The sequence below is a fragment of the Microcaecilia unicolor genome, chromosome 1, assembly GCF_901765095.1.
Source record: "Microcaecilia unicolor chromosome 1, aMicUni1.1, whole genome shotgun sequence".
NCBI lineage: Eukaryota > Metazoa > Chordata > Amphibia > Gymnophiona > Siphonopidae > Microcaecilia > Microcaecilia unicolor.
Genome location: NC_044031.1, coordinates 656727107 through 656798841, shown reverse-complemented (window position 1 = coordinate 656798841; position 71735 = coordinate 656727107). Strand labels below are relative to the sequence as shown.

At 45.3% G+C, this 71735-nt stretch overlaps 1 protein-coding gene across 3 annotated transcripts; it reads left to right on the top strand.

Moving 5' to 3' along the window:
* The first annotated feature begins 29829 nt into the window (after window positions 1-29829).
* FAM219B (family with sequence similarity 219 member B) lies at window positions 29830-69465 on the top strand. Of its 3 annotated transcripts, none has more exons than XM_030186607.1 (6): window positions 29830-30320; window positions 54012-54099; window positions 54959-55049; window positions 55519-55596; window positions 64239-64287; window positions 64573-69465. In XM_030186607.1, the coding sequence occupies exons 1-6, from the start codon at window positions 30255-30257 to the stop codon at window positions 64726-64728; spliced, it is 528 nt and encodes a 175-aa protein (XP_030042467.1). In that variant the 5' UTR covers window positions 29830-30254; the 3' UTR covers window positions 64729-69465. The 3 variants fall into 3 exon arrangements, with proteins under 3 accessions (XP_030042467.1, XP_030042459.1, XP_030042452.1); XM_030186599.1 differs by having other exon boundaries at window positions 54012-54108; window positions 64576-69465; XM_030186592.1 differs by having other exon boundaries at window positions 54012-54108.
* Window positions 69466-71735: the final 2270 nt, after the last annotated feature.

The window sequence follows — 71735 nt, the reverse complement described above, 5'->3', positions numbered from 1 at the left end:
AGCCTGAGGGCAAAACGTGGCCACGGCGGGTACTGCTTTTATCTTGGTTTGAATAAATTATTTCTTTGTTTTTATATATGTGTATTGGTCTACTTTTTATAACAGACTCAAGTAGGGCAAGACACCCCCAACCTGGCAGAAATCACCGACGAGCCTAACACTGTATCCTGCCGAGCTGCCACATCCACCCGATAATGACGAGTGAACGTATGGACCAAAGCCCATGTAGCGGCTCTGCAGATATCTTCCAGAGAAACCAAATGGGCTATGGTGGCCTTGGAAGCCATATGACCCTTCTTACTGCCTCCAAAAAGGACGAAGAGATGGTCAGAAAGACGAAATTCATTCATCACCTCCAAATACCTGAGAAGAGCCTGTCTCACGTCGAGGCAGCGAAAAGCCTGGAAATCCTCGGGGTAATCTTCCCGGCGAAAAGTCGGCAAATGCAGAGACTGCCCCAAATGGAAACGAGAAACCACCTTGGGCAGAAAACGAAGGAACTGTCCTAATCAATACCACTGCCTCCGTAAAACGCAGGAAGGGGTCTCTGCAAGAAAGAGCCTGCAACTCAGAAATTCTCCGAGCCAAAGTAATGGCTACTAAGAAAATTACCTTCAAGGTAAGATCCTTAACCGTAATCCCCGATAAGGGTTCGAAAGGAGGACGCTGAAGCGCTTTGAGAACTAGATTAAGGTTCCAGGATGGCAGAACTGGCATGTGCAGAGGACGCAACTGATTTATGCCCCTCAAAAAACGAACCACACCCGGGTGGGAGGCGATCGACACCCCCTGAAGCCAGCCTCTAACGCATGCCAGAGCTGCCACCTGCACCTTAAGAGAACTCAACGAGAGTGATTTCTGTACACCCTCCTGAAAAAATGCGAGGATAACCGATACCGAAGCCGCTGACAATCCCGAACTCGCACACCAAGAATCGAAGGTACGCCACACCCTAGCATAAGCTATCGAGGTGGATCTTTTCCGAGCCTGAAGCATCGTAGCGATAACCACATCCGGATACCCTTTCCTTCTCAACTTCGCCCTTTCAAGGGCCAGCCCGTAAGACCAGAGGGGGAGGGATCCTCCATCATGACTGGTCCCTGCAGCAAGAGACTGTCCTGCGCCTGGAGTCGGAGAGGACGATCGAACAGGAGCCTGACCATTTCTGCATACCAGGGATGACTGGGCCAATCCGGGGCCACCAGGATCACTTGACTGGGATGACTGGCAATGCGAGTCAATAAACCTGCTCACCATAGGCCATGGGGGAAAGGCATAGAGCAGGTCCCTGGGCCAAGGTTGTAGAAGAGCATCGATGCCTTCTGAGCCCAGCTCTCTTCCCCTGCTGAAGAAACGAGGAATCTTCGCATTGAATGCAGTGGCCATTAAGTCCATCACCGGCATCCCCCAACGAGCAGCTATCTGATCGAAGGCCAGAGGGGAGAGTGTCCAGTCCCCCGGCTCCAACTGGTGGCGACTGAGAAAGTCCACTTGCACATTCTGTGACCCCACTATATGAGCCGCTGTCAAGAGAGAGAGATGAGTCTCTTCCCAACGGCAGATCAGGGCCACCTCGCACGCTAGTGGTGCACTCCTGGTGCCCCCCTGACGGTTCCGTTGTCGCATTGTCCGAGAGAACTCGAACGGGGCAACCACAGAGAAGAGACAGAGAAACTCCCGAAGGACCAGACGAATTGCCCACAACTCCAAGCGGTTGATGGACCAAGACATCTCCGTCGAGGTCCAAATGCCCTGGGCCATCTGTTGGAGGCAATGAGCCTCCCAACCAGACAGCGACACATCCGTGGTTAACGATCTTCCATTCTGGGGTTTGCAGAGGAATGCCCGACACCAGATTCTTTTGAATGAACCACCAGTGCATGATTGTAAGCAGACAGGTCGAACATGGCACCCGAACCTCGTAATCCTCTGAGAGAGGAGATCAACGGTTCAGAAGGTGCCACTGCAGGGGGCGCATGTGAGCTCTGGCCCACTTTACGACGTCCAAGGTGGAGGCCATGGAACCCAGAACTTGTACATAGTCCCAAGCCCACGGGTTCGGAGTTTGGAACAGTGCTGGCAACTGACCCTGCAACCGCAGTGCTCAAGCTGAAGGAAGAGAAACTATCCCTGTTTGGGTATCGAAGCACACTCCCAAGTATCCCAGCATCTGGGAAGGTATAAGGCTGCACTTTGGGAAGTTGATCACCCAACCAAGCGATTGAAGCAACCCAACCACTCTGTTGGTTGCCCGTCGACTCTCCTCGAAAGAAGACGCCCGCACAAGCCAGTCTAGATAAGGATGGACTTGAATCCCTTCCTTTCTGATAGGCCGCCACTACGACAAGGACCTTGGAAAAAGTCCGAGGTGCTGTGGCTAGGCCAAAGGGCATCGCTTTGAATTGACAATGACGACCGAGCACTGCAAAGTGAAGAAAACGCCTGTGGGGAGGCCAAATTGGAATGTGTAAATAGGCCTCTTTGAGATCGAGAGACATCAAAAACTCCCTTTGCTGTACCGCTGCGATCACCGAGCGGAGGGTTTCCATGCGGAAATGCCGAACCCGTAAGGACCTGTTGATGCACTTGAGATCTAGGACCGGTCGCCAAGAACCGCCCTTTTTTGGCACCACTAAATAAATGGAGTATCAACCGCACCCTCTGCTGGAGGTACAGGCTGGATGGCTCCCAGTCATAAGTTGAGGAGGGTGTGACGAACTGCCCGCATCTTGGCGGGAGATTTGCAAGGAGATTCCAGAAATGAGTCTACTATCGGACGAGCCAGTTCCAACTTGTAGCCGTCTCTGATAAGCTCCAAGACCCATCCATCGGATGTTACCCTGGTCCACTCCACCAGGAATATGGACAGCCTGCCCCCAATAACCGGCTGGAGATGGACCAGGGCCCCATCATTGAGTGGACCTGGCTGCGGGCTGGTTTCTGTTACCGGAAAGGAAGGCCCACCTGTCACCTCGAAAGGGCTGAGGTCTCTGTGAAGACCTTGTTCTCTGAAAAGAGGCCCTGCGACCTGGACGGTAATGACGTGTGGCTCTAAACTTAGGTCTAGGTCCGCCGGTCGCACAAATTTGGACCTGTCCTCTGGGAGGCACTGGCCCTTAGAATCACCGAGGTCCTTCACAATCTGTTCTAGGTTTGTCCCAAACAAAAGCTTTCCCCTAAAAGGAAGCCTTGTCAGCCGTGACTTAGAGGCCACATCTGCAGCGCAGTGTCGCAACCACAGCCAGAGACGCGCAGTGACTGCTAGGGAAACCTCCTTCGCCGAAGCCCTCAAAAGATCATAAAGAAGATCAGCAGGGAAGGCTAAACCGGACTCTAAGGCCGGCAAAACAGCCACGAGGTCTTCCGTAGGGGAGGCTTTCTGTACCCACGATAAGCATGCCCGCACCGCATTGGAGCCACAAACTGAAGCTTGCAGGGAAAGGGCCGCTACTTCAAAGGACAGCTTCAAGCAAGTCTCCAACTTACAATCCTGAGGGTCCTTGAGCGCCGTGCCACCCTCCACAGGGAGAGTGGTTTTCTTAGTGACCACTGTGATTAATGGAATCCACCGTAGGAACCTTCAGCAAGTCTAAGCAGCAGGCAGCATGTAAAGACGCGACATAGCTCTAGTAACCTTAAGCCCACTGGCATATCTCACTGCACCGAAATAAGGATTTTTATGGCCTCGTGCACATGAAAGGAACGAGGTGGGCATTTGGTGCCAGATACAATAGAGGACACCGGACCTGTTCCCCCTGATGATTCAGGGGGTGAAATGGCCAAAACATCAGAAGCCCTAATAATCAGGGAGGGAAGCTCTTCCCTGCGAAAAAGGCGGGCAGCCATCGGGTCATCCCCCTCCTCAGAAGGCAGGGTGACCTCATCTGCCAAATCCAATGATTCTGATGGAGAGCCCGGAGACAAAACCGGGCCATCTGTGTCAGCTCCTCGGGATCCAAAATCTCCACCCGGGGACATTTTGGCAGGAAAGACTGAGAGGCTGCAGCAACCAAAGTTTGCTGAGGAAGAGACTGGGCTGCCTGAAGAGAAGCTCCTGATTTCTTCAGAAGAAAGGCATTGTGCATTAATAAAACAAAATCTGGGGAAAATGGAACTGAAAGGAACTCCCCTGCTCCCTCTAAATTGCTTTCCTCCAACGGAGCCTGTGCCACGTGCGGAGCTGGTCGCGCCTGACAGGAAAAAATGGCATCCGCTGACGCGCGGTGCACTAACTGCCCCGAGGAAACTGCCAAAACTATCCCCTGTGCTTCCGACTCTTTGGACACCTGAGGGGAACCCCCGTCGCGCTGAACACCCACTGTGGGCTGACGGCGGCACGATTCACACTCCCTCGACGCTGCTCTCCGGCCCCCACACTGGGAGCAGCGCTTAGCCGCCTCAGAAGGCACTGACATGCTCCACAAATGCCTGCCCCTCAAACAGACTCTGCAGCCCGTCTAGCTCCTCCATATAATTAAACAAAAACAAATTCTCTTAAGGAGACGCTTACCTTTTTTTTTTTTTTTTAATTATGAGAGAAAGGCAACTCCTGATCAGGCCCACAGCCCCCGGTGATGGAGGAAAGGTAGGGGGAGACCGGGAGGGACCTGGCACCACCAGGTATACACCAGAAGCTACAAACAGCCACTCAACCCCTGACTGTGCTAAACTAGGCCCAAAGGACACCAGTAGCCAGATCAAACCAGAGCTGCACAGAGATGTCCCTCCACCTTCTAGATAGAATACATACTGAGGTTTACTTGGCTGCACAGGTCCACATATAGCAAACCTCGGAGGTTCTCTCTATCTCCACCTGCTGGTAGAGGGACACAACCCACAAGTCTCTGGATTGATCTGTGGGACGCTATGGAAGGCAGATTACAATCTTTCTATGGCCACAGAAAGTGTATGGCCCCCCAGATGGTGCAGACTAATGAAGCTCTTTAGTAGGTTAAAACGGTCAGAAATGACAGAACTATCCCAAAAGGTGTTTTGTTTTTGTGTGCCTGATGTTTGTGACTTTACTTACTGCTATTAGAGACATTGTGCAATGTCCTTTACAAGCCCACTGCAGAAGGAACTGTGTGCTCAAGGACTTTGGTTCTGAAGGAAGAGTCAGTTCCTTTCCAACCTTCACACCTCACAAATCTAACATGACTAATCATCACAAGAGCTTTTCTTGGTCTCTGAATTTAGCCCAGAAACATGCTGTGTTTCATGGGCACTAGCCTGCCTACGTGCGAAACAATGCATATGGCTGAATGCAATACATTTAAGTGTCCCAAATGCTAACACCCTTTATCTGCGTTTGCTTAATGTAGCAGGACATGTTACATATGACATTCAAATGGCAAAATAAACATTTATCAGAAAATGACTAAAAGCACCATAATGGAAGAAAAAAAAAAACCTAAATGTGTACAATTTGAAAATACACAGAAAAAAAAAGTTTTGAAAAAGGATACACCAAAAACATGATAGAGGTGGGGAGATATATGTTTTTGGCAACAGATAATACACTATGCAAAATGTGCAACAGTGGTACTGGTCCCTGTATTGAGAAAATGTCTTTGGAGGAATGTTCCTCAGGGAGCCCAATTTCATTGTCCCAGAGACAGAGCTCCTGGTTCTATTGTACAACCATCAGAGGCACCCTGGTGAGGTGAGTGTGTAGCATTCTCTTGGCTTATTGCACTACTCATGTGCAAGCACAATACATAAGCAAGGTCACATGCATTGATGTACCTTTATTTTTTATTTATTTGTTACATTTGTATCCCACATTTTCCCACCTATTTGTAGGTTCAATGTGGCTTACATAGTACCGGAGAGGCGTTTGCAGACTCCGGTAAGAACAAATACAAAGTGATGTTATGGTAAGATAAAGGGAAATGGGACTTGAGTGTTTGTTTATGTAATTTGTAAGTTGTTTAGTTACCATGTTTTCCATCAGTTTGACTGCCAGCAGGATCGATGCTACTGGACGGTAGTTAGTGATTTCATTTGGTTTTTTTCTTGGTATCTTTTGGTATCAGTGTGAGTAGAATATTGCCATTTTCCTTAGGGAAGAGACCTTGCTGGAGCATGTAATTTAGGTGGGATGTGAGGTCTCCCATGAAGTGGTTAGGGGCAGATATCTAGTTTACAGTGTGTGTTGGAGAACCTGCTGCTCGCCTGGGTGACTGTTTCGACGGTGAGGGGGGTGAAGTTTAATCAAGCCTGATCAGCCGGGTATTCTCCAGTGGTTTGGTCCAGCTCATTAAGGAAGTTTTCGATGTCAGTGGTGGTCTGACGTAGCGTGTTGCGTAGGTTTACGATTTTTTTTGTTGAAATACTTTGCAAGTTCATCTGCAGATGGGATGTCTGTGTTCATTGTAGTGACGTGGTTGGTGTCTAGGAGCTTGTTCACCAGTTGATATAGTTTCTTTGTCTTTGTAATCTGTCCCTATTTTAGTTTTATAGAATGATCTTTTGGTCTGTCTTATTGCGTATTTGTATTTTCTTTGTATTTGTTTCCATGTGTTAAGTGTATGCTCATCTTTTGTTTTCCTCCATGCTCGTTCGAGTTTACTGGTGAGTGTGTTTAGTTTTTTTAATTCATCGTTGAACCATGGTATCTATTTGCGTTTGTGTGAGGTTCTAGTTCGTAAGGGTGCTATTTCATCTAGTATGCTTTTGCATCTTTTATCCCATTCTATGAGGTAGTTAATGGAGTCAGTTTGTGTTGACCATTCGTTATTGTATATCAGTTGCCAGAATGTTTTCGTGTCTACTTGACCTCTTGTGCTGTAGGTTGTGTGTTCTTGTGTTCATTGTGAACCCTTCTTCCGCCAGTGTAGGGACAGGTTTAGTTTGTAATTGTCGGTCCATGGGTTTCTGTCCATTTGATATGAGTTATTGTTAAGTTTTGGTCTATTGAAAGTTTGTGTGAGATGAGATCGAGTGTGTGCCCTTTTTCGTGGGTTGCTTGCATTTGTGGCCATTTGAGATCCCATAAGCTGAGGAATTCCTTACATTCTCGTGCGCTGACTGAGCCTAGGTCTTCCACGTGGACGTTGATGTCTCCTAATACTAGTATATTGGAGTTGGTTGCACATGTGCTTGAGATGAAGTCCATGAAGTTTGGCTGGCCTTTGTTCCAGTTGCCTGGAGGTCTGTAAAACAGAACACAGTTCAGGTGATCGTGTAGGGTTTTGTTGTGGATTCTAATTGAGGCAATTTCTAGTTGAGGTGTTATGGTCTCGGCAGTGGTTTCGGTGGTGAAGTAGGATTGATAGATTTGTGCTATGCCTCCCACCTCTTTTTTTGTTTCCTGGTCCAGTTTGTGATTTTGTATCCTGGGGGGCAAAGGTCTAGGATTATAGGGTCTTTTTGGTCATGGATCCAGGTTTCATTGATGAAGAGTAGGTCAAGGTTTTCTGACATGATCCAGCCTGTTAGTATTGCTGTTTTATTTACAGCGGGTCTGGTATTGATGTAGCCCACTAGGATTGTTTGGAATGGGTCTTCTTGCAATACATGTTACTGTTTTTTCATAAGAGATAAAAAATGGCTGAAATCAGAATCTCAAGTGCCAACTAATTATAGTACCCCCTCCACTAACTATGCAATGCTAAAATGAGGGGATGCACATCTATGGACTCTCTCTCTACCACATCCTGGCCCATGCCTACATACTGATGGCAATGGTAGTAACAAACTAAAGTACATTAAGGGGCTCATTTTCAAAGCGCTTAGACTTACAAAGTTCCATAGGTTATTATGTAACTTTGTACTCGTAATACACCTCTAAGTCGCCCAAAGGCACACATACTTTACCCCACTGCCCATCCCCGCCTCCCATCAACAGTGTGCATGTACCACAGAAAGCCATAGGAACTGAGGGTGGCCTATCTCAGTTCATACAGCACCTGTGCTTGCATAGTGCATACCCACACCCTCAGTCCTCCCCCCCCCCCCTCAAAAAAAAATCTGCCTGTTGCCATTTGTCACAGGCTATGTAAGGAGCATTGCACAACATGTAAAAAAATAATGTATGTGAAGCCGAGAAGGTGAACTATTATTCACCCAAACCCTGTCTCCACCAACTTGTTTGCAGATACTTCGGGATATACCAGGCCCTTGAGTTGCTCCAGTGCCAGAACAGGCATGTCTAGCGAGAAGACCCTGCTTAATCCGGCACATGAGGGAGTGCCTCAGGGCCTGACGTAAGTACCACAGACATAGCACCCTTATAACAGCTCTCTCCGTGTTCAACGGTTAGGTAACATAGTAGATGACGGCAGAAAAAGACCTGCATGGTCCATCCAGTCTGCCCAACAAGATAACTCATGTTTGCTACTTTTTGTGTATACCCTACTTTGATTTGTACCTGTGCTCTTCAGGGCACAGACCTTATAAGTCTGCCCAGCACCATCTTCTGGCTCAGTTCTACCTCCAGGAACCCCACAGTGCTTCAATGGAGCAAAAGAACTCTGCAGGGGCAACACCCGTGAGGGTGCATGTCTCTGTGTCACACGACAAAGTCCGCCCGAGCCCACCGTGAACCATCCACTCCCAGGTGGCTCCATCCATCGAGGCAGTAGTGTGAATTTGGTTTGATTTTGTGCAGTGTGATTTTGTGCAGTCTTAGAAGTTGCCCCAAGTGCATCCAACTCCTGCTCCAATCCACTGAGCTCTTGTTTCAAACCAGCGAGCCGACCACAGATAGGACAAGCCCCAAGTCTCCAGACGACTGGCCCTGAAACCAAAGCTCCACAATTACCACAGAGAACAAAAGGTATGCAGCTACTCTTGATACAATGTGCGTATAACCCCCAACCTATGAGATGACATGGAAAGGGAGGAGGAAACCATTTGGCCAGCATCCTCCAGCAACAAAAGTGCCCAGTGTGTCATACACTCTGACCTCAAATACCAGGCTATAAGCAGTCTCATATATGAATTACAAATAGCCACATCTACTCAGGATTCTAAAATCTATATCCTTTCTAATAGACCTCAGTGGCACAACTCCAAGCTCCACTACATTGCTGTAAGGTTTACGTTCTCTCGTCGTCAGCCTTTCAATATCAAAACTGCATTTGCATATAATATTGGAATTCTGGTTTTAAAACATTTACAAAAGTTTACACTTATCGTTAAGTGGTAAGAAGTTAAATCAGCAAGGAGGTTTTTTATCTAACGTGCAGTGTTTCACCCTATGGCTTTATTCAGGAACTGCCCTCATGTCTCACACATTTGAAGTCACAGCTCTTAAATGACCATGTGTGTCTTGGCTGAATTAGTGACCTTGTGGAGGTGGGGTAATGGTTGTGGGTTCTGAGAGCATTTAGAGGGAGGGAATGTGTTGAAGGTTGGGAGGGGGGTGTGGGATTTGGGAAATCTTGTACTGCTTACCTAGGAGCCAACTGCCAGTGGTCTCTCTGTCAAACCTGAGGTAGATTCCTGAATGCTGGAGGATGTATGCATCATGGATGGAACCTGGGCAGTGGGCACACACATTCACAATCTCCCCCATTGAGAAAATGGGCAAGACATTTGGAGATTGAGGGCTGGATGAGGCCTGCATTGACTGGAATATGCTGGTGACCAGAAAGGCAAGGGAGGCAGTGACCTTCAGGTGGACTGTCACAGGATTATTCCTGCATATCCTGGGCTGGAGGAGGGGTTGTAGCTTGTCACAGAGGTGCTGTGTGGTGGCCCTGTCAAACTGGAACCTAGTAAGACATGCCTGGTCAGTGAGGTCCACATGGGCGTAGTTTGGGGGGGGTGAGGGGGGCATTGCCCCCCTCCAAACGCAGGGCCGGCACAAGGCAGCTCTCCAATGGTCCCTCCTTCCCGCCCTCAGCTCCCCGATGGACAGCTCTCCTCTCCGTTCCTTCCCCTCGTGCACATTTAACCCTTTTACTTTCAGGCGTAGCAACGGCAGTGAAGACAGCTTCTCCTTTCGCTCACACAGTGTCCTGCCCTCGTGGAAACAGGAAATACGTCATTGCAGAAGGCGGGACACTGTGAGCGAAGGGAGAAGCTGGAGGCGAGCCTGCTGTGTTGACCTCTTCACTGCCGTCGCTGCGCCTGAAAGTAAAATGGTTATATGCGTGGTGGGGGTGGGGGGGGCAGGAAGGTACGGAGAGGAGGGCTGTCGGGGAGCTGAGGGAGGGCAGGGAGAATCGCTGGACATGGAGGGGAGGGCAGGGGGAGAGCAGAGATCGCTGGATGTGAAGAGGAGGGGGAAGGCAGGGGAGAGAAGAGATTGCTGGACAGGAGGGCAGGGGCGAGAGGAGAATTGCTGGACATGGGTGGATGAATGGGGACAGGGGAGAGGAAATTTGCTGGACATGGGTGGATGGAGGAGAGGGCAGGGGAGAATGGAGAGTTCCTGCACATGGATGGAGGGGAGGGCAAGGGAGTGAAGAATTGCTGAACATGGATGAAGGGAGGGGGCATGGAAGAGAGGACATTTGCTGGATATGGGTGGATGGAGGAGAGGGTAGGGGAAAATGGAGAGTTGCTGGACATGGAGGGAAGTCAGGAAGGAGATGCACATGGATGGAGGGGAGGGAAGAGAGAAGAAATGCTGGACATGGATGGAGTGGAGGGCAGGGAAGAGAGGAGAAATGTTGGACAAGGGTGAAGGGAAGGAAAGACAAAGGAGATGCACATAGATGGAGGGGAAGGGAGAGGAGAAATGCTGGACATGGATAGAGGGGAGGGAAGACAGAGGAAGTACATGCACATGAATGGAGGGGAGTGAGGAGAAACGCTGGATATGGATGGAGGGAAAATTGCTGAATTTAAGGGCTGGATCGGAACACTTTGAGGGCAGATGCTGAAACTGGAGGAAGGATAAGGACAGGGCTACAGATAGTACACAGGACGTATATGGACACAGGAGGATGGTGGACATGGTGAGAGAAAAAATATCAAATGGAAAAAAGCTGCTGTTGAAATGTTGAGCAATGAGCAACTCAATCACAGTCACAGTTTTCATTTTGTTTTTCCTATATAAATACACCAAGAACCAGGGACATTGATTAGTGTACACAATAATATCAGAGTTACAATTTGTGATACCACAGTAACAAGTTTTGAAAGTTTCAGATGTGTAAGCACAGTTTTCATAATAGAACAATTGAACACATACCACCTGGAGAATCAAGAATGATTCCTCCTCCCTCCCCCCTCCACTTTCTCCCGCAGTTTCTGCCAAGAGAAAATGCATTCATTGGGGGAAAGGGTATCTGAAATATATCATGTATTTTTAAATGATTCCAATGATATGGCCCAATTTTGAAAACAAAAGTGAAAAAACACACGAAAGCTGTTTGTCCATTGTCTTCTGTGCTGGTAACAATAAATAAGTAAACCAGCATTATGCTTATCTTTATTTTTTAAAGTTTGACATACCACCATTTCTGATTAGAAATTACACATATAAAGCAAGGACATAGAATGCCATTAAAACAGGAAAGAACACAAGTCCAATAACAAAAGTACAATAGGTAAATTAATTTTTAAAACAATAAAACTAGTGGTTGTAGTGCTACACAGGCCAGCCCAGACACCATCCAAAGAAGGAATTAAAAGCAAGATGAAAAAAAAATTAGCATTCAGAAGAACTTTAAAGTTGATCAGAGAAAGTTCAGACCGTATAGGAGGAGGTAAATTGTTTCATAATTTTGGTGCTAAAATGGAGGCTGAATTTCTGGTTGGCTCATAGTTTGATGAGGGCAAGACAACGTATGGTATTGTCAAGGAAGAAAGAAAAAATGGACTACCCAAAACAAAGGTCTTTATGAGCAATGCATAATATTTTGAACCAAGCATGGAATTTTACTGGTAAACAGTGCAACGGTATAAGTAATGCTGAAACATAGTCATTTCTCTTTGCCTTACACAAAAAAAATAGCTGCAGAATTCTGGAGAATATGTCAAGTCTAAGAAAAGAAAATTCTACGATATTGCAGTACTCCAATCATGAAATAATTAATGCGTGGATCAATATATGCAAAGATGAAAAATCTACTAACAGAATGAAGGTGACAAAACCAATAGAAACATGCTTTAACCACCTGTGAAATCTGTTTCTCAAATGACATTATCTTATGTTATTTTTGTTTTATTTTTATCAATTCCCACTCCATGGAACAAGGTTTTCCCTTGCAATGGATCCTGTAAGAGGAATGCCTTAAAATGCTTCTCTTATGGTAGAACAGTGTTTTTACTGTGTGCAATGGCAGCGAAAGAGGCTGATCTACCAAATGTATCCCTCCAGTGAAAAGTCACTGAAAAATTGAGGCCCTTGGTCTGTCTATTTATCTGATTTCTAGGTCATACTTGCTTTGTTTACTACAGTGGTTAAAATTGCTTTATTTCTCATTCCATTACTGCAGTGTTCAGTGACATGAAATTCAAACTATGTTCTTACACTATGAGACAATTATCAAGTTCATTCCTATCTTAATACTATCTGCATAATTCGGTGCTAGACTGGCTGCTCCTCAAATGTGTAAATCATGAATAAAAATATCAAAGGACAAAGAATCAAAACTAAAGCCTTGGGTTACTGTCTTATAGTTGCAGTCTGGGTCAATGATCCAAGCTATCTGACTTCAGTTGCATTCAGGTATGCTAGGTATTTTCCTATCCTTAGTCGGCTCTCCCCTAAATGTTGTTCTTGCACATGCCAAAGATTACTTGCACCGGGCTCTGCAGATACAAGGCAAGTCACCAAAATACAGCATTAAGGGGTGCTTTTACCAAGCTGTGGGGAAAAAGGGCCCTGTGCTAGTGGCGAGGGCCATTTTTCCCACGCACCAGGGCCCTTTTTACTGCAGCAGGTAAAAAGCCCCCAGACACAAATGGCCATGTGGTAAGAGAACTCTTACTGCATGGCAGGGGCATACACAGACCTCGGCAGCAAGGGGGTCCAGAGCCCGAGGTGAGGGGGCACAGTTTAGCCCACCCACCCAGTCGCTGCCCCCCCACCACTTCCGACCCCCCCCCCCCCCCCGCCACTGCCTACCCTCCCCCATCACTGCCACCAAGTACCTTTGCTGACTCCTGACGTCCTGCGTGCATGTAACATGCAGGACGTCAGGAGTCAGGACTCAAAGAAACATCAGTGGAGGCACTGGAGATCGGCGCTGAAGAAGACTTCAGTACCCCCGCCAGCAAAGGTACCTGGTAGGGGAGGGTTGTCGGCCGGGCGGGGTCAAAAATAGAGGGGGCCAGGGCTAAATCTGTGGGGGCCTGTGGCCCTCAGCTACACCCCTGCCACATGGCCATGCAATGGGGAGCCCTTACTACCACTCATTCAGATGGCGATAAGGGCTCCCGCACTATCCCAGCGGTAACCGGGCAATGCGCATCAATGCCCAGTTACCACCGTGCAAGCCATTTCCGGGAGCTTTCTTTTTCCCCTGGAAATGGTGTGTGCTCAGGGTGGGACTACTGCTGGTGGCCGCATTGGGCCAGCAATAGTCCCAGAAGAGCGAGCAGTAAGCCCGCATTGGGCTTACCGCCACTCTGTAAAACAGCCCCTAAGAATGAACCTCTGTAGAATATGTATTTGAAATTTTGATAAATTTTCTAAACTCTCTGATTTCAAAATCAATGATTTACCACCAGAAAGCACCAGACTTAAAACAAGATTTTCCAAATCTGTCCTGGTGACCCCACAAGCAGTCAAGTTTCAGCATATCCACCGTGAATGCAACACATCAGTTCCATATTTTTTGCTCATCAACTTCTTGTGTCATATGAGATCAATTAATTAAAAAATTAATGTTAGCATTTATAGTCCACTTTACCATGTTTAGTTTAAGGCAGATAACATTACCAGATGGTCAATTATAATAAATCTTTGTACAAATCTAGTTAAAGCCAATCACTTAACAGATACTTTTTGAATAAGCAATAGGCCATTGCAGAAAGCTAGTGCAGGAGACTTTAAGACAAGTACAATGTTGGTCTACTACAACTGTCTGCGGAATTATATTGCTCGTAGGGCGAAGGATGAGCTAGAGCTCGCGGAAACAAGGCTCGAAAGGGCGTTGAGGGGAGGAGGCAGAAAAGGTAGTATCACTAGGCTCTATAAAGCATTGCAACTCCTCACTACACCACAAGACCATTATACTGAGAAATGGGAAGGGGCCCTGCAGAAGAGTTTCTCTCCGGAATGGTGGAAGATTAGCTATAGACAGCTGCTGAAGCCCTCCATCGCTCAGGCCACAATAGAAAACGGGTATAAAATATTATACTGGTGGTATTACACACCGGAGAAATTGCACAAAATCTATCCCCAAGTTTCAGCAGATTGTTGGAGAGAATGTGGAGGTCGAGGCTCATTCCTGCATATTTGGTGGGAGTGCCCAAAAGCTCAGAAATATTGGTCACAAATTATTGAATTAGTGAAAAAGACTATACAAGTGGATTACCCACAACAGGCAGAAATATGCTTATTACACTCCAGGCCCCCGGGTAGCAAAAAATTTGGCCATAAACTGGCGATCCAGATGCTAGTGGCTGCAAAAATGGCGCTGGCAAAGGCTTGGAAAAGGACGACAATGCCTTCCACTAGAGAAGTGTTGGCTAGAGTTGATTACTTGCATATGATGTCTAGGCTGACGGCGATGAGAAAAGGCCAGATGCATATCTACCAAAAAATTTGGCAACCCTATGAGATGGTCAAGCAAACTCTCTTATAATTCCAAGGTTGATGGGGAGGGGGGGAGGGAAGGGGGGTAATTACAAGGGGGGGTTTCTATAGGGTATAGGTAGCAAACGGGATGGTTAGCACTGGAAGTTCAAGTTTATTTTGCCATATGTTATTGATTGGTGTTATGTTGTGAGGAATACATGTAAAGATGGAAAATTTGGAAAATTTCAATAAAAACAATTTGAAAAAAAAAAAAAAAAAAAAAGACAAGTACAATGTTGACAACCTTCCGAAAGTTATTAAAGACCTACTTATTCATAAAGGCGTACAATAAAGATTCCCCATAATGATCTGACTTCCTAATTATTCCAATCACAACTATTAAGGAACCTTCCTATCTGTTCATCCTAATTACATCCTCACGACTGAATATTACATCTTGTCCTGATATCATTACGTTATGTTGATCTTTCAATCCAATATGATTTACTTATGCACTCTTATTTGTAATAATTATAAAATTATTATTCCTTTAATATGATTGCTTTGATATTCTATGTACCCATCTGTATCTATATTCTGAAATTCTTATCCTATAATGTGTACATGTTGCTATAACATTTTGTAAGCCACATTGAGCCTGCAAATAGGTGGGAAAATGTGGGATACAAGTGCAGCAAATAAATAAATGAGCTGCTGCATCTACGCTGTCATTCTTTATTGCTGGCAGCATTTTTATTTAATCTCACTTATATTTTCAAACATGCCAGCTTGTGCAGCATACAGATGTACACAGAGGAAGCATAAAAACAGGATAACTTTTCATAGGTAGAGTAGTAATTTGTTAAATCTTAATCAGTGGTCAGTTGGAGAGGCTGGTTACAGGGACACCCTAGCATGTGTTATACTCATGCAGAGATTTTTTTTTCTCCTGATAATGGGCCACTAAAACAGGCATCATGTTATGAGAATCAGGTGCTTAACATTCAGAGTTTCTATTTATTTATTTATGACAGTCATATCCCACATTTAACATGTATTAGTTTGAAACCTGGGAGCATTTGAAAGCTGCTTTTTTTTTTTAACCTGTGCCTAGATGGTTTGTGGGAACTTGCTCCTTCTATTTTGAAGAATGCAGTAGTATATTATGAAAATGCACTTAATATTGTTTATTGCTATTATTTACTACTGGTTGATATACAGCAGATGTTAACCAAGTCAACTTCATGCTTTGTTGTATAATTTTTAATAGTATTTGTCTCAGTCATTATCCAAATACAAATAAAATTATAATGTTAATTATATGACCATGTCTGCCTCTTATGGTTGCTTTTGTTAATTAACGCCGTGTCAGAAAAATATTTGCAAGTGTGATTTTATTATGCAGGCAAACAATACACGGCCAAAATACAAAATAGCAAGCAGCACAGTATTAGTCGCCAAGTTTATACAAAGTTGATTATTTTCAGTGGAAAGTATATCTGTTGGCTGCCTGCTATGTGAATATTCTATCACTGTTTAATTATTGCTACCTAGTATTACATATCTAGGGCATATTGTTTACATTTGTTTATCTGGACCTTACAGGCACATGGTATTGCTTATTAAAACCCAAAGGCAAAACCAAAGCGTGGTTAAACAATTTTGTATAAACTGTGTTGTTTATGGCTTTACTTGTTAATAAATGCATTGAGTCCTACTGATCTGTACATCTGTTGTGCTATTTTGGTGGGTGGAAAGAGTCAGGTGGGCTTATAGGGAGGGAGGAGAGTATGGGAGGGGAAGGGTTCTTGGGGTAAAAGTAAAAGTTTTTATTGTGCCATGTTGGATGGTTTACTGTTTTTTTTCTTGATCTGTATGAAGCTTATCAACCAACATGTTTTGCTTTTAATAAAGATGATTAAAACATTAAAAATAAGTTTTGGATGTTACTGGATTCTATTCTGTCTCACTGTATTTCCAGTTTTGGCACAGAATGGGCTGCATTAGGGGCTTATAGCCCATTTAGTTATGTTTCCACAAAAGAGAGATCTGTTTGACAGAAAATATTTTTATTATTTTGACTTATAAACCAATTGTCCCTGAAACATGCTCAAACAACAGAATCATCCATTTGTGTATTAAAAGATAAAGTTCTACAAAACAGATGAAGATGTGATTACATGTGCCCCACTGAAAGAGTTTAATTCAACTTCCATTTAATTTCAATGTATTCCATCATCTTTATAATACCAGGCTTCCCAAGGCAGATTACAACAACATGTAAGGTGAACCCATTGGGAAACAGGATATCCTCACTGAAATGTGGCCATCTGTATTGTATACAGAGTATTTATTTAGTTTTTAGTGTAGAAAAATGAGCACAAAATACAGAGTTTAAAATTGCTGTTTCTAGCAGCTATAATGGGGGACAGTGTAAAAGCCAGATCTGCGGGATCTCCGGGATCTTCCGGATCCACGTATGACCTTAAAAACGGAGCGCGTCTGTGTTTTGACGGCCGGAGTGCGTCTGTGTTTTGACGAGGAGGACTTGGCTCGGCTGCAGGCTAGGTGGGTCCTTTTCACTTGCCGCCAGTGCCAGGGCGTCCTGTATGAGCCCGTGTCCCTGCCGTGCGGACACACCTGGTGCAGACGGTGCCTGGTCTTGAAATCTTCAGAATTGATGTATGTTGGTGCGGGTGGGGGAATTGCAGAAATGAGCCTAACTTGCAGTATTTTGGGCTGAATCGAAAATATACTTTATTTGTAATGTCGGCTTCAGCCCACACAAGCATGCACAGGGAGGGGGAATCCCTGGTGAACAGAGCCAGTGCAAAGACTTAAAAAAAAAAATCCCCCTTTAGATTGCAACCATGAAGCAAGAATTGCTGCCATCCCGGGTGGAACACCTTTAGCCCTTATCCATAGCACCCTGTGCCTCTGCACCTATTTAGTATTGGCTCCCTAGATTCTCTATTCTCCCCTCCCCCACCTCTACTACTGAATGCCCTGACTTGGGAGGGGGGGGGGGGGGGGGATGCAGAATGTCAGAAAAGGATGAAAGGGAAAGGAGTGTTATGAGAGAGGACAAGGGCAGTTCCACCCCGGTTGTCCTCCTGTATTGCTGACCCTGCTGGTGAATTCTATGTAAGGGAAGCTGAAATGATTTATCTGTAATTCTGCTTCTCTGATGACAGCAGCTCAAGGGAGTCCTGTATTTAGTGTTATGTAACCAGTGTTGCTAGAGGAATGTCTGGCGATTTTCCTTTTTTATTTTTTTTAAATAAAAAAAATGCCTTCAGTGTGCACAGTAGGAATCTTTATGATAGACTAAGCTGTAACTTTTTTATTATTATCAAAAATAGCAAACGATACTGAAAACCTTCTGAAAAAGGAGGCTGTGTCATGTGAATTGTAAAATATCTATCTTCCTACTGTTTCAATTATTACAATCACATAGTAACATAGTAGATGACGGCAGAAAAAGACCTCCATGGTCCATCCAGTCTGCCCAACAGGATAAACTCATATGTGCTACTTTTTGTGTATACCCTACCTTGATTTGTACCTGTCCTCTTCAAGGCACAGACCGTATAAGTCTGCCCAGCACTATCCCCGCCTCCCACCACCAGCTCTGGCACAGACCGTATAAGTCTGCTCAGCACTATCCCCGCCTCCCACCACCGGCTCTGCCACCCAATCTCGGCTAAGCTCCTGAGGATCCATACATTTGCATGTTTCCTTAAAAAGAAAAAAAAAAACCTTTGTTTCCCTTCCCCCGTGAAACTTTTAACATTTTGTTAACCAGGAGCACTCTCGCAAACTATGAAACCAAAGGCACACTAAGTAAACTTTTCTCTCTAAATGGGCTATAAGCCCCAAATGCAGTCCAGTGGTTTTCTTATATTTTGTTCTTGTGATGTCTTATACTTTGCCACAACTGAAAACTCTTATCTCCTTGAGGTTACATGAGGGGACATGGGTTAAGTTTATCTGGTCCACAGGAGAGTTGAAGCCGGTCCCCCAACAGCAGCCATCTCCTTTTGTCAAAAACAATAGCAAAGTAGATTTGCATTTATTTGGGCCTTCCGATCCAAAAAGATCAGGATCCTGCTGTATGTGGCCCGTCTAATTGAAAATATACCAGGATCCTGCTCTTTATGGCCCCTGAGATCGCAAATAGACCATCTGGCAGTATGTGGCCCTGCAGATCAAAAATACACCAGGATCTAGAGGTATGCAGCCCATCTGATTCCAAATACACCAGAAACCTGGTCTATTTCGCTTTTCTGTGCGAAATAAACAAGGATCCTGGTGTTTGTGGCCCCTGAGATCGCAAATAGACCAGGATCCTGCAGTATGCGGGCCTTCTAATCAAAAATACACCAGGATCTTGATGAATGCTGGCCCTCTGATCCCAAATACACCAAGATCATGGTCTATTTCACCATTCTGAGCGAAATAAACAAGGATCCCAGTGATTGTGGCCCTTGAGGTGGAAAATAGAGCTGGATCCTGCAGTAAGCAACCCTGGACATCAAAAATAGACCTGGATCTAGCTGAATGCCGGCCTTCTGATCCCAAATACAGCAGGATCCAGCTCTATTTCACCCTTCTGAGCGAAATAAACAAGGATCCCAGTGATTGTGGCCCTTGAGGTGGAAAATAGAGCTGGATCCTGCAGTAAGCGACCCTGGACATCAAAAATAGACCTGGATCTAGCTGAATGCCGGCCTTCTGGTCCCAAATACACCAAGATCATGGTCTATTTCACCCTTCTGACAAAAATAGGCAAGGATCCAGGTGTTTGTGGCCCCTGAGATCGCAAATAGACTAGTATGCGGGCCTTCTAATCAAAAATACACCAGGATCTTGATGAATGCCGGCCCTCTGATCCCAAATACACCAAGATCATGGTCTATTTCGCCCTTCTGACAAAAATAGGCAAGGATCCAGGTGTTTGTGGCCCTTGAGGTCGAAAATAGAGCTGGATCCTGCAGTTTGCGGCCCTTCTGCTCAAAAATAGACCTGGATCGAGCTGAATGCCGGCCTTCTGGTCACAAATACACCAAGATCATGGTCTATTTCACCCTTCTGACAAAAATAGGCAAGGAACAAGGTGTTTGTGGCCCTTGAGGTGGAAAATAGAGCTGGATCCTGCAGTATGTGACCCTGGACATCAAAAATAGACCTGGATTTAGCTGAATGCCGGCCTTCTGGTCCCAAATACAGCAGGATCCAGCTCTATTTCACCCTTCTGAGCGAAATAAACAAGGATCCCAGTGATTGTGGCCCTTGAGGTGGAAAATAGAGCTGGATCCTGCAGTAAGCGACCCTGGACATCAAAAATAGACCTGGATCTAGCTGAATGCCGGCCTTCTGGTCCCAAATACACCAAGATCATGGTCTATTTCACCCTTCTGACAAAAATAGACAAAGATCCCAGTGATTGTGGCCCTTGAGGTGGAAAATAGAGCTGGGTCCTGCAGTATGCGGCCCTGGACATCAAAAATAGACCTGGATCTAGCTGAATGCCGGCCTTCTGGTCCCAAATACACCAAGATCATGGTCTATTTTGCCCTTCTGACAAAAATAGGCAAGGATCCAGGTGTTTGTGGCCCCTGAGATCGCAAATAGACCAGGATCCTGCAGTATGCGGCCCTTCTGCTCAAATATAGACCTGGATCGAGCTGAATGCCGGCCTTCTGGTCGCAAATACACCAAGATCATGGTCTATTTCGCCCTTCTGACAAAAATAGGCAAGGAACAAGGTGTTTGTGGCCCTTGAGGTGGAAAATAGAGCTGGATCCTGCAGTAAGCAACCCTGGATATCAAAAATAGACCTGGATCTAGCTAAATGCCGGCCTTCTGGTCCCAAATACAGCAGGATCCGGCTCTATTTCACCCTTCTGAGTGAAATAAACAAGGATCCCAGTGATTGTGGCCCTTGAGGTGGAAAACAGAGCTGGATCCTGCAGTTTGCGGCCCTTCTGATCAAAAATAGACCTGGATCTAGAGGTATGCCGGTCTTCTGGTCCAAAATACAGCAGGATCCAGCTCTATTTCTCCCTCCTGATGGGAAATAAACAAGGATCCAGGTGTTTGTGGCCCCTGAGATCGCAAAATAGACCTGGATCCTGCAGTTTGCGGCCATTCTGATCAAAAATAGACCTGGATCTAGAGGTATGCCGGCCTTCTGGTCCCAAATACAGCAGGGTCCTGGTGTATTTCGCCCTTCTGATGAGAAACAGAGCTGAGTCTAGGTGTATGCTGCCCCTCAGACAATGAATACAGCTGGATTTAGGTGTGAGCAGCCCTTCCAGAAAATTTTACACATATGCAAACAGAGTTTCTGCTGTGTCTAGCAGGTACAGTAATTTTTAATGCTGTTTTGCTGATTAAGAATTTTATGTTATATGTTCATAGGAGAAGCTTTAAAATAAAATACAATTTTGTCAAATTTAAAAAAATGACACACTTAAGCATTAAAACTTTTGCAAGTATTTTTATAGAGCACTCTCTTTATTTTAATCAGAAAGAATAAGGCAGGCATAGCCGCATTGAGCGTGCCATGAGTGGGAAAGCGCGGGGTACAAATGTAACAAAAAATAAAAATCACAAAATTAAAAAATCTTGCGCTGCAATGTAAATCACAATGCAGCACTGGAAATAACAAAGCAGCTTCTGCAGTACTGACAAATATATTTTGAAAATAACCCTCCCCCCTTCACAGACCCTTGAAAATTCCACCAGCACCCTACAAGTCTTCTTAGATCTTCTTCCCTCCCCCCACCCCCCCATCCCCTTACAAGAGAGAAGGCAAATCTACTTTGCTATTGTTTTTGACAAATGGAGATGGCTGCTGCAGGGGGACCGGCTTCAACTTCATAGTCATACCGTCTCATGTGGACCAGATAAGCTCATCCCATGTCCCCTCATTTAACCTCAAGGAGATAACGATAAGAGTTTTCATTTTGGCAGGGTATAAGTCATCACAACAACAAAATATAAGAAAACCAAAGGATTGCATAAGGAGCTTATAGCCCATGTGGTTATGTTTAAACAAAAGAGATCTGCATGAAACAAAATATTTTTATTTGGAGTTATAAAACCACTTGCCCCTGAAACACGTTCCAAAACAGAATAATTCATTTGTGTATCTAAAAGGCAAACTTCTACAAAACAGATGAAAATGTGGTATCATGTGCCTCAATGAAAGGAGAGTTTAATTCTACTTCCATTTAATTTAAATACAGTGGTGGAAATAAGTATTTGATCCCTTGCTGATTTTGTAAGTTTGCCCACTGACAAAGACATGAGCAGCCCATAATTGAAGGGTAGGTTATTGGTAACAGTGAGAGATAGCACATCACAAATTAAATCCGGAAAATCACATTGTGGAAAGTATATGAATTTATTTGCATTCTGCAGAGGGAAATAAGTATTTGATCCCCCACCAACCAGTAAGAGATCTGGCCCCTACAGACCAGGTAGATGCTCCAAATCAACTCGTTACCTGCATGACAGACAGCTGTCGGCAATGGTCACCTGTATGAAAGACACCTGTCCACAGACTCAGTGAATCAGTCAGACTCTAACCTCTACAAAATGGCCAAGAGCAAGGAGCTGTCTAAGGATGTCAGGGACAAGATCATACACCTGCACAAGGCTGGAATGGGCTACAAAACCATCAGTAAGACGCTGGGCGAGAAGGAGACAACTGTTGGTGCCATAGTAAGAAAATGGAAGAAGTACAAAATGACTGTCAATCGACAAAGATCTGGGGCTCCACGCAAAATCTCACCTCGTGGGGTATCCTTGATCATGAGGAAGGTTAGAAATCAGCCTACAACTACAAGGGGGGAACTTGTCAATGATCTCAAGGCAGCTGGGACCACTGTCACCACGAAAACCATTGGTAACACATTACGACATAACGGATTGCAATCCTGCAGTGCCCGCAAGGTCCCCCTGCTCCGGAAGGCACATGTGACGGCCCGTCTGAAGTTGCCAGTGAACACCTGGATGATGCCGAGAGTGATTGGGAGAAGGTGCTGTGGTCAGATGAGACAAAAATTGAGCTCTTTGGCATGAACTCAACTCGCCGTGTTTGGAGGGAAGAGAAATGCTGCCTATGACCCAAAGAACACCGTCCCCACTGTCAAGCATGGAGGTGGAAATGTTATGTTTTGGGGGTGTTTCTCTGCTAAGGGCACAGGACTACTTCACCGCATCAATGGGAGAATGGATGGGGCCATGTACCGTACAATTCTGAGTGACAACCTCCTTCCCTCCGCCAGGGCCTTAAAAATGGGTCGTGGCTGGGTCTTCCAGCACGACAATGACCCAAAACATACAGCCAAGGCAACAAAGGAGTGGCTCAGGAAGAAGCACATTAGGGTCATGGAGTGGCCTAGCCAGTCACCAGACCTTAATCCCATTGAAAACTTATGGAGGGAGCTGAAGTAAGATTAACCCATCAGGAAACAGAATATTCTCCGAGGACAAGCAGGCTGCTTGTTCTCACTGATGGGTTGACGTCCGACGGCAGCCCCAAGTCCGGAAATCTTCCTAGCAACAAAGCTTGCTAGAGCCCTCACGCACAAGTGCGCGCACCACGCATGCGCAGCCATCTTCCCGCCTGTAGCGCGAGTGTGCGGGCTCAGTCTCTTTTTTTCCGCGGTCAGGGTGGCTGTTTTTCGGCTGCTCTGCGCCTCAGCAGAGAGCCCTCGTCAGCAATTTAGCGTTTTTCGCTTTTTTCTTGTGCGAGTACACTTGCGTTTCGTTTTCTTAAAAAAAAAAAAAAAAAAGAACCCAAAACAAACTTTCCTTTAATTCTTAGTTTGTCCCTGTAAGTTTTCTTTCGTTTTCGGGTGTGGCCTTGTTGGCCGCCCGTACGTTTTTTCTCCCTATTTTTGTGCCCTTCTTTGGCACCATCACGGGTTTTGATTTCGCCGCCGCTATTTTTCCGTCAATGACATCGAAGATCGCCAGCAGCTTCAAGAAGTGCACGCGGTGCAGCCGGGCAATCTCAGTCACTGATCCCCATGCTTCGTGTATTCAGTGTCTTGGGGCTGGTCATCACCCCAACGCCTGTACTCTGTGTCTTAGCCTTAAAAAGCGGACACAGGTGTCGAGATTAGCTCAGTGAGAACGTCTGTTCAGAGCTGTGCCCGGTCCTTCGGAGTCGACGTCGTCGGCGGTACCGAGGTCTTCGAGGATGGTGTCGATGGCGGCACCGGAGAGTGCATCGACGTCAGGAGCGCAGGTAATGGCTGTCCAGAGACCACCTCACGCTGGCAGCAGTGAACCATTGAGTGGGTCTCCACCTGCCTCGAGGGTGCCTGCGGTACAGGCCCATCGGGACCGACCTCTTTCGGACCCAACCCCAAAGAGGCATGTGGATTCCATGTCCTCCTCGTCAGTACTGGTGGGGTACCGGTGACTTGCTTCCCGTCACAGTACCGAGAGCTGCGGGGCGCCGAAGGATTTGGCACCCTTGAAGCGTCGACTTCGGGAGGACCGCTCACCCTCCATTCAGGAGGTGTTGATGCGCCGGTCTCCGGACAGCCCTAGGCAGGTTCTGGCTTCGTCTCCTGTACCGATCCCACAGCCTTGCTCAACAGACACTCTAGACGAGCGACTCCGAGCCATTCTTCCAGGGATTCCTTATCATCATCAGCAGATGAATCCATTATGAATGGGATGTATCAAAGCAATCCCTAGATAGGGTGGGAACAGGCCACACCACGCACAAGCACTTGTGCTGCAAAACGCGCATCCCTCCTGGCGGCCACATCCAGCCTGTAATGTCGGGCAAATGAGAGCTTAGAGACCCATGTTGCTGCACTACATATCTCTTGAAGAGAGAGTGCTCCTGTTTCAGCCCAAGAAGAGGAAATCGCTCTTGTGGAATGTGCCTTAAAGGCGTCAGGCGGAGGCCAGCCACACAGCAGATATGCAGAAAAAATAGCTTCCTTAAGCCAATGGGCTAGTGTAGCTTTAGACGCTGGAGACCCTCTGCGAGGACCTGACAACAAAACAAAACGGTGATCAGAGGTCCTGAAAGCATTTGACATTCGCAGATATTGCAAAAGAGCCCTGCGCACATCCAGAAGGTGCAACTGCCCAAAGGATTCCGGAAACTCCTCCCTAGAAAAGGAAGGCAACAAAATAGGCTGGTTTAGGTGAAATGCTGAAACCACCTTAGGCAGGAAGAAAGGCACAGTACGCCGCTCGGGGGGGTGTCGGCTCCGCTGGTTCCATGCTCCCTCTGGCCCGGAACAGGTTACTTCCTGTTCCGGGCAGAGAAAGCAGGGAACCAGCGGAGCCGACGCAGCTCCCAGCAACGTGCACTCTTGGCGCCCGCCCCCCCGCTTTCCTATGGTAGTAAGAATGCGCTCGGGGGGGGGGATGCGCTCCAGAGGGGGGGGGGGTGCGCGCCGAGGGGGGAGGGTGCACCGTGCTGCACCCGGGGGGGGGGGGGTGCGCAGCAGCGACCCATCCCGGGTGTCAGCCGCCCTCGCTATGGCACTATGCAGCAGCTCCCAGCGACGTGCACTCTTGGCGGATCGGCCCTGCCGCCCGCCCCCCGCTTTCCTATGGTAGTAAGAATGCGCTCCAGGGGGGATGCGCGCCGAGGGGGGAGGGTCACCGTGCTGCACCCGGGGGGGGGGGGGGGGTGCACAGCGGTGACCCGTCCCGGGTGTCAGCCGCCCTCGCTACAGCACTGCGCATAACCAGTCCGTTATTTCTAATAATCTTTTGCTAGTGTTGTCAATTGCTATTGTTTTGGTGAACTAAAACGGTGGCATGCTCAGTCTATTCCAGGCAAGCTCCGCCTACTGGCTTTAGTGGTCTACATAGGAAGAACCCGTGTCCTGCTTTATTCAACTTCCGCTGAAATATGCCTAAAAATAGAATCCATTTGTATATCTAAAATGTCAACATCTACATGACAGATGAGATGAAGATGTAATTCCATGTGCCCCAATTAAAGGAGTTTTTTATTCCATCTTTATAACACCAGGCTTCCCACAACAGATTCCAACAACAATTATGATGAACCAATTAGGAAACAGGAGCTCTATGAAATTTGGCCATATGTATCCAACTGGATTAGGTTTAGACTATACAGATGGACCACGCATAACCAGTGGCGTAGGAAGGGGGGGCCGTGGGGCGCTCCGCCCCAGGTGCACGCCGCTCAGGGTGGGGGTGTCGGCTCCGCTGGTTCCCTGCTCCCTCTGCCCCGGAACAGGTTACTTCCTGTTCCGGGGCAGAGAGCAGGGAACCAGCGGATCTGACGCAGCTCCCAGCGACGTGCACTCTTGGCGGATCGGCCCTGCCGCCCGCCCCCCGCCCCCCGCTTTCCTATGGTAGTAAGAATGTGCTCGGGGGGGGGGGGGTGCGTGCCGAGGGGGGAGGGTGCACCGTGCTGCACCCGGGGGGGGGGGGGTGCAGCAGCGACCCGCCCCAGGTGTCAGCCGCCCTCGCTACGGCACTGCGCATAACCAGTCCGTTATTTCTAATAATCTTTTGCTAGTGTTGTCAATTGCTATTGTTTTGGTGAACTAAAATGGCGGCATGCTCAGTCTATTCCAGGCAAGCTCCGCCTACTGGCTTTAGTGGTCTACATAGGAAGAACCCGTGTCCTGTTTTATTCAACCTCCGCTGAAATATGCCTAAAAATAGAATAATCCATTTTTTATATCTAAAATGTCAATGTCTACATGACAGATGAAATTAAGATGTAATTCCATGTGCCCCAATTAAAGGAGTTTTTTTTATTCCATCTTTATAACACCAGGCTTCCCAAGGCAGATTCCAACAATTAAGATGAACCAATCAGGAAACAGGAGCTCTATGAAATTTGGCCATCTGTATCCAACTGGATTAGGTTTAGACTATACAGATGGACCACGCATAACCAGTGGCGTAGGAAGGGGGGCCGTGGGGCGCTCTGCCCCGGGTGCACGCCGCTCAGGGGGGCGGGTCGGCTCCGCTGGTTCCATGCTCCCTCTGGCCCGGAACAGGTTACTTCCTGTTCCGGGCAGAGAAAGCAGGGAACCAGCGGAGCCGACGCAGCTCCCAGCGACGTACACTCTTGGCGCCCGCCCCCCGCTTTCCTTTGGTAGTAAGAATGTGCTCTGGGGGAGGGATGCGCTCTGAAGGGGGGGTGCGCGCCGAGGGGGGAGGGTGCTCCGTGGTGCACTCAGGGGGGGGTGCGCAGCGGCGACCTCTCCTGGGTTTCAGCCGCCCTCGTTACGGCACTGCGCATAACCAGTCCGTTATTTCTAATAATCTTTTGCTAGTGTTGTCAATTGCTATTGTTTTGGTGAACTAAAACTGCAGCTTGCTCAGTGTAGTCCAGGCAAGCTCCGCCTACTGGCTTTGTTCAACCTCCGAGAAAAACAGATCCTGCTAAGTCCCACCCCCTGTGACGTGATGTTCCCGTCCTGCGGAGAGGAACCAGTAAAATTCACGGCAGCAGTTGGGCTCGGCCCTTTTTAATCCAACCCCCGAGAAAACAGATCCTGCTAAGTCACGCCCCCCTGGTCACGCCCCCTGTAACGTAACGTTACCGTCCTCTGGAGAGGAACCAATCAAATATACGGCAGTACGGGGGCTCTCCCCTTTTAAGGTGGACGAGATTGTGCGCAAATGGGAGGGTCAGGGAGAATAATCAATAATCTGCAGCGCCAGTGGCGTACCAAGGGGGAGGCAGTGGGGGCGGTCCGCCCCGAGTGCACGCTGCTGGGGGGTGCCGCGGCGCGTGCCTGCTCCGAGTTCGCTAAACTTCTTTGCTTGTTCGCTGCAGCTCCCTCTACCCCGGAACAGGTTACTTCCTGTTCTGGGGTAGAGGGAGCTGTAGCGAACGAGCAAAGAAGTTTAGCGAACTCGGAGCAGGCGCGTGCCGCGGCACCCCCTCCCAGCGGCGTGCACCCGGGGGGGGGTGTCATTTTGCCAGAGGGGGGGAAGGTGTAATTTAGTGGGGGGGGGGGGGGGCGATGCACCCAGAGGGGGGGGCGCATCGGCGCTCTGCCCCGGGTGCCATCCAGGCAAGGAACGCCACTGTGCAGCACTAAATACAATCAACAGAGAAAACAAAAACAAATTTGGCGAATAGATGTAAAATGTCCGTATGTACTACTACTACTACTACTTAACATTTCTAGAGCGCTACTAGGGTTACGCAGCACTGTACAATTTAACAAAGAGAGACAGTCCCTGCTCAAAGAGCTTACAATCTAATAGACAAGTGAACGGTCGGTCCGATAGGGGCAGTCTGGATTCACTGAACGGTAAGGGTTAGGTGCCGAACACAGCATTGAAGAGGTGGGCTTTAAGCAAAGACTTGAAGACGGGCAGGGAGGGGGCTTGGCGTAAGGGCTCAGGAAGGTTGTTCCAAGCATAGGGTGAGGCGAGGCAGAATGAGAGGAGCCTGGAGTTGGCGGTGGTGGAGAAGGGCACTGAGAGGAGGGATTTATCCTGTGAATGGAGGTTACGGGCGGGAACGTAAGGGGAGATGAGGGTAGAAAGATAGTGAGGGGCAGCAGACCGAGTGCATTTGTAGGTAAGGAGAAGCTTGAATTGAATGCGGTATCTGATCGGAAGCCAGTGAAGTGACCTGAGGAGAGGGGTGATATGAGTATATCGGTTCAGGCGGAATATGAGACGTGCAGCAGAGTTCTGAACAGATTGAAGGGGGGATAGATGGCTAAGTGGGAGGCCGGTGAGGAGTAAGTTGCAGTAGTCCAGGCGAGAGGTAATGAGAGCGTGGACGAGAGTTCATGTGGTGTGTTCAGAGAGGAGAGGGCGAATTTTGCTGATGTTAAAGAGGAAGAAGCGACAGGTCTTGGCTATCTGCTGGATATGCACAGAGAAGGAGAGAGAGGAGTCAAAGATGACTCCGAGGTTGCGGGCAGATGAGACGGGGAGGATGAGGGTGTTATCAACTGAGATAGAACGTGGAGGAAGAGGAGAAGTGGGTTTTGGTGGAAAGACGATAAGCTCGGTCTTGGACATGTTCAGTTTCAGGTGGCGGTTGGACATCCAGGCAGCAATGTCGGATAAGCAGGCCGATACCTTTGCCTGGGTCTCCGCGGTGATGTCTGGTGTGGAGAGATACAGCTGGGTGTCATCAGCATAGAGATGATACTGGAAACCATGAGATGAGATCAGGGAGCCCAGGGAAGAGGTGTAGATTGAGAAGAGAAGGGGTCCAAGGACAGATCCATGGGGAACACCAACAGATAAGGGGATGGGGGTGGAGGAAGATCCATGAGAGTGAACTTTGAAGGTGCGGTGGGAGAGATAGGAGGAGAACCAGGAGAGGACAGAGCCCTGGAACCCAAATGAGGACAGTGTGGCAAGAAATGTAAATGACTTCCAACAAAAAAAGATGTTTTAAAAGTTTTCTGATCGAATCTGGGAAGATCCCGAGGATCCCGCTGTATCCGTTTTTTTACCTTTTGCCCTATAATGTGGAAGACTTAATATACCACCTTTCTGAGTTTTTTTGCAACTACATTGAACTTCTGAGGTTTTGCAACTACATGGAGGGTTCAGTGACTTGCCCAGAGTCACAAGGAGTTGCAGTGGGAATTGAACTCAGTTTCCCAGGATCAAAGTCCACTGCACTAAGCACTAGGCTACTCCTCCACTCTTCAAAGCTGTTTTGGTGATATTCAATTGTTATTTCATGATATTTATAACTACATATGGGAAGCTATCAAATAAATTAAAAAGCTGTCCAATAAGTGAAAACAAACTAACAAGTTTTGTCCTCCACTTTTTAAGGCACTGCTTATCCAATTGAAACAGCTTTAGACTTGTTACAGATGGACCAACAATGAGGATGCAGCAGCTCATAGGTTTGCATGCTTTGTTTTGAGTAAACGGGGAGGGATGACAGCTGTGCTGGGAAGGGGAAAGTCTGACCATCCTAACTGGCTTCATTACTTACAATGGACTAGGTAGGCTCACTTCCACTCCTGTTTAAACCTCCTTGTTCCACACACTACCTTGCAAAAACCACATCCGATCCAAGCTATGAACGTGTACACAGATTACCCCGTCAAAGGGCGGAGGCAAGAGGTAAACTCGATTCGAAGCACGTGAAGTCCCACGTTTTCCCAAAAGACGCCAGTAAGAGAGAGCATGCGCAGTGTTACCGAGGAATCCGATCAAAGTGCAGTGGTTGGTGATGACAGGCCATGACGTTTTCCCATTGTTGCTGTGCCTGCGCGGAAGCGTGCCGGTAAACGCTAGTTGAGAAAGCCGATAGTAGAAGCAAAGAGAGGATGAAGAAGTAAAATCGTTATTCGGTCCTAACTGTATCGACGATACAATCACCTCCAGAACGAGAAGGTTATAAAGGAACCTCGTTTAACAGGCATAAACAGTTTCCTTGGCAACGTACGTGGTTGCAATTCTCACTTGATCGCGCGACCTACTCTCGCGAGGCGAGACTAGTGGTTACTGTCATCTTTCCTAGTTTTCGGTGCGCTGCTGCGGTGGTTCAGCTGTTTGGGACAGCGCGTGGAAACAGCGGAAAAGTTGGGCTAGGGACTGTGTGGACCAGCCCTGTCCAATACCCGTGCTTGGGGGAATGGAGCCCGATTCAAGCGGAGAACCCGGAGACCTAGAACGGGGCTTCAGGGTAGACAGCACAACGGTAAGAAGTGGGACGAGTCTGGGAAGTGGATTGGAAAGTCATTTATGTGGGGCAGAGAAGCAGATCCAGTGGGATCCTGTCGGAGCAGGCCTGACGTGCGCGACCCTGGGCGGTTCCGAGGCTCAAGTATTTTAGTGCGTTCATATGGTTTAGTGTCGTGGGGCGTTACAGAGCTTCTTATTTGCTGTCATTGCACGGATAGAACGACATTTGGGATCTTATTCTCTCCACCTAAGGGTTTCCAGCTGGCTCTAGATTCTCCAGTACGGTTGGTCTAATCCTGTGTTTTCCACAAGGCTTGCGGGAAATTGTAGTCTCCTAGTAGGGAATGTAATTAGGAAATGAGAGCTGCGAATCCATTCATTAACTGGGATAAAGCCAACACTGCAGAATCTGGAGATAGTTGGCAACCGGTTTAGGATGGGCTGGAGAGAGCTTCGACAGAAACTCCAGTAATTTGGAACGTGAGGATAGTGCCAGGCAGACATTTATTTATTTGTTGCATTTGTATCCCACATTTTCCCATCTTTTTGCAGGCGCTTTGTGGCTTACATTATGCCGTAATGGCGATCGCCATATCGGGAATGAGAATTACAAAGTAACATTAAAGATCATAGATATTAAAGTAAATTATAAAGTAATTTAGACAAACAGTTTTTGTCCCGCAAATACTGACGGATTAGGATAGGCTGGCGTGGCCTTTGAGGGCAACTCCAGTAGTTGAAACATATAGACAGAACCAGGCGGACCTCTGTGGTCTGTGTTCTAAAAACACCAAAGAAAAACCATGATCGAGTATATATCACATTCATTGTCGATTTAATCTTGAATTGATAATGAACGTAACTGTTGGGTAGACTGGATATCAGGTCTTTATCTTCCTTCCCTTACTAATGTTACTATGAGGCATATTTTCAAAGCACTTAGCCTTCCAAAGTTCCATAGAAACCTATGGAACTTTGGAAGGCTAAGTGCTTTGAAAATATGCCTCTATGTAACCCAACCCTTACACTGCCATAGGCACAGATTAACTTAATTAAATGAATTTGGGGAAGATCTTTAAGTTAAAGCCTTTTATTTTCAGAGTGATGACACAGTTCTACCTTGTGTCTGGCCCTGGCATGAGTCTTGCTCTGCCTGAAAATTAAAAAAAATTTTAATGTGCTGTTTTGTGGGTCTGGCACAAATACTAAATGATCTTCTGCAAACTGCTGAAGACCCATCTCTTCAACAAGGCATACCACAAAGATCAATAATGAACTCCTACACATATATCCAGAATTGTCTTATAATATTTGCTTGCTACACTACTATCATGTTTCATCATTATCATGTTAACCCAATATCCTTATGTAATACTAAATGTATATTCTCTTATATATTTCCACCATTCATGATGCATTGTAAGCCACATTGAGCCTGCAAAGAGGAGGGAAAATGTGGGATACAAATGTAATACATAAATAAATAATATATATATATATATATATATATATATATATATATTGCATTTGTATAGTTATATGCTCAGAATAAAACTTGTTATTTAAATCTTTTCCTAGGGAGACAGAGGCCTATTTTTAAATTTGTCATGCAAATTTAAACACATTTGATATGCCAATAAGACAAATCCAGTGTTAAAGCTTGTGACCTTACTGAATGTTCAGTTATAACTTCACATTTTTATTGCTTTTTCACTGCTGTCTGAAAACACTAGTGTAGTGGTTCATTCTGTTCATTGGTACTGCAGATTAATTGGGTTCAACTGTCATATGAAGGCTTAAAGGGGGGGGAGGGGAGGAAAGACAGTTATTCCAATACTTTCAAAGGATGGGCAAAAAACTATAAAGGTTAGGTTCTAGCCCAAATTTCAGGGAATCATGGAAAATGAACATGTTTAGTTTACTGTTTAAGGAGAGAAGGCTTATGAGATTGTCAAATAGATCCTTAGTTTTCATTGAGCATTTCCAGGGGTTCGAGGCACCAGTTTACCATTTCAAAGCCTCTCTGGTTGAAGATAGAGGGACCTTCTGGGTCTGTCACATTCCTGGTGACTGTTTGCAAGAGTCAAAATAGATAAACTGTCCCTAACTTGCTCTTTGCTTAAGGTTCACCAGGCTGACAATGTGTAACTGTGGCATATGTAGCCAACTAACAGTAGCGTTGCACACATGTATGTCTCCACGGGGCAGATGTTTTTGCGACCTTTTGACCCTAATGACGGTGGTTATGTTCCATGACCACCACCACCACATTTGTGTGGGCTGGCCACAGCATGAGGATCTGGCAGTTTGTGAGTCTTTTACTTGTTTTAATGGGGTTTTGGTTTAGCTGCCACCTGTGTATCAGCAACCTAAAGTTGGTGTTGGATGCTTCTGAGAACATCAGACTTGGAGCGTACTTCCATGGCTTGTGATATGACTCACCCTGGCTTGCTGCCTGGAACAGCCTTCCAGTGGTAAAGGCCAAACAGGGTAATGTAATAAACGGAGGATCCCTAGTTTCGAAGAAGTAAAAGGGAAAACATGAGAGCTGTACGTCTGTAGCATCATACAGAAAGTATATTGGGCAGACTACTTGGGCCTTAGTCCTTATTTTTTTCATCTTTTTCTATACTTTGGTTAACCAAGGTTCTAAAATGTATCCTAGTGAAATTTTACCAGAATCTGATTAGTGGTAGCTGCTCGATATAAAGTTTTGCTAAAAGCATGTTGCCACTTTTCTTCCTTGTGTTTTTGTATTAACTTCAATACATGCCTATTGTACTACTACTTATCATTTCTATAGCGCTACAAGGCATACGCAGCTATTGTAGCCTCTATTCTATACAAATGGAGGCTTATCACATGGTACTTGAATCTCTGTGTATTGTGATGTGAAAATGTAATTTCTTCTCTTTTCAAATTTTATATTGATTGCCATTCACTGAAGTGGTTTACAAATGATGGTATAGCAAGTTCCAAACGAAACACAAATGTTTGTATATGGTCTTTCTCTTTCCTGTCCACCCCCCCTCCCCCGCTTTCCAACCTTAAAACTTTGAAATAACTGGATCTAAGCCAACAAAACTCTTTATAGAGACGTACTTGTTATACATCAGGCTTTTCCATTTTTCTTAGTTGGTAATTAGTTTGAGAGGCACAGATAAAATTGACGTTTTTCCCCAGAGTAATGCTTTGGGAGGGGATTTGAAAAGATACTGTTTAGAACCAGGGGAACTGGGTTCAATTCCCACTGTAGCTCCTTGTTACCCTGGGCAATTTAACACTTCATTGACCCAGGTACAAAAAAGCAAGCTAAATATAAAATATAAACTGCTTTAATTGTACTACAGGCAGTATATCAAATTCCCATCCCTTTTACCTTTTATACTGCTGTTTTTTTGGTGTATGCCTTGGCATACACTTTTGGATGTTACATATTGTTCAGTCTGTCTCTAATGTGCAATTTCTTACCATACAATACGGTTTACTATGGTCCTTTAGTTATTAGTTTAAATTAGGGGTTCTCAAACCCCACCCAGCGAGTCTGGTTTTCAACATATCCCCAATGAATAAATTTAAGTTAAATTTTAATGTATTGCCACAATTGTATGCAAATATATCTCATGTATATGTATTATGGATATCCTGAAAACTTGACTGAGTGGGTATGTTCCAAGGATTTGGTTGAGAACCACAGGTTTGAACTGATTTTTCACCCATAAATTCCCATAATTTTGTGAAGGTGAAAATTGTTTACATCTAAAGTGATGATCTGAAATACTTGACATGGTTTAGTGTCAACTTCTACCTGCTTTCACTGTTTGATAGGGAGAAGGAGGATTGAAGCACATCTTCCTGTGACTGTATTGTGCTTCTGATTGACAGAGTTTAAACCAGTCAGGGCCTATAATCCCATACTATTCTCGTAATGGTTGGTGAAAAAGCAGAAGTACCAGCACAAGCAGGCTGGAATTAGCAGACGTGTCAGACTAGCAGAAAGTAAGAGATAGGACAAGGAGAGAAGGGTGAGAATGAACAATGGAGAGTGGGTGAGGCTAACAATTTTGCTCTAGCTTCTGTACACCTAAATTGATACTGATGCTTACTTGTTAAAAAAACAAGAAAATATTCCACAGACAACGAAAGAAAAAAGATGGTACACAAAATAATAATAATATTAATGTGTAGAAGGGGTGACTCCCACTTATCTAAGCTTTGATGTTACCAACGTCTAAAGCTTGCTAGGACAACAGGAACTCTGAGCAATTTTATTAAATGCTCATTTGATGCCTAGATACTCGAGTTCACTTGTTCCGTGTGTGTGTGTGTGATAGTGAGATAAATTGTAACCATCCAAAAATAAATGCAGTATCCTCAAAACAAACAAGAAAAAAAACTCCAATTTAGATTGTAAAACAATATTCAAGATTAGAAAAGTCCAAAGTACTTACCTTAGATTCCAAAAAATTTTTGTAAAAACACAAACTCTCCAACCTCTGGTTCTACAGAGCTCCGTTTCGTTATCTTCTTCAGGAACTCCGGAGGCAAGAGTTAATTCAATGGAGTAAACCATTTCAAAATGGCGCTGGAGACGAGGGACCATGTTAGAGCATTTAATAAATTGCTCAGAGTTCTTGTCCTAGCAAGCTATAGACACTTTTTAACGTCAGAGCTTAGATAACTGAGAGTCACCCCTTCCACACATTATTATTATTATTATTATTGTGTACCATCCTTTTTCTTTCTTTGTCTGTGGAATATTTTCTTGTGTTATATTTTACATATTCCCTTATTGTAGTTTTGTTTTTTGAATTTACTTGTAAAAAAAAAAATCATTTTTGCCCACTTTTGTTTCTATAATATTATTTTCCCTGGAAAATACTACACTTGATCTTAGCCAGAAGGCTGAGAAGCAATTTTTTTTCCCTGGAAAATAAATTAAAACATTGATAATTGAGGTCCCTAAATGTGTATACATATTGTGTTCTGTTTAGTAAAACTGTGTTTTGAAGGTGTATACATATTGTGTTCTGTTTAGTAAAACTGTGTTTTGAAGATGTAAACCTTATCAGTTTCACAATAAACTTATTTTTCCAGAATCATTCATTTCTGTTTACTCTCATTTACCCATATCTTTAGAAAAAGCCAGGCTTCGAAACTAACATCAGAAGTGCAGTGGAATGCAAAAACTTAACCCATTCTTAATTGTACTGTGACATCAGTGATGTGATGTATTAGAAGGGCTTGAAACATACCTGAGAATTACCAGTCAGGAAAATGTCACTCTGTAGAGATTCAAAAATACTTCTAGAACTTTGTCATGTACTACCTGCCCTTTTCTTTCACTCTATACCGCCATTATTAGATTTTTTTTTTTTTGGTAGGGGATAAGGATGACAGAAGTAGAGAGTAAATGTATTTCTTCCCTTGTGAGCACATGCATCCCTGTCAATCCTACATCCTCATCCCTGGACCCAGTTCAGGGACCATTAAGACATCACTTCACCTGCTGAGAAAATTGCTGGAGTTTGAAAATGCTTTTCATCAGATCTCCCCTGTTTAATGGCCTTTCAATTTCTCCATATCTCTTCCTTTAGCATGCCCCTTTTCTACCTTTGCTTAAAATACAAGTTATCTAGGATAGGATTTCTTCTTAGTCAAATGAGGCATGTGCCTAGGACCCAAAGTCAAAAGTGTGTATATATATATATATTTTTTTTTTTTTTAAATCATACTTATTATACTTCTTGTCATTGGCAAAAACAGCAAAGTAGTTCACATTACGTAATTAATAGAAGTGAAGAGGAAAAGAACTCCATGATAAGATAGGACAGTGGAAGTAAAACACAAGAAAAGAAAAATTAAAAGAAGGCAACCCAAAATGCGTCATCTTATGCCAGTGCAAAGTACTGAGTTTTAAGCCCAGCACTGATTTTCTTGAAGTAAAATTCAGAATGAAAGCATTTGTGTTCAAAGAAAAGGGGCCACTGAATAGAAAGCTGCATGAGGGGTTGATTCAAATCTGGCTTGTGAGGAGATGTTTGTTTTGTGAGCAGAGAAAATGAAAGTACAATGGACAGCTGAAGATGAAAGATACAGAACACTGGTGTGTAGGGCCCTAGAAGCCACTATAAGTATCTTAAAACAGATCTGGTGTTACAGGGAATCAGTGATCTTTATATAGAACAGGAGTCGTGATCAAATGTACACATGATAAAGTAGTCTAATAGATTTCTAGTTTGTTTGTAAATATTTAACATCAGATAATTTGATGCCAGCTTTGGTAAGGAACCAAGGGTAGGAAAAAGGAAACCTCTTAGCAGGTCAGAAAAGAAGGTAGAGGAAAAGGGCCCTTGAAGAAATGGAGGAGGAGAGTTTCCAGACATAGGAGTCAAATTTTCAAAATTATTGGGGGTGCTAAATCCAATGGAAAATACCTCTCCAAATTTATTGGGGATGCTAAATCCAATGGAAAATACCTCTCCCTGGACATAATCAGGGAGTTTGTTCAATATTGGGGGTGCTCAAGCACCCACAGAGCTGGCTACTACTACTATTTAGCATTTCTATAGCGCTACAAGGTGTACGCAGCGCTGCACAAACATAGAAGAAAGACAGTCCCTGCTCAAAGAGCTTACAATCTAATAGACAATAAATAAATAAATAAAGTAAGCAAATCAAATCAATTAATGTGAACGGGAAGGAAGAGAGGAGGGTAGGTGGAGGCGAGTGGTTACAAGTGGCTCCTATGTTTCCAGAGTATTTCCTAGACAACAAACATAGATGTCCTGAAAGGGTGGAGAACCAATCACACTGGAGGAGGAGGAGCCATTCCAGTTTCTCAGAGCCATATAAGATTGCCTCAGCCCATCAGAAGGGGGGAGCTTTTCCATTGGCAACAGCAGAGTACAGAGATGCAGCTGAGGAGATTTATGAGCCCATATGGAACTAAAAATCAGTTGGAAGCTCTCCAACCCAGACTGTGATAAATTGGAGCAGTGTTTGAGCCTAGCTTAAGAAGATTCACTTATCCAAGCAGGAGCTCAGATGGGCTTTTTCTTGTACTTCCTAGCAGATACACAGCCAGTGGAGTGGATGATAGTATATCTTGCTTGTTTTGAAACTATTCTGCAGGGTGGGGCTATGTTAAGACTGTGCTAGCATAACTGGATGCTCTTTGCTTAAAGCTGGTAGTCTTAAACCTGGGGAAAAGACTGGCAGTTAGGACAAAGGGTTATTATTACTTGTCTTGAACGTTACTGGAGATTTTGGCATTCACATAACAATGGCCTGAACTACTAAATACTCTTATTTGAACTAATTGTTTGGAATACAAGTAGAGGCTGGTAGAGATTGAGCTCATCTGCATATAAATCAGAAGTTGAACCACTTTACTATTTAGTGCTTGCTTTCTCCTGGAAGTATAAAACACTGGAAGTCGAAAAATGAGATTTATGTACTTGGAGTGGACTTGTATGCTATGTTTGAAAAGATGCTCATTATTTGACTGATTTACATTGACTGAGTGGAACAGTTGGAGAATATAAGGACTACTGCTGTAGCTATCCCAACTATTTTACAGATTCCTCTTACTGGAGTGGAGACTTTTGACTTGTCACATGAGGATGTAGTGTTCTGTGCCCATGACACAACATAAACAAAGTTACAGTAGTTGTCACATCAGCATGTATCTGAGCATGTTGAGAAGAGTCACGGAAATGGAATTGACTTAAGGCATGGAGTTGGCACTAATAGCAGATGAGACTTGACACTTGACTAATAATTCATAGTGAAATTGGGGGGAGGGGGAGGGGGGGGGGTCTGGAAAGCCATGCAGTATGGGTGGACTTACCAGGTGAAGAGACCTGCCAGTAATCCAGGATGCTAAGTTTCTTGAGTTAATATGAGGGAATTGGTCTCCAAGAAAGCTTGGAGGCAGCAGTTCAGTGGAGTAAGGTCAGGGGTATAAAAGATGAGTATGTCTGCATAAAAATTCACTGATACCCATATCCTGGACTACAATTGCCATTGAGCTAAAGAACACATTGAATAGGAAAGGGGCAAACGCCAAACCCTGAAGTATGCCACAAGATAGAGAAAGAAACCTGAGAGCTATGGAAAGAACCACATATGAAAAAGAATTGAACCATCAGAGGACACACCCACCTAGACCAATTTCCTTGAGTCAAGACAGCAGCAAGGAATGATCAACCAGGTTGAATGTGGAAGATCTAAGACCACTGAAGTAGCTGTCTTGCCATCTAAGTAACTATATCACTGAGGAGGGCAGTCAGGGTGGTTTTGGTGCTGTGTCCAGCTGTCAAGTCAGACTGGTGTGGATGAAGGATATTGGACTTATTGACAAGAGTTTGCAAGCTGAGAATAAAACCTTTTCTGTTACCAAAACCTATCTCCGCCTTTCTTTCTCTTTGGATAACATTGTCATCTTCCCTGTTTCCTTGGTTCATAACCTTGTGTCCTCTTTGACGTCTCTTTCTCTGCATATATTCAACAGACCACTAAAACTTGTAATTTATTTCTCGATAACGTTTTTCCTTTCCTTCTGAGTGCACTAACAAAATCCTTATGCACACTTTCATCACCTCTCACTTGGTTTAGTACAAGCTGCAGTAGTCTATCTTTCAGTTTGTTCAAAATTCTGCTGTACATCTTCCATTAGTGACACTGCACTCTCAAAACCCTTCTCAATCTGCTTCATCGGCTCTCTGTTTCCATATATAGTTTAATCTCCTTTTACTGACTTAAGTGCATTCGTTCTGCAGCTCCTCAGTATTTTCCTGTTCGTTCCCTACACCCCTCTCTGGGAACTCTGCTCATCAGGTGAGTCACTTATCTGTAACCTTCTCTTCCACCACCAAGTCAAGTCAGTACATTATGCTCCATCTCTGGTTCCATTCAAATCCAGACTAAAAGCTCACCTTTTTGAGGTTGCTTTTAACTCTTAACCCTTTATTCACAAGTTGAATAACCATGTTTTAATCACTCCCATAACAGATGTTACTCAGCAATCCATTTACATAGTAGTAATATAGTAAATGACAGCAGATAGACCTGAAAAGTCCATCCATTCTGCCTGACAGTCACACTCATCAATTCATGATTAAATCAACAATGAATGTGATATAAAATACTTGATCATGGACTGACTTTGGCATTTCTGGGACATAGACCATAGAAGTCTGCCCGGCACTGTCCTTTGCCTGTTAGTCCCTGCTCAAGAGTTGTACAGTCTATTCAAGACAATCTCTTACCTGTTTGTATACAGCACTGCATATTCCTAGTAGGCACCAACGTTCAAAATGATTGGGAGTGACAAACACAATACAAATTATCCCTCCTTGGACAGAGTGAAGGTGCTTTGTCAATATTGGATGTGTTCAGCACCTGCTGGCACCTAATTACTAGATTTTGTTACTGGCCAGTAGCTTAAGGACGACAGTGCATCAGGACTGTGCTTCAAGATTGGTTGGATGATTGCTTGCTTCCAGGATTTGGGGACAGCACTAGAAATGTTTGTTGTACTTTTGGAATGAGTGAAAAATCAGTCTCCACATTTTCTGATTTAAGAGGTTATTAAACTTGATGCCCCTGATATTTAGATCGCAGAAGATAGCCGGGCTGTCTTCTTGTGGTTGGCGCTAAACCCATATATTCAGTTCCGGTCCGTTTCCCATGACAGGCATTGAATATCCAGTTTAACTTTGCTGGTCCGATTTTAACCGGCCACACTGATATTCACTTAGTACCTTTTTTTTTGTTGTCTCATTTTTCCAATTATGTCTGTCCTGATATCTCTCGCCTATTCCTCATTACTTTTCTCCTAAGTCCTTTTCCAGGATCTCATTTCCATACTCTGTCTCCTTCCCTTTCTCCCCTAAATCAATCTGACATCAATTCTTCTTTTTTCTCTTTAGCTAGATTTCATTCTTCCTTGTTTCTCCTCCAGTCATTGTTCTCATTTCTTCACCTACTTCTGTTTTCTGTTTACTTCCCTAGTCCTCCTGTTCTGTTCTTTCACCTAGACCCCCCCCCCAAACTCATTTTCATCCTCTTCATCTCTTTTCTCTTTCCCCGTACACTTCTACTCCCTCATCACCTTCAAAGACCCTTTCCATAATCCTTCTGTTGTCTCCAAACCCTTCAGGTTCTTCAGACTGTCTCTTCCCATTTTTCTGCACTCTCAGCCATACTTGTACTCCTCACGTAATCCCTGCTCAATTTCTTGGCCCTTACTCTTTCACTCTGCTCACGCCCTGAGTCCTCACTACCATCTAAATTCCTAGTATCCAGCCAAACTTAGCTGTCTTTTGACCTCCTATTCAAGTATGAATCCCTGCACTCCCACATCTCCATACCCCTAGTATCTGCTCTCCTACCATTTCCTCCCCTCCCCAGTACCTGCCAGTCTACTTCTCCAGTATTCAGTAATCTTGTCTTATCCCCAGTGCTCTTCCATTTACATCTTCCCCTGCATATGCCCTTGATTCCCCTTCCCCTTCTGATTCAGTCCCAGTCACCCAGCCACTGTTTATTCCTTTACACAACAGTGGGGGCTGCTTCTGCGCTCCTGCCACTGTGCAGTAGGTCTACCAGGGTTTCTTGTTCTTGTGTTTTAAACATATCTTGATGCCGGCAGAATTAATGGAACCGCACAATGGCGGGAATAAAGGAACAAACTCCCGGTGCTGTAAATCCATTACCTCACTGGTTCACAGCTTAAACTGGCCTTGTTTCCTGCTACACTCTCTCTTCATCCCTCTTTGTTAGTTAAGCTCCCTGTGTCATACCTCAAGACCACTTCCTCACCCTTCAGCCTCCTATCTTGCTCTCTATACTTCCTGGTTCTGCTGTGGTTATTGCTACTGTCTATGGGGAGTAGAAACTTTGGTGGGCTGGTCATGGTCACAATGATGTAATAATTCTATTCAGATGCTTAGTGGTGCATCAGGTATATTATCAATTTCTAGGCAGTCTTAAGTAGCGGTACTGTGTGGAAATACTGACTGCCATTAATGTGAATACAAATAGTGAAAGAGGATTGTTTTAATGGTAATGTGTTGCTCCTGGATTAGTTACTAACCTTTGTATCAAAAATTACACTTAATGTTGAAGACTGATAATGCCCAGTTTCCTAAATTATTTGCAGACTTTCCAGGCTTGGGTAGAGCAGAATATAGTATTTAAAATGGAGATGGTCATAGAACGATTGTAGTTCATACTTGAAGCAGATGATCTTTTTGGTAATAGATGTCGGTGATTTAAATGTAGCTATTTCTGTTACACCAAAGTAAGTAGAAAAACAAATCTCAGTACTGGCACCTTTCAGATATTGACTGACCAGATATATTCATTGGATTTGACCCTCTGACATGATTGAGAGAGTTGTGCATATATTTTAATTCTCTTTGTAATTCTCTCTTCTTCTGTTGATTGAGCAGTTACTGTTAACGAGCTATTAAAGATAAGTGTTTTTTTTTTTTGTTTAATTAGCTTTTCCTTAGCATCCCTCCAGCCCAGCCCAGAAATGACCGATGAGTTGTGCTTACCTAACAGCAGGTGGAGACACAGAACTTTAATTCTTGCATGAGCCTATAATATCCTTGCCCAGCCTCAGTTTTGAATCAGTATTCTCAGTCTCCAGCAGGTGGTAGATGTGGTGAGCCTTTCAGTCTCCGTATTTCCTCTTTTTCTTAATTGTTCATTCTTCCCTTTTTTACTTAAAAAAAAAAAGTTTGCATGGGCAAATTGGCTCCATAATTTTCTCTTCTGGCTGCTTATCTGTGTTCCATTGGTACCCCTGTTGCTGGCAAAGGCTGAGGCCTGTGGGGATTCTCTGGTGCCTCGGGGGTGATACACTCGGGCGGCTGAATCCCTCCACGTTACACCTCTAGTAGTCTCTAGTAGACTTCATCAGGCTTGAGTTTTGGATTGTGGGCCTCGACCCCTTCGGGGTAAGGGTGCTTGAGTGCCGAGGGGGGACAGCCACATTTTTTGAAAAAAAAAAAAAATAACAATTGTCCCAGGTACAAAATAAGTACATGTATATAATATGATAATCTGCTTTGATTGTAACCACAGAAAGGTGGTATATCACGTCCCATCCCCTCCCCTGTCAGAGGTAATCCTGGGGCTCACCTTCCCTTTCCAAGAGTCCTCGGCTACTTTGGGATGAGGAGGAGGCTCCTGTAGACTTCTTAGAATTCAGTTTGTGAAGCAGTGATGGGGAAGCCGGCTCTGGTTCCTCTTTAGTACTGGTTTGTTGCTCTGCTTGGTAGAAGCAGCTGTCTCCTCTGCTGGGCCTGGGCATGTGGTTGGGCTGCCTCTCGGACATGAGTGAAAAATTGAAAAGATGTGCTGTTTTTGTCAGTGGTGCGGTTTGACTGCCATTGGCGTCTGCAAATTTTGTACAGCATCAGTCTCTGCAGGGGCTTCTGAACAGACTGACTTGGTGCATTCAGATGTTGTCAGTGGGCCCACAGCTCTGTGTGGAGAGCCAGGTCCTAGTAGGCAAGCGGTTCTCATTTCGGTGGGAGCTGCTACCATTTATGAGTCTTGGTCAGCAGCAGTAGAGTGGCCCCTCTGTGGCTCATACCTCAATCTTCGCTTCCTCCATCGGATTCAGCAGCAGTACGGGGGGGGGGGGGGATTTCCCAAGGGGGGATTTCCTCTGGAGTTTGTATTAGCAATTTATAAGACTTTTCTCTTGAGTGGAGGAGTGGCCTAGTGGTTAGTACAGCAGGTTTTGATCCTAGTGGACTGGGTTGAATTGCCACTGCAGCATCTTGTGACTGGGCAAATCACTTAACCCTCCATTGTCCCAGGTACAAGATAAGTACCTGTATATAATATGTTAAACCGCTTTGATTGTAACCACAGAAAGGTGGTATATCAAGTCCCATCCCCTGTCTGAGGTAATCCTGGGGTCCACCTTCCTTCTCCAAGCATCCTCGGCTACTTTGGGATGAGGAGGAGGCTCCTGTAGACTTCTTAGAATCCACTTTCTGGATGGTGAGGAGAAAGGACCCTGTGAGGACAGGGATCTGGCGAGGGGTTTGCAGAGCCCTTATATCCTCAGGATGACCTCCTGCTGGGAGAAGACCCCTTGGTGATCTGTGCTTTCCACAAGGAAGACTTCCAGGAGCTTATCTCGTTGGTCTCGTCCTCTCTTAACTTTGAGGAGGAGCCGGCAGCGCAGTGGATAGTGGACCCCTTGGTGAAGGGGATCTGTAAGTCAGGTAAGTCATTTCCCATGCATCAGGACATCAGAGAGCTAAAGAGAGTTCAGGCACAATATGAAGTTCTGGACATTCCATTTCATATGGCCAGATCCATGATCCAACTTTATCCTCTTCTGGATGAGTGGAGTTGAACGGATAGATGTGAAGTGTCTGTTTACGCTTTCCAAAAATACTAGGACTAGGGGGCATGCGATGAAGCTACAGTGTAGTAAATTTAAAACAAATCTGAGAACTTTTCTTCACTCAACATGTAATTAAACTCTGGAAGTCGTTGCCAGAGAATGTGGTAAAGGCGGTTAGCTTAGCAGAGTTTAAAAAAGGTTTGGACGGCTTCCTAAAGGATAAGTCCATAGACCATTATTAAATGGACTTGGGGAAAATCCACTATTTCTGGGATAAGCAGTATAAAATGTTTTGTACTTTTTTGGGATCTTGCCAGGTATTTGTGACCCGGATTGGCTACTGTTGGAAACAGGATGCTGGGCTTGATTGACCTTTGGTCTTTCCCAGTATGGCAATACTTATGTACTTATATGGACCTTGGTCTAGTCCACTCTTAAATTTGAGGAGGAGCCGGTGGCTGCAGCGCAGTGGACAGTGGGACCCCTTGGTGAAGGGGATCTGTAAGTCAGGTAAGTCTTCCCATGCATCAGGACATCAGAGAGAGAGAGAGAGAGTGTTCAGGCACTGTAGGAGGTTCCGGATACTCCATTTAATTTGGCCAGATCCATGATCCGACTTTATCCTCTTCTGGACCAGGATAAGGCTTTTCTGAAGCCTCCAGTCACTGATGCAGTGGTATCAGTGGTTATCAAAAAGACTACGGTACCAGTTGATGGGGGTACAGTGTTGAAAAACCCAAAGGATCTTAGAATGGAGACCCTGTTAAAGCATTGTTTTGATGTTTCCGCTTTGGCGGGTCAGACTGCCATTTGTTGGGGCTTCGTTGCCAGGGTGTACTTTCGGTGGTCGAAGTATGTTCTTGACAGAGCTTCAGATGACTTGTCCTTGATTGATCGGAGAAGTCTCTCAGATTGAGATGGGATCTGCCTTTTTGGCAAATGCGCGCTGTAGGATTTGCTTAGAGCATCAGCTAAATCTGTGGCTCTCAGTGTAACGGTCTGGTGTTCTGTCTGGCTTTGTAGTTGCTAGACAAGTTGGGCAAGAGTTGGAGGAGTTCAGATTTGGGGTTGTTGGCGCAGGGACTCTGGCCCCAGGAGGAAACATCTTATCCCATAAATCTGTTGACGAGCACGGCGAACTGATTGGCGCTTCAAGTGTTTCATAGTCTGGGCAGAGTGGTACGAGTTCTGTCCAACAATGCTATGGCAGTGGCATACACCAATTGTCATGGCGGCACAAAGAGTCGCCAGTTGGCTGAGGAGACAGCGCGTCTCGCGAGTTGGGTGGAATGTCATCTCTCTGATCTATCCGCAGCTCATGTGGCCGGGATTTAGAATGTAGAGGCCGACGTCATCTGTCAGACTCTGGACTGAGGGAAGTAGGCTCTGAGTTTGGAGCCTTATGACAGTATAGGCTGTCAGTAGGACGTCCCAGTAATGGATCTGATGGTGATACAGACACACGGGATCTCTTAGGAAAAGGCGTTAGTGGTTACTGAGGATAGGCAGACTAGAAGGGCCATACTGCCTTTATCTGCCGTCATGTTTCTCTGTTTCTAAATTGCCTTGCCTCCCAGAGGATTGTCCTAGATCAGGGAGCCGTGTGTGTGATTTTAGGCGTGTCCGAACTGAGAGGTTGACTGGTACTCAGATCTTAGCCTTTCTTGGGGCCTGTTTGGAGTCCGAGAAGGTTGGCCCGGCATCTCTGTCCCAAGGTCGAATTCTCAATGAAGGTGTCAAGGTCTATCCTCTAATTCCTGTAGGAGCTTGGTTGTGAGAATTTTATTGGAGGTGGGCCCAGATAACCTCAGACCAGTGGGTCTACGAGAGTCTCCCTGTCATTCCTGTGTGAAGGCAGGAGTGATCAGGGATACCCTTGTGAGGCTTCTCTGCGGGCGGTCTGTCCAGTTACTACTACTACTACTATTTAGCATTTCTATAGCGCTACAAGGCATACGCAGCGCTGCACAAACATAGAAGAAAGACAGTCCCTGCTCAAAGAGCTTACAATCTAATAGACAAAAAATAAATAAAGTAGCAAATCAAATCAATTAATGTGAACGGGAAGGAAGAGAGGAGGGTAGGTGGAGGCGAGTGGTTACGAGTCAAAAGCAATGTTAAAGAGGTGGGCTTTCAGTCTAGATTTAAAGGTGGCCAAGGATGGGGCAAGACGTAGGGGCTCAGGAAGTTTATTCCAGGCGTAGGGTGCAGCGAGACAGAAGGCGCGAAGTCTGGAGTTGGCAGTAGTGGAGAAGGGAACAGATAAGAAGGATTTATCCATGGAGCGGAGTGCACGGGAAGGGGTGTAGGGAAGGACGAGTGTGGAGAGATACTGGGGAGCAGCAGAGTGAGTACATTTATAGGTTAGTAGAAGAAGTTTGAACAGGATGCGAAAACGGATAGGGAGCCAGTGAAGGGTCTTGAGGAGAGGGGTAGTATGAGTAAAGCGACCCTGGCGGAAGACGAGACGGGCAGCAGAGTTTTGAACCGATTGGAGAGGGGAGAGGTGACTAAGTGGGAGGCCAGCAAAAAGCAGATTGCAGTAGTCTAAACGAGAGGTGACAAGGGTGTGGATGAGGGTTTTGGTAGAGTGCTCGAAAAGAAAGGGGCGGATTTTACGGATGTTGTAAAGAAAGAAACGACAGGTCTTGGCAATCTGCTGGATATGAGCAGAGAAGGAGAGAGAAGAGTCAAAGATGACCCCAAGGTTTCGAGCTGAGGAGACAGGGAGAATGAGAGAGCCATCAACAGAAATAGAAAACGGGGGGAGCGGGGAGGTGGGTTTGGGGGGGAAAATGAGAAGCTCGGTTTTGGTCATATTTAATTTCAGGTGGCGTTGAGACATCCAGACAGCAATGTCAGACAAGCACGCTGAAACTTTGGTTTGGATGCAAGGTGAGATATCAGGGGTAGAAAGGTAGATTTGGGAGTCATCAGCATAGAGATGGTAGGAAAAGCCATGGATGAGATTAATGAACCAAGGGAGGAAGTGTAGATAGAAAAGAGGAGGGGACCAAGAACAGAACCCTGAGGTACGCCGACAGGCAGAGGGATAGAAGTAGAAGAGGATCCACCAGAGTGAACACTAAAGGTGCGGAGGGAGAGGTAGGAAGAGAACCAGGAAAGGACAGAGCCCTGGAATCCAAGTGAGGACAGGGTATCGAGAAGTATGCTGTGATCGACAGTGTCAAAAGCAGCGGAAAGATCAAGAAGAATGAGGATGGAATATTGACCTCTGGATTTAGCCAGTAATAGGTCATTTGAGACTTTAGTAAGCGCAGTTTCGGTTGAGTGGAGAGGGCGAAAACCAGATTGTAGTGGGTCAAGGATAGCATGTGAGGAGAGAAAATCAAGGCAGCGGCGGTGAACAGCACGCTCAAGTAATTTGGAGAGAAAAGGAAGGAGGGAGATGGGTCTGTGACTGTTCTCTTGTGCTTGACTGCTTAAATATTTTAAATTTAAATGCTTTACTTTTTGTCTATTAGATTGTAAGCTCTTTGAGCAGGGACTGTCTTTCTTCTGTGTTTGTACAGCGCTGCGTACACTTTGTAGCGCTCTAGAAATGTTAAATAGTAGTAGTAGTAGGGTCGAGTGAAGGCTTCTTAAGGAGAGGTGTGACCACAGCATGTTTAAAGGCAGCAGGGACAGTCGCAGTGGAAAGTGAGAGGTTGAGAATGTGACAGATAAAAGGAATAAGAGCAGGAGAGATGGCATTAAGAAGGTGGGTGGGAATGGGATCAGAGGAACAGGTGGTACATTTTGAGGAAGAAAGGAGAAGTGTAGTTTCCTCAATAGTAACTTCAGGAAAGGAGGAAAGGGAATGAGGGGAAGGAGAGAGAGGGGAACGGACTAGTGGAGGGAGAGGTGGTGAGGTAGAGAAAGCAAGGTTTATCTTTTCAACCTTGTTGTGAAAGAATTCAGCAAGGGTCTGAGGAGATAATGAAGGGGGAGTTGGGGGAGGGGGCACCTTGAGGAGAGAGTTCAATGTGGTGAAGAGAAGTCTAGGATTAGAGCCAAGAGAGTTGGTCAGTTGGATATAATAATCCTGTTTGGCACATGAAAGAGCAGATTGGAAGGAGGTCAGCATGAACTTAAAGTGTAAGAAATCAGCAAGGGCCCGAGATTTCCGCCAGAGGCGTTCGGCGGAGCGGGTACAGGAACGTAGGTAGCGGATATTAGAAGTCAGCCAAGGTTGGGGTTTTGTACGCCTTACAGGGCGGGTCGTCAAAGGTGCAAGAGTGTCTAAGGCAGAGGATAGAGTATTGTAAGAAGAAACAGCCTCGTTGACAGATGTGGATGGTGCCACAGTAGAGAGGAGGTTTGAAATATGGGAGGATAGAGATGAAGGGTCAATATTGTGAAGATTCCTAGATAAATTGGATAAGATAGGACGGGACTGGTAGGGAGGAGATTTAAGAGTGAAAGTTATAAGATGGTGATCAGAGGAGGGAAGATCAGAGACAAGGAAACTAGAGGGTGAACAGTTGGAGGAGAAGATGAGATCAAGACAGTGACCATTTTGATGAGCGGGGGAGGTGGAGCATAGTTGGAGATTAAAGGAGGACGTTAAAGCGAGTAACTTGGAAATATAAGAGTTGGAAGGATCATTAGCAGGAATATTAAAGTCACCAAGGATGAGAGAGGGGGAGGAAGGATCATGGAAAAAGGCAAGCCAGGCGTCAAAGTCACTGAGAAAGGATGAAAGGGACTTATCAGGGGACGATAAATGACCGCTATTCGAAGAGGCAGAGGAGAGAAAAGGCGGATAGAGTGGACTTCAAAGGAGGAAAAACAGTGAGATTGAGGTGGAAGAAGGGGTTGAAATCTGGAGGAGGGAGAGAGAAGTAGTCCAACACCGCCCCCACGGCCAGCAGGGCGAGGAGTATGTGAAAATAGATAACCGCCATGGCACAGGGCTACGACTGAAGCAGAGTCATCAGGGCAGAGCCAGGTTTCTGTTATGGCGAGCAGATGGAGGTGACGCGAGATAAAGAGGTCATGGATATAGGTGAGTTTGTTACAGATAGAGCGGGCATTCCATAGGGCGCAAGAGAAGGGCAGAGAAGAGGAGGGGAGTAGAGAAATAGAGATGAGGTTAGAGAGGTCGCGGTGAGATCTGTAGAGTTGGGATAATAGTTGGTGAGGGGGGCCAGGATTGGGATTGATGTCACCGGCTGAGAGTAAGAGAAGGAGTAAAAGAGAGCGGAGGAGAGTAGGAGAGGTGTGGCCACGAAGGCGTCGAAGGCGAGAGGTATTTAGGTGGAATGGGGAAGGCAAAATAGACGGAAGAAAGAGGCGGAGATTAAAAGCCAAGAGGGAGGAAGAGGGTAGGAGAGAAGGTGAGGTGATGAAGTCGATGGATGGGCAGTGAGTTCCTGTAGCGGAGAGAGGTAGGGGGTGAGGGAAAAGATTAGGAAGGGACAGGGCTAGGAAGAGAATATGAATAGGGGCCATAAATGACTGAGGTACTTTAGCAAGATTAGATGTAAAGAGAAAAATGCCCCGCGCACGGCACCTAGAGCGGAGGCCCTGAGTGGATCGGAGTGGACCTGGGTGTCACCCCGGAGAAGGCTGTAGGGATATGCAGATGAGCTGCAAGTCCTCCACAGCACCTGAAAGGCAGCCGGTGGTAAAGCTGGGCACCTCTCAGCTGAGGAAAGGCTTACCAGGGGTTAGGCCGAAGCCAGCATTCCTCCCCCTGAGGGTCGCCTGATCCTAGCCAGTTCCTCAAGAAGAGAGAGATGGAATAACGACTCGTGCATATTTTGTAGTACCAAAGAAAGAAGGCACATTTCAGCCTATTTTAGATCTCAAGAGCATGAATTGGTCTTTAAAGGACTCCTCTTTTTGCATGGAAACTCTTTGATCTGTCATTATTGCGGTTCATTTGGGGGAGTTTTTGACCATCATGGACTTGACCAAGGCTTATCTTCACATTCTAGTCTGAAAGCAGCAATAGAGATTCCTTTGTTTTGTGGTGTTGCGACACCATTATCAATTCTGTGCCATGCCTTTTGGCCTGGCAACGGCCCCTCTGATCTTAATCAAGGTGATGGTGGTTGTGGCGGTTCTGCATAGAGAGGGAATCCTAGTTCATCCCTATCTAGATGATTTGTTGATCAGATCAGTCATATCAGGAGAACCGCCGGGTCACTGCCAGTTTAGAGCCTTAAGACAATATAGTCTGTCGGTGGGACGTCCCAGTAATGGATCTGATGGCGATACAGCACAATGCTAGGACGGCGTTTTTCTTCAATCAGAAAAGATTGCAGTTCAGAGGGCATCGATGCCCTGGCTGGGGAGTCTGCTTTGTGTTTTTTTTTCTCTGTTGGATCATGTCATTCAGCAAGTTGAAAGTTGCATCGGACCGGTAGTGCTAGTGGCTCTGGATTGGCTGAGAAGACCGTGGTAGGCTCATCACTGAGACTGTGGGGTTTGGTGGATCTGCTGAGGCATGGGCTGACTTCTGTGGCCAGATCTGGCTTGGTTCATCTTGTGGCTTGGCTAAGAGGTTATTCTGTGAAAGTCATTGTCACGATACGGTCTTGCTGTACCTCTGCGTCTCTCGCTAATGTGCTGGTTTGGCTAGTTTTTGAAGCCTGGTGTGCAGATCATAACATAGATGCTTTGCACGCTTCAATTGCGCATATTCTGGATTTTTTTTTTTTTTTTTTGCAGGACGGTTTTGATAAGGGTTTGGCCCATTCATCTCTGCTTGTTTTCGGGGCCGGGTCAAGGGCAGACCTGTGGCAATTCATCCCAATGTGGTCAGGCTTCTCTGAGGTTTTGATCTTCTACGACTGCCGAGGCGTGCTCCATTTCCTTCTTTCAATCTGGTCCTATCTGCGTTGATTTGTCCTCCTTTGAACCGCTGTCTTCTTCCTCTCTTGAGGATTTGATTCTGCAGTCTGTATTCTTGGTTGCAGTGTCTTTAGCTCAGCATGTGCAATTGCAGGCTGTTTCGTGTAGAGCGCCCTTCTTGGAGTTTTGAAAGGAGAGAGTAGTTTTGCGGCCTGTTCCTTTTTTTTTTCTTCCTAAGGTTTTGTCATCTTTTCATTTGAACCAGGCCATAGTGTTACCCGCTTTGGGTTCTTCAGGCTTGATGAACAGCGTTGTCTGCGTAACCTAGATGTGCGTAGAGTTTTGCAGGAGTGTCTACATAGGATGGAGGACTTTCACGGTTGGACCATCTTTTGTTCTGATCAGCGGTTGTCAGAATGGTTTGACCGCTCCTAAAGCTACTATTGCAAAGTGGATTAAAGAGGCAATTGGATCTGCCTATATTCTTTTGGGTAGGGTGGTTCTGTTTGGGCTTATTCCACAAGGGGTGGCCTCTTTGGGCTGAGCGGTTCCTCGTTCCACCTTTTGGACATCTGTAAGGTGTTGACCTGGTCTTCTCTCCATACTTTTGTCACTGCAGGTTTGGACGTTCAAGCGTGCCAGGAGGTGATATTTGGCGAGTGTGTTCTTACTGCGGAGCTTTGTGGTCTCACCCTTAACTGCTCTGGCACTTTCCATCAGTCATTTCTGGGGTGGTCCGGAGGGATGCTAAGGAAGGAGAAATTAGATACCTGGTAATTTTCTTTCCTTTAGTCCCTCCAGACCGGCCCAGATCCCACCGTGTGCGGTAGGCTGGTCTTTTCCTGTATAGTTGATTTTGGTATATTTGACTTTGCAGAGAGATAGCTGGTTCATGTATTCTGTGTTGAGCTCTAGTTCTATTGTTAACAAAATATGTATTTAAAAAAACAAACACCCCCCCCCCCCCCCAAACAAAACAAAAAAAACCCCTTGGCTTATCTATATATGCCATCACTATTGAATTTTTTTTTTATTTATGGCTGTTGGGGGACCTGTCACTCTTGCTTTGGTAGGGGGATATTGATTCAAACTGGACAAGAGTATTTATAAGCTCATGCCAGAGTCGGAGTTCAGTCTCCACCAGCTGGTAGGCATGCAGAACCCATCAGTGATTTTTGTGCTGGTCTGGAAGGACTAAAGGAAAGAGAGAAAACTAGTAGGTTAAGATCTAATTTCTCCTTATGAAACGTACTTTACAGATATTTCCTGATGTATCACCAAATACTCAAGTGCAAAGAGAGAGGCCGCCTTGGCTTTTAGAACTGAATAGTGTCTATGGGAGGTACTTTTTTTTTTCCCCTCCTTACCTTCATTTCCCTTGTAAGTGCTTTGTCACTTACCAGGGAACACACTATGTTTTATGATTCATTACGTCTTGAGAAATTTCTGCAAGAACATGGTACTTCTTGGCCAGGTTGGTAGTATAGGATGTTTATCCACTCCTACCCTAGCTGAGATAATCATTAATCACCTCTCTGACTTCATGTTCAACTTTCTTTAAATTAGTCTATTTTCTAACTCCACTTACTCTTACCTATCTCTTTGTTCTGTATTTGCTAATACCTATGCTGTCTAATAAAATGTTTTATTACCTATTGTGTTGACATTGTAAGTAGTATACTGTGCCATACTTTGTATTTGACTATTTTTACTGCTGTAATTTTCTATTTCTTATGTTTGATTTATTCTTACTGTACACCACCTTGAGTGAATTCCTTCAAAAGGTGGTAAATAAATCCTAATAAATAAATAAAATAAATAGGAGATATAGACATTGTTTTAGCCTATTTATTTTTAAGATATTTTTGTTCTATTTTGAAAATTTCTCTTATTGAGATTCTCACTACTTCATGTAATGTGGGATGCATATTGTTTCCTCATATTGTTGAATTATTACTTGATTCTGTTAGTTGATTTTTCTAAAAAAAAAAAAAGTTTTGTGGCAACCATGACTTTTAATTATTAACTTTGTGCAGAGTTCCAACAGTCATTGACCAATACATTTAATAGCAGCTATGAGAAAAGTGTTGTTTGGATAATGATGAAAACTGATTTTGTTTCATAGCAGGATATGTAGAAATTGGAAACGGCCATAATAGGTGCCATCCACCATACCAGTGGTTCTCAACCTGTGGTCTTTTCATCATGCCACTGTAATCCCATGTAAACAGAATAGAGGGTACTGTAGAGACAGGATGAGCAGTAGCAGAAGCTATATAGCAGTAACATCAGTAGCTGTGAGGATGGGAAGGAAGATGCATCAGCTTATGATCAGAGCTGACTAAGCAGATGGGGATGGTTGGGGGGGGGGGGAGAGAGAGATTGGCAGAACCAGGAAGGGGAAGGGAGATAGAAAGCTAATAGCAACAGGTTTCATTCTGAGCAGTGGAGTACCAGGAAGAGATGCACTTGGGAGTCCTGAACTTTTTGGAGCTTTTAATAAGGGGTCCACCCAACCCAAAAGGATGAGAACCTGTAAATGATTTTTTACACAAATGTGACTTGTGTGTAATTTATATTTATCACACACACACACACCTACACCTATACTTATATATAAAATGCAAATACTTATATATAAAATGCAAATTGCATGAAAACAGGATCTAATAAGAAAATTATCTTGTTTTATGTTTCCTTGTAGAACATAAGGAAAAGGCATGTGATGTCTTAGATAAGTGATATTCACTTTTTTTGTCCTTAAGAGCTTTGAGTGATTCAGGTTGTAGGATAGCCCTAATGAATGAGACTTGCGTGGACCCTACCCCTATTATATTTAGAACTGTCTCATGAAGATTCATTGGGGGGATATCCTGAAAATGTGGGATATCCTGAAAATGTGGCCTTGTGGCCTGTATGAACCAGAAATGAATACCACAGTCTTAAATCCATTTGGATTTTTTTTTTTAAACCTTGGCACTTGATTTGTGTTCTATTTACATCTCCATATACCTGGGTATTTAGCTGTATTTGATTTTTGTCTTAATTTCTGTGAGAGGATATAAGTAGGGAAGGGAAAGGGAAATAGGACTTGATATACCGCCTTTCTGAGGTTTTTGCAACTACATTCAAAGCAGTTTACATATATTCAGGTACTTATTTTGTACCAGGGGCAATGGAGGGTTAAGTGACTTGCCCAGGGTCACAAGGAGCTGCAGTGGGAATTGAACTCAGTTCCCCAGGATCAAATTCCACTGCACTAACCACTAGGCTACTCCTCCACCCAATGCTTGGCGTTCAGGTTTGGCTAGTAGAGGTTTTGTGATCACCAGGCTTAGAGGATTTTAGCATCCCTGGCCCACTTTAGTCACTTCATGGTGGAAGACGTGGTCTTGGCCATAGTTCCTCCAAAAGAGATGTTGTTTCACCACGATGCATGTATTCGGAAATGTTCTGTAGTAGTGAATGTAGTATGATGATCAATCTAATGGAATGGTGCATTGTCTCTTTAAATTCTATGAACAGTCTGTAGGTAAGAATGAGAAGGCAGAAAAGGATAATCTTGTGATAAAGAAAGGACCATACATCATGACTAAAGCTCCCTCTATACACAGTAAGCTGCGTAAGTGACCACTCAGAAAGACACTCCTCATTGAAAATGGTAATTGCATCTGTCTTTCCTTACTTGAACTTTCTTCTCTGTCCATCTCTTATTCCTTATTCCTTCTTCCTTTCTCACTTGAACTTTCTTCTCTGTCTATCTCTTATTCCTTCTGCCTTTCTCAACTGTACTGTCGTCATCTCTCCCAGTAGCCATACGTGTTAGGAGGGTGGTAGCTTGAACAGGTCCAACAAGAAATCTGTAATGGCCTGAGGTAATATAGGACCTGCCCTTTGTCTTGTGCAATGCCTTTCCTTCTCTTGTCTTTTTCCTTCTGGCTTTGTGTGGACACATTGTTGTGGTTTAAATCTGACAGATAAGCATGTCTGTAAAAATATTTTAAAGAACAAATATAGGTGTCACCTTGTTAAGAAAAAGAGCAGAGAATAGTGGAAATTTACAGAGGGAAGAGTGAAGCCAGGGAAAACTGCATTTTTTTCCTCTTCTAACATTATGAACAGGATTAAGTGGACTCATAATAATTACATAATTTTACATTGGGTTTCTCTGGCAGTCAGTCATTAGCAGCCAGGCTTTCTGGGATTGAATGCATATCTTGAAGATGGGAGATGGATTGCTTGTCAGGTTAGGATTGCATACCAGGTGGCACTCCTGAGACTTTGGAAAATGTTAAAAAGTATTTGCTGCGCTTGCCTTTCAAACTAGATCCACTATTTCAAATCATGGGCTTAGAGGCCTTGGGCAGCAAGTGTGAAGAGACCTAGGAATTGCTGGGGAGAACCTATAGCATGGTGAATTTAGACTTCACTCAATTGTAATACAAACTTTTTTGTGTGTGTGCTGCTTTTAGAGAGGCACCGAGAGATGGCAAAAGCAGCACTGAGGAAGAAAGGCCTGCTGGGAGGAACCATCTTGCACCAACCGAAGCCATCTACCAAAAGGTCTGAAAGAATGGTGGTTCATCAGCCTCTGTGGTTTGCAGACTTCTACTGGCTTCTAACCTTGCACATTCTTAAGAGTGACTAGTGGGTCAGACTGCTTAGCAGAAGATAGAAAGGGTCATCTGTTGCGTGCCAATTGGACAGGAAAACACATGTGCCTTTTATCCCAGGCCTCCTATGTTTTCTATGTTCATTTAGCAGGGAAACAATAGTTGAAACCCAAACTAGAATTGGGTCTAGCTTATAACCTTAAGTTCTGGCTTTTTAATGAATTGGAAAGAGCTACTCAGATTATCTGGCTTCTGACTGCCCCTTTGACCATCTCTCTCCAGACAGTACAACCGTAACATAATCACTTATTTAGACCTCTGTTATGAATGACAGCTGCTTGTTTACTCTTATGAAATTAGTTTTCTAGTGGATGTTCAGGGTGTTGCTGCCTCTGATTCTCTGCTATATTTTTTCCTAGGTCAGTAAAGTTTAATAAGGGTTATGCTGCTCTGAGGCAAACATCACATGAAGCTTTGGTCTCTCTGGAGTCAGACAGGTGAGATTAACTGTTGCAAAAGTCCAACTTTATTTTGTAAATGAGCCTTTCACCTGTTAGATTAAGAATGGATGGAGCAATTTATATCTATAAAGAGCACCATGTACAGGATGAATAATATTGGTTTCATGGCAATCTCAAACAGCACTGTGAACATAAAGGCAGGTAGGAAAAAGGAGGTAATGATGCCCCATGTAAGACTCTGGTGAGACCTCATTTAGAATATTGTCTACAATTCTGGAGACCGCACCTTCAAAAAAATATACACAGAATGGAGTCAGTCCAGAGGGTGGCTACTAAAATAGTCCGTGATCTTTGTCATAAAGCATATGGGGATAGACTTAAAGATCTCAGTATGTATACTTTGGAAGAAAGGTGGGAAAGGGGAGATATGATAGACATTTAAATATCTTTGCAGCATAAATGCACAGGAGGCGGGTCTCTTTCAATTGAAAGGAAGCTCTGGAACGCAGGGCCATAGGATAAAGGTGAAAGGGGATAGACTTGAAATTAACCTGAGGAAATAATTCTTCACAGAAAAGGTGGTGAATTTGTGGAAAGGCCTCCCAGTGGAAGTGGTGGAGATGAAAACAGCATCTGAATTAGAGAGCTTGGGATCTCGAAGGGAGCGATAGGGAGAGTAGATGGCATGATGGGCAGACTTGGATAGGCTATGGTGCTTTATCTGCCTTCATTTTCTCTTTCAGTGTAATTGCCTGCTGGTGGATTTGAAGGCTGATATTACCTTCTCTTGTTTTTTAGGGCCACGTTGAAAACATGTGAACAGATATTCAGCCTGCAGCGGTCAGTTGTTTTTAAGCTGCTGGTTATGGGCAGAATTAAGGGTGGATATTCAGTGCCAGACTGTGTCTGGGCTCCAACATTGAATATCTGGGATCAGCTGCTCACCTGGAAGTTAATGCAGGTCCCAACTGATAGTGTTGGTACTCACATAGCTAAATGGGGAAAAAGTAGGACTCTTTTGTGCAGCCCCATCTGCCTACTTAGTTATGCAGATACTGAATATGGTTGGTGCCCACAAAAAAGCCAGTTCCTCCTTGACTCCATCCCAGACCATGGCAATCAGTCTAGTATTTAACTGCAACGCTCAGCCAGCTCACTCGGTGTGATGTAAGCAGGCAAGAGTCTCTCCTGGTTCGTTGGAAGCTCCTGAGAAGAGGCCTCTAGAAAGTCAGCAGGCTCCTGCAAAAAGGCTGAGGCAGTCCTGGGATGCAGAGGATCATTTTATTTCTGATCTGGATAAGGAAATGCCTTCTCTTGCGGAACCCGGAGGGGGAGGACCCTTCTGTTGTGAGAATCTTTCATAAGGATGACCTTCAGGAACTTATTTCTCTCGTTTCCTCTACTTTACGTTTTGAAGAGCAGGATTCTACGGTGGCGGAGCCTAGGAAAGTTGATATGCTGGTGAAGAGTATTCGCAAGCCCAGGTGTAAGTCCTTCCCCATGCATCCAGGATATTAGAGACATTATTCAGGCACAGTGGGAGGTGCCTGATTCTGCTTTTCATCTCGCTAGGTCTATGGTCCTGCTTTATCCCGTTCCAGATTCTGACAAGGATCTTTTGCGCCTCCTGTTGTAGACGCGGTTGTCTCCGCTGTTACCAAGCGAAATACGGTTCCTATGGATGGTGGCTCTGCCTTGAAGGATGTCCAGGATCGCCGTATAGTATCTCTGCTGAAGAATTGCTTTGATGTCTCCGCTGTGGCAGTGCAGGCAGCTATCTGTGCTTCTTTGGTGGCTAGAGCTTGTTTTCATTGGTCTGAGAGGGTCTTGGATCGTGCCTCAGATGACCTCTCAGCTATAGATTCCGAGGTTGCGAAATTAGAGATGGGTTGTGCCTTTTTATTGGATGCTCTACTATTTGCTTCGTACCTCCTCTAAATCTATGGCTTTATGTGTAGCGGCCCATTGCTCTCTTTGGCTCCGTGGTTGGTTGGCAGATGTGGCTTCTAAGTCCAAGCTTAGTAAATTTCCTTTTAGAGGTTCCTTTCTGTTCGGTGATGACTTGGATAAGTTGGTTCGCAGCCTTGGAGAATCTAAGGTTCCGAGGCTCCCAGAGGATCGTCCCAGGGGGTCTGGGCGTGGAGTTTTCTCGGCCCATGGTAGAGGTTGTGATTTTCGGCGGTATAGACCAGGCAAAATGGTTCCGGTTTAGCGCACTCGTTTTTTTTCAGAGGACCCATTCATTTCGAGGTAGCCATAGAGGGGGTAGGGACTCGGGGAAATTCCCTCTCCACTTCCTCTCGTACTCAGCAATGAAGGTGTGTTGGTCCAGCCTCCGGTTCCTGTGGGCGCATGACTCATGCAGTTTTATCGGAGGTGGGCCCAGATTACTTCCGATCAGTGGGTCTTGGAGGTTATTCAGGACCGGTACGCTTTAGAATTTGCTCGTCCCTTGTCAGACGCCTTTTTGGAATCCCCTTGCCGCTCTCGGTTCAAGGCCATGGCGGTCAGGGACACTCTACGCAGGCTTCTCAATCTTCGGGCTGTTTGTCCAGTTCCATTGTCAGAGCTCTGCACAGATCGTTACTCCATCTATTTTCTGGTTCCCAAAAAGGAGGGTTCCTTCCGGCCAATTCTAAATCTCAAGGCGGTGAATCGGTCTCTCAGGGTACCTTCATTTCATATGGAGACACTGCGGTCTGTCATTGTGGCGGTTCGACCCGGGGAGTATCTGACGGCTCTCGACCTAACTGAGGCTTATATGCATACTAGTTAAAAAGGCCCATTTCTCACACAAATGAAACAGGCGCTAGCAAGGTTTTCCTGGGAGTGTGTTTGTTTGAGAAGAGTGTGTGTGTGAGTGACTGTTTTAGATAGAGAGTGAATGTGTAAGTGTGTGTGTGTGAGACAGAGAGTGTGTATGTGAGGTAGAGAGTGTGTGCGAGTGCGTATGTGAGACACAGTGACTGTGAGAGAGAGTGTGTTTCACACAGATACACTGTGTGTGAGAGAGATTGTGTGTGAGAGAGATTGAGGGGAGTATGTGTGCATTACACAGACTCTCTGTGAGTCCAATTCAAGGTGTGCTTCAGAGTGTGTGTGAGAGAGAGAGAGACATAGTGAATGTGCGAGTGTGTATGTGTGACAGTGAGGTTGTCTGTGTGAGAATGTGTGTGTATGAGAGTGTGTGGCAGGGTTCACCCCCCCCCCCCCCCATCCGTCTACCGGCCTCCGTCTCCCTCCCCCCTGTCTTCCCTCCCCATTTTTCTTTCCGTCCCCCCTCACAGCTTCAGGGTCTTGGCCCCCCTGGCTCTGCCTGTCAGGGTCATGCCCCCCCCTTCCGTCCCACGACCCTCTTATGCCAGAGAATATAAATAAGTAAGTTTCAGTGTAGGGAATGCATAAGCCGCTTCGGATCGATTGATTTAAAAGGTTCATAACTCACACAATCCACAATGTTCAAGGCGACTTATAAATAAATAAATATACATATTAAAAAGCAATCACAAAATAAACGTAAATTAAAATCATTTCAACAACTCCAGTTAAACATTGACCATCCTATTTCTTTTATGAAAAGTATTCATCACCATACTTCTCCAAAATCAAAATCAATTTGATTGTACAACCATTGATGAGAAACTATATCTCCTAATGTGTCTTGAAATAGTAAGGTTTTTAGCTCCCCCTTAAAATGATGTGCAGACTTTTTTTTTTTTTATATTCACTGGCAAAGTATTCCGTAGTTTCGTCCCCCAAACCTTGAAAGTTCACATTCGATTTTCATCCAATTAATAACTTTTGACTAAGGCACATTTAAAGATTTGTGTTAGAGGACCACGTTTTTCTTAAAACCTTTCTTCTCGGTCCGCCTCCTTCGTTCCTTCCCTGAGGTAAGCGGTAGGTGTATTCCTCCTTCCCTCCGCCTGTGGCAGCGGCAGCAACCACCGCCGACTCTCGGGAAGCGCCCGAGGGAGGGTACGAAAGGTTCGCCTCCGAAATTGTCTGGACTTGTACCGGAGGCGCTGCTTCCGAGTGTGTGGAGGGTGGGTTTAGTGAGTCACTGTGGAGTGGTAACGGCATGTACCTGGTCTGGGAGATGAGGGGGAGGAGCGCATGCGCGCTCTTGAGTAGCAGTCGTTCTGTTGCTCCCGTGGGTGAAAGTGGTAGCAGGGACCTGTTGTTGCTTTGTTTGAGGGGTGGTGTTGGTGAGCGGCGGGGACCTCTTTGGGGGAGGGTGGATGGTGGAGCAGTGGGTGTTGCGACTCTGGTGGGGATGGCTCTGCCTGGTCTGCTTCACGTCGCCGCGAGCCTACGTCTTGGAGGGTGGGGGGGGGGCAGCGTTGGCTCGGGGTGGGGTGAGCTGAGAGTGCGGTGTGGTGCTGAAGATGCTGGCAGTGTCCTTCGTGGCCTTTTTTTGTTTCATGATTGGTCCTTTTAGCGTTGCTTTGATGTCGCTTAGCAACTGTGTGCTGCTGGTTTTCCTTGTTTGAATGTTATTGGTCCGCCCTCTACGTCAATGCGTTTGACGCGGGGCAAACACTCATGGGCGAATTTCGGGTTTCACCACCATGCGTTTAGAACGTTGGGACTTGTGGAGGCTTCATAGAACGTTGGAGGTGCGTTTTATATAGAGAGATTCCCATTCGCCCTGCACATTAGCGTTTCCTACGTTTTGCAGTCCTAGGCCAGCATTTTCAGTTTCGAGCTCTTCCCTTCGGCCTCGCGACTGCTCCGCGCACGTTTACCAAAGTCATGGTTGTCATAGCAGCAGCTCTCAGAACTGAGGGCATTCTAGTCCATCCTTATTTAGACGACTGGTTGATCAGAGCGAAGTCTTTCCAAGAGAGCATTCAGGCCACTGCTCAGGTAGTAGACTTTTTGCAGTCCCTATGTTGGGTAATCAATGCCTAGAAAAGTCGCCTCCACCCCTCTCAGTCCTTGGAGTACCTGGGATTGTGTTTCGACACTCAGCAAGGCCGGGTCGTTCTTCCTTCGGCTCACATACTCAAGCTGCAGTCTCAGATTAGTCAGTTATTAAAATTCTCGAGACCTCTGGCCAGGGATTACCTTCAAGTCCTAGGTTCCATGGCGGCCACAATTGAAGCAGTGCCCTGGGCCAGAGCTCATATGAGATCTCTGCAGAGGTCTCTTCTATCTCGTTGGACTTCGCAGATGGGTTCGCTGAATCACAGATTGTCCCTTCCTGCAGAGGTGAAGAGGAGCCTCCGCTGGTGGCTACAAGACGCAGATCTGACCAAGGGAATGCCGCTGGATCAGCCCAATTGGATAGTGGTCACGACGGATGCCAGTCTCAAGAGCTGGGGAGCTCACTGTAAGGGCCAGTGTGCTTAGGGCCTGTGGTCTCCTCAAGAGACTTCTTGCTCAATCAGACTGGCTCTGTGGGCTTTTCTCCATCGACTACGGGGCAAAGCGGTCCGCATTATGTCAGACAATGCCACAGTGGTGGCTTATATGAATCGACAAGGGGGGACAAGGAGTCAGCAATTGGAACTCGAAAGAGCACTGCTTTTGAGATGGTCAGAAGTACATCTGGTTGCTCTGTCAGTGGCTCATGTAACAGGCATGCAGAATGTTCAAGCAGACTTTCTCAGTCGACACACTCTGGATCCCGGGGAATGGTCTCTAAGCAATGTAGCGTTTCAGTCTCTAGTGCGATGCTGGGGTCTCCCCAAGATGGATCTGTTCGCGTCCGCTCTCAATGCAAAACTTCCGCTGTTCTTCAGTCGTCACGGGGATCTCAAAGCGCAGGGCATGGACGCTCTAATTCAGCCGTGGCCGTCCAGGCTTCTGTATGCTTTTCCTCCGTGGCTTCTGATAGGCTGGCTTCTTCAGAGAATTGAGACGCACAGGGGTCGCGTGATTTTGGTAGCGCCGGATTGGCCTCGCAGGCCTTGGTATGCGGATCTGCGACAGCTTCTGGTCGGAGTTCCTGACCGGCTTCCTCTCATGCAAGACCTTCTGATGCAAGGTCCGTCCAGTGGTTCATCCAGATCCGGGTCGATTCTGTGTTACGGCCTGGCTCTTGAGCGGGCAAGATTCACAAACAGAGGTTACTTGGCGGCCGTGGTTGCCACTATGCTTCACTATTGTCATCGTTCTACTTCTCTTAATTATGTTCGTACTTGGAGGATTTTCGAGGAATGGTGTGAGGAGTTCAGTATCTCTCCCTTTCGAGCGTCGGTCCCATAGATCTTAGATTTTCTGCAGTGGGGATTTGACAAGGGTCTAGCTGTGGCTTCACTTAACGTACAGATTGCAGCCTTATCTTGCTTTCAAGGTCGAGTCCAGGGTAAGTCCCTAGCTAGTCACCCACATGTCCTTCGTTTTTTGCGGTGGGGGGGGGGGGGGCTAACTTGCTTCGCCCTCCAAACTGATGCATTTTTCCTCGTTGGGACCTTAATTTGGTACTCTCCACGCTGACTAAGCCTCCCTTTGAGGCTTTGTCCGCTGGTATGTTGAAGGATTTGACTTTGAAGGCAGTGTTTTTAGTGGCTATTGCCTCGCCCAGGCAAGTCTCGGAATTACAGGCTCTTTCTTGTAGATGTCCGTTCTTGGAGTTCAGCTCGGATCGGGTAGTCCTCCGTCAGGTGCCTTTGTTTTTGCCTAACGTGTTCTCTTTTTCATGTCTCTCAGCTGCTGGTCTTGCCTGTGCTAGGCTCTTCCTCTGGAGCGGAGGAGCAGCGTCACCTTAAATGTTTGGATGATAAGAGGGTTCTGAAGCATTACGTCAAGTCCACTGACGGTTTGCATCGTTCCGATCGGTTGTTTATTTTGCTGGGCGGTTTGCGAAAGGGCCTTATGGCTTCTAAGCCCACTATTTCCCAATGGCGTAAGGAAATGATTGCTTCAGCTTACCTTCTTTTGGGAAAATCCGTTCCAGAGGGTGTTAAGGCGCATTCTACCAGAGGACAAGCGACTTCTTGTGCGGAGCGGTGTCTCATACCTCCTGAGGACATTTGTAGGGTGGCAACTTGGTCCTCTTTGCATTCCTTTTCTAAGCATTATCGTTTGGATGTATTCTGACGTCAGCAAGCGGGTTTCGGGGTGCAGGTTTTGCTGGCGGGGCTGTTAGGGTCCCTCCCATGATCTTACTGCTTTGGTACTTCCCATCAGTCACATTCTGAGCTGGTCCAGAGGGAAGCTAAGGAAGGAGAAATTAGGCCTTACCTGCTAATTTGCTTTCCTTTAGTCCCTCTGGACTGGCCCACATCCCTCCCTTCAGATATTCAGCTTTGTTCAGAAATTGTTACTGGTTGTTTCTGGGGAGCTGTGTTGCTTATTTACGGTTTCAAATAAAAAAAAACAGTTCAAGCCATATTTCTGTGGTTATGGGAACATTATTTATTCTGCGGCACGTACCCTGTGTTGGCAAGGTGTCGGTGGCTGCTCAGGCTTTCGGATGCACAGACGATTGATTGGCTTCTTTCTGCTTTGGTACTTTGTTACTGGATCTTTTGCTAGCTGGCAAGGGCTCTTATTGGGTCTCTCTAGAGTCACAGTTTTTTTTCTCAGTCTCCACCTGCTAGAAGGCATGCACAACCCATCAGTCACATTCTGGGCCGGTCCAGAGGGACTAAAGGAAAGCAAATTAGCAGGTAAGGCCTAATTTCTCCTTATTGCAATTGTGCATAGCTCTTTATGACTTGATGATGGAAAAACTTGCAATAAAACTGCACAGGTCAAATCATTGAGACCTTTCATCAAGATCTGGGGCCCATATTTGGACACTTTGCCCCACCAAAACAACTAATGCACTTCATACATAGGTGATTGAATGAATGATTTATAGTCATTATGCTAGCCAGGGAGGCATAAATGATTGAGGGTACAGTATTGGGGGGAGAGGGAGGAGGTAAATTGTTTCAGAAAGATATGGTATGTAAAGAAATCATATACACCATTGCTAAGTTTGTGTGTCTGTGTTTCTCAAAGCACAGACTAGTTACGGAAATCTCTCATGAGAGTATCGGAAACACTAATGGGAAAGCCCATTACTGATAGGAAACCTATGTGACGGTATAATCTGTGTCCACTTCCTTTTCCTTACATGCAATCCTGCATAGAAGTCTTCCCTGCCACCACTGTAAAGGCACATCGTGGAACACGAAACTCATTGTGTGTTCCATGTGAGGCTTACTAAATGGTGTGGCTGCATTTGCAGGGTGTAATTGGGGCAGGGGCCTGTGTAGGTGTGTAAATGGGGGAAAGGGTGACCATCTTGAGTGGAATGAAACTAGATAGGAAAGTTGGGGGATGTGAGCAGGCAGGGTAGGGCCACCTTGTTGTGGTCTTGTATATGTGCAAGAAGCAATGAATTTTGACAGAATCTAGCTAGATAAAAATGATGACACTAGTGTGAGAAGGCAACAGGGCACATAGAAGTTGACCTGGACCGCTGAACCTCTCCAAGGGTAGGTTTGCAGGTCCAGTAACAGAAGAGCAGGAAGGGTTGGCTGGAGGCAAACTTTTAACTTCCCTTTAGCCATAGGTTGATATTTTTCTACAAAATTAGTCCTTGTGTGCTTGTCTCCCTTTTAAAATGTGTACATATCAGTACCAAAACCTATGAATGTCATATGATTATACATACTGTACGACTGAATCTCTTGTGTGATTATGCAGTTTGCTTTTTTTTTTTTTTTTTTCCCTTATAGTGACGGAGAGGTGGAGTCGAGATACTCATCAGGCTATTCCTCTGCAGAGGTATGTCTGATCTGTCATTTATGCCTCACAGCACAATCTAGAAGCAGCATTAATGTAGGGCATTTGTTGGACATTGTCTCATTAAGTGGTGGTTCGGATATTTGGAGCCCATGGGAGCTTTCACTTCCCATTGTGTTGTAATCCTAGTTCTGTAAAAGGGCTTCATGTAGTTACTAGCATGTTTTTTGTGGGAGGGATGGATGGATGTGATGACCTGCAAGTCCTTTGCTGCATTTCACTCAGAGTATCGCCACTCTTCATTGGTAATTCCCTGTTCACTCTCAGCAGGTGAACCAAGATCTGAATCGTCAGTTACTGCAGGATGGTTACCGCCTAGATGAGATCCCAGATGACGAGGACCTGGATCTTATTCCGCCCAAACCCATTAGCTCCGTGTCCTGTCCCTGTTGCTCTGGAGACTCTTCTTGCACTGTCCAGTAGAGATTGTCCAGCTGGGCTTCATTCTGTAGGTCAGCACAGCATCCCCTATGGGGCTATAGTTAAGTGTTATCCCTCTCTTCCTTCTAACTGTCCGAGTAGGAGAATAGCTACTGCCAGTCTTTCTGGGTTAAGTGGATGGAGGTGGAATTAATGGTGCAGTGACAACCAAGCTGAGGATAATGTGTGAACCACCTAATGCATTCTTCAGCTTGGAACTTCATACAAGGCTGGAAGAGGAACATCCATTCCTATGGAATGCAGCTGTGGCAGATGATAGTGAATGAGGTTTTTGTGTGTTATCTAGTTTAAGGGCTGAACTAGCTCTGCTGCTTAAGGAACCCAGGCTGACCTGCTCTACCTATATGGTATGCACCAGTATGGTAGGCTGTTGTCACAAGACTGCTATGCTCATCTATCAGATGATCGCTGTAGCAGTTTTCTCTTACAACTTCACAGGGCAATGAAAAGCTTGATAAGTTTTCCTTTGCATTTCTTAACATGCATGGTTAATTATAGCCCAAACTACAGAAGGGATGAAAGCTTAACTATTTGCAACTTTTTGTAGCTCGGGTGTATGAACCTTGTTTGTCTAAGGGTGATGTGCAGAAATGCTTATATTAAGTTTGAAAACATTTTTTGACATGACAGGTTTCTCCTTTCCTTTTGAACTTTTAAACTATCAATTAGATCTGTGATCTGCTGCCATGAGCTATCATTTGCAGCTACCCTGAGATTTCCTCCCCCACTACCTCCACCATCACCACCGTACCTCATCTGATTCAGTGTCGCAAGGACTGTTCTTGATCAGGAGCCATACACAAAAGCTCCTTCTGGAACCCTACAATTATGGGCACTGAATCCAAGGCACTAGATATTTACCTTTAAGCAAGAATGAGACTCCTGTCTCTTGGGGCTCAGTGAATGCCATCTCCTATCGGAGCCCAGAAGTAGAAGACCCGTACATTGAACTAGGGACCTTCTCCATGGCAATGTAGAACATTGCCGCTGAGCTAGCTCGGTTGAGCTTATTACTTTTTTTTTTTGTGTGTGTGTGTCTGAATTGCTTTTTGTCTAGTGATTCTCGGATTAAAAAAAAAAAGTGCCTTGATTACTCTTATCTTCAGGAGGGTGTCTGTTTTTTTTTTTGTTTTTTTTAACTCTAGTGTAATGTACATGTTGAAATCCAGAACACTTTAAGCTTCCTAATCAGCCAATGAATGCTGCAGCTGAGAAGAATGACTTGGGCATGCAATGGGTGTGCTGGCTGCACCTTCGTCTCATCAATACATGATGCCTCTTTGGAGGTTTAGCTTGTTGGCTGCTCTGTTACTGATTTGAAAACACATGAGTAATTTAGGAATGGCAGTCTGGCAGGGGCCCCTCTTCCTGTTCTCTTTATCTAGGGTGGATTTTGGTATTTATATTGCAGTCATATATAGGTAAGGTTGGATCATTAAGTAATTTTCTCCAGTCTGTTTAATGTTATACTGCTTAAAGCCTCCTGCAGCAAAGGGTTAATCTGAGGTTAGCAATACTCCATGTCATAAACAGGCTGAACCAGCTGAAAACTAGTACACAAATACAGAGAGCAGGAGAGAACTTTGGCAGTTCTGCTGCAGGTGATAGGCAGCATCTATACATTTACATATACTGCAGAGGAAACATACTTTGGAATCTGTTAAACTGTTCTTTTTAAACTTGGCCACTTCTGAATGTTCAGTGTTGCCCCCCCCCCCCCCCTTGCCCTTTTCATGCTAGGTTTGGATATGGCTCTAGTAAAGCTCAGCAGAAGCAGAATGTGAGGTAGGCACAGTTTGGGGGTGGGGATTGGGGGGGGGGGGGGCTGATGCAGAAAGCTACCATGGGATGTAGTTCACGATTAATGAACTTTACTCCTGCAGTAGACATCAGCACGCAGCGTATTAAAATATATGATAAAGAGCCTGTTAGTTGCCCCTAGCAATGCAGGGTTGTGCGCTGTCTACTGTGAGGGCACAATGCCAGAAACCTACCATCCGGATGAAGCTGTGTAGGTTCCCCATGGTCTGCATCAACCCCATCTTCCTCCCCTCTGCTCAAATCCCTGCTCCACTGAAATTTTTAAATAGTCCATCTGGCACCCTCTTACAGGCATTCTCGCCCCTCCCCTCCCAGACATGACAGGCACCAACACCACCTCTCTCCTGACTTAGATACTAGGGCAATTTTTTTTTAATTCCCTTATATGGCAGACTGGCTTTGCCCAGCGCATACTAGGATGCACTGCACTGGGCAGGTCACTGCCATTTTGAAGATGACAGCACCAGAGACAGGAGTGAATGGGCAGTACTCGTCTCATTTAACTTATGGGTCAGAGGGCCTTGGCAAGAGGAGTTCTGAGGGATTCCCACTAACACAGGGGCTTTTTTTTTTTTTAGTCTGATGGGGCAAAGGTGGGGTGTCACGACATCAAGGCAAGCATTTTTTTTTATATTGGAGGGGGGGAGGAGTGTGGTTGAGTTGAGCAGGAGAGGAGGGAGATTGGGGCTAATGCAGACTGCCAGCAACTTGTTTTAAAAATGTTGCCCTTCCTATCAGTGCCTGAACCAGCTGCCACTCAGGCACTGACAGGAAGGGTGACATTTAGCATTGCCATGATTTTAAAGTGGCAGTAATTTGCATGCCAATTACTTATAGCAGTATTCTAATTGAAGACCACCAAACGGAGAAATGTGGGGTTTCGCAATAAGCTTCCTCAAGGAAGAGGCTCTCATAGCATAGTTCATATACTCCGGGCCATTTTCTCTATATGCGGGAGTATATGAACTATCCTATGAGAGCCTCTTCCATGAGGAAGCTTATTGCGAAACCTGGCCACGTCGGTGGAGGTTCTCCTGCGGTTAAAAGCTGCCGCCTATAAAGATAAGTCTGTGCCAGTGTGCATATTTCTTATGTTTAAAGAAGGCTGGTACATTGCTATAAAGAGATGTAAAATAAGAAAAGAAGGAATTAGAAAATAAGGGTGATCGTATGAGGATTTGCACCACAAACCATTTTTTCAGTGAAGAAAGAACATGATTGTTCGTATGGTGTGAGATGCAGTTAGATCTGATGATCCCCATAAAAAAATTAAAAATTCACTTATGTCATTGCAGTTATATGGAAAATTGGTGATGAAATTTTGGATGTTTGGGACACTTTAGAAATTTATACATTACTTATAGCATGCAGCAGTATTTTTGGATTGCTGATTTTGCAGCAGTGCTGCGCACTGAGCTGGCTCTACTGCACAGTAAAAGCCCCTGGGAAAGCCAGTCTTATGCTGCTGCCAGGTGCTGCAGTGCTTTCTTTCACTGATTTTCAAATTTGGATTTAGCTCATGCCTTTTCCAGAATCACTTCAAGGTGAGTTAGTCTATTTTGCTGTCCCTGAATGGCTGATCCTAAGCTAGATTTGCCAAAGTGCACTATTGGATTCATGTGCATTAATTGTGGTAGCACTTGCTATTAGTAATTAGGTCCCATTGCATAAAATGGGACTAATGTAAATAACATATTAGTTGTTTACTAATGTAGTAGCATATTCTTAGTAAATCTAACCCTAAGCTTGTGCCTGATGTAATGGAGGGCTACATAACTTTCCCAAGATAAGCAGCATCTGTGGGATTTGAATCTTTCTTTCTCTGTTGGCTACTACTACTATTATTTAACATTTCTAAAGCGCTACCAGGGTTGCGCAGTGCTGTACAATTAACAAAGAAGGACAGTCCCTGCTCAAAGGAGCTTACAATCTTAAGGATTGCTACTCCTGTGTGCAGCCCACACTATAAGGAAATTTGGATTGTTGAACTGTTGCCCCACCCCCTTCTAGAGTATTTCTTGAGTTTTCAGCTGTACTTTCAAAATTTCCTCTGCATCAGAAAGCTGTGGGGTGTTTTTGGTAAACCAATAAAATTGTATTAAAGATGAGATATTTGTACCTGTAGCTTTTTGTGCAATTCCTATTCTTAAAATCTAGCTTGTGTTTGCAAGAACTTGTTTGGGTGATAGATCTAATGCAGTGATACCCAGACTGGGTTCCTCAAGAAATTAGATTTCTGTAATCTGTTTATATGAACATATATATATGTTTACATAAATTGAGGGTTCCTAGGTGTATGAAAAAAAATATTTTAAGGGTTCCACCATAGTAAGTTTGGAAATCACTGGGGTAACTGATATTATGGAACCAAATTTTTCACATCCAGCTGGAAGAGGCATCGATGCTACACCATTTTAATAGGCTGATAAGTTCCTCAAGTTTCTACCCTTAATATTAGTGCTACTGCCAGCTTGTATGAAAGGTGTGGTGTGCTGTGCTATCTGCAGGGTCATGCAAGCAAACAGAATAGTACTTGGCTAGATAGCTGTGAGCCAGTGACTTCTTTAGGCAGTGTTTACAGTCCCAGTATGATAAAGGCCCAAAGTCGCTGGAAAAATAACGCTGGAACAGTGCGGCAAAACAACTCCCTAATGCTCAATGCTAATGGTATGCAAATATAGGCTCACTGTTAGGGTTTAGACTTAGGAAGGAGGGGGGAACATGCCCAGCACATACTCACAAGAGCTTGTGCAATGAGCACAGCTAGTGTTCATGCGCAGTCAAATGTGGGAGCCCTGGCCAGGGAGAAGAGGTGGATGTGGACCACTTTTAAAACCCAGAAAGGCTACCTTGAGATCTAGCATGGCTGTAAAACAGGGGCATATCTGAGGTTCGGCAGTAGGGGGGGCAGGGGCTAGAGTGAGGGGGCACATTATAGCCCCCCCGGCTGCCGCCCCCCTACCGCCGTCAACCCTCCCCCACTACCGCCGTCAACCCTTTCCCCGCCTACCGCCGTCACCTACCCCCGAGGTCCGCTTCCTCCTGCTGGTTTTTAAAAATATTGCTTCAGCTGGCGGGGGACCCCAACCTCCGCCAGCCCAGCCGAGGTCTTGTTTAAGTTCTTCCTCCTCGTGCTGTGAAAGCTGCATCCTTCCAGTTGGACGGAGTCTGACGTCGCAGCACGTTGACGTCCTGCACGTACAACGTGCTGCGACGTCAGACTCCGTCCAACTGGAAGGATGCAGCTTTCACAGCACAAGGATGAAGAACTTAAACAAGACCTCGGCTGGGCTGGCGGGGGTTGGGGTCCCCCGCCAGCTGAAGCAATATTTTTAAAAACCGGCAGGAGGAAGTGGACCTCGGGGGTAGGTGACGGCGGTAGGCGGGGAAAGGGTTGACGGCGGTAGGGGGGTCTAGGGCGAAATCTGCGGGGGCCCCAGGCCCCTGTGGCCCCACGCAGATATGCCCCTGCTGTAAAAGGAAGAAGCCCCCTCCTGACGTGGAGTAAGATTTACTATCCCTCCCATCCCAGGGGGGAAAGATAGAGATGACACTCGCTGAACTTTGGTCCATGTCTGGTGGATCCCCCACCTACTCCCGATCTGTGCATATAAATAAGTAGTAGTACTACTACACTTAAGCTTCTGGTTTGCGGCTGTGCGCTGGTAAATGTGCTAATGGCTTCGAGTGTGTGCCTGATCTGCCTGGGAAATAGGCTTCAGTAGCTCTGGTGAAAGACACTATCCCATTTATTTTCCTGCATAGCCATTAACTGTTTACTCTGTATAAGGAAACCCTCCACAGGAGCATAGTCTGTTACTGAACTCTTTAGATTAATGACCTGTTACAGGAGAGGCTGTCTTGCTTTTGATTTAAACACTAGTAGACTCTTTAAATGTGAAAATTCTGGTGCTCATTATAAAACAATGTAAGTACTGTGGTTGTATGCTAATCCTATTGTAAAGTTCTTAACCGATTGTAAATTTTGTGTATTGAAGCTGAAGTTTTAAGTTGTGTTTAATCTTACCATGCAGCCTTATCAAAGGTCAGGTTGCAGGCATGGGAGCTTTAATGGCCTCTGCAGCTCACTAGAGAGAGAAGTGTAGGAGGGCTGTATGCATTGTGCAATCCAAGATTTATTCTCTGTGTAATGCTGTTTTTAAATTTTGTAATTTTGCTATGGAGAAACCTCAGGCAATTAGTCTGAAATATTGCTACATTTTTCTTAAGATAATGAGCAAAATCAGTTTTTCCTGAAAGAAAAAAAAAATACCAGTTTTATAAGTGTTTTATTTATTACGTGTATAGAAATGTAATACAAGCATAGACACACTTCTGTGAACTGTCAAGGGTGCGCCATTGAGGAGGTTTTGACATATAGAGGAATTTGAGTGAAGTATTTAGAGATAGGGTGGTGTATTGTAGTAAAAGCCCTGCTGAATTTGCTGGAAAGCTGCTAAATGGTAGAGCTGAAATAGGGTTCTGAGTTTGGACATAATTTTCTAAATATTGTTTGATATCAAAGTGTGTTTTTTGTCTTTCATACAGCTCTATCTCAATATCAAATCAGAGCACATAATGTAAAGCATTGACATGATTGTTAAATAGTATTACAACACACCTTACCACAACCTTGAATTCTTGATATTTGTACCATGCCTAAATTCAGCTTGCATTTGGTGAAATGAATAGGGCAAAAGGTGCCTGTGTCCTGGAGGAAGACCAAATCATGATCCGTGCTGTCTGCTGAGAAGCTGCCTAAGTATAACTAGAGTGTATGTCTGAAATAGCTAATATATAATAATGTATAAAATTCTTAATTATATCTTCTGAAAGCTTAGTTAAAGATGTGCTGAATAAATACCCTTTGTACTACAGTAAGTTGTCTATGTGGTGATCTTCCAAATAAAGTGCAGTAGACTTTTTTGAAGCATGAATTCCACAGTACAGGGGGATAAAAAAACTAGCAGAAAACATAACAAGGAAAACATGAACTGAATCACATTCATTATATTAATGCTCCCTTTCTCATTCCAAAGACAGTCTCCACTTGGTAGTTATTTTATCCCTATACTTCCATCAACAAACTCTCTAAATGAGGTTAAAAACAATTTCCTCTATACTTGGTTATGTATTTGCATAGAAATGTCATGGGGAGGGGGGAGCAT

What these genes read in the sequence shown, in the direction of transcription:
- FAM219B (XM_030186592.1), top strand. Translation starts at nt 30,255, where the DNA reads ATGGAGCCCGATTCAAGCGGAGAACCCGGAGACCTAGAACGGGGCTTC. An exon ending in GTCTCTCTGGAGTCAGACAG is followed by an intron (nt 55,597 to 64,238) that starts GTGAGATTAACT and finishes TTTCCCTTATAG; the next exon opens with TGACGGAGAGGTGGAGTCGA. An exon ending in CAGGCTATTCCTCTGCAGAG is followed by an intron (nt 64,288 to 64,572) that starts GTATGTCTGATC and finishes GTTCACTCTCAG; the next exon opens with CAGGTGAACCAAGATCTGAA.